The sequence below is a fragment of the Saccostrea echinata genome, unplaced genomic scaffold (assembly GCF_033153115.1).
Source record: "Saccostrea echinata isolate AGI-Se365-2 ecotype Australia unplaced genomic scaffold, CSIRO_AGI_Sech_v1 ptg000057l, whole genome shotgun sequence".
NCBI lineage: Eukaryota > Metazoa > Mollusca > Bivalvia > Ostreida > Ostreidae > Saccostrea > Saccostrea echinata.
Window position 1 is genome coordinate 5593583 of NW_026889806.1, and position 60948 is coordinate 5654530.

General features: G+C 32.7%; 2 protein-coding genes across 2 annotated transcripts; both read right to left on the bottom strand.

The window, feature by feature from the left end:
* Positions 1–15722: 15722 nt before the first annotated feature.
* Positions 15723–41778, bottom strand: LOC133174083 (ATPase family gene 2 protein homolog A-like). Its single transcript, XM_061309126.1, has 16 exons — positions 41583–41778; positions 40285–40402; positions 38184–38336; positions 38003–38061; positions 35051–35623; positions 34659–34788; positions 34416–34472; positions 34199–34322; positions 32028–32165; positions 23899–24016; positions 23252–23385; positions 22509–22718; positions 21158–21291; positions 20554–20680; positions 17235–17399; positions 15723–16459 (listed from the first exon to the last, which is right to left on the bottom strand). Exons 1-16 carry the CDS (start codon positions 41776–41778, stop codon positions 16283–16285), a joined length of 2613 nt encoding a protein of 870 aa, XP_061165110.1. The 3' UTR covers positions 15723–16282.
* Positions 41779–48591: 6813 nt separating this feature from the next.
* Positions 48592–59307, bottom strand: LOC133174188 (uncharacterized). The gene is made up of 7 exons (XM_061309257.1): positions 59235–59307; positions 55458–55670; positions 54924–55145; positions 54670–54807; positions 54327–54474; positions 51366–51457; positions 48592–51126 (listed from the first exon to the last, which is right to left on the bottom strand). Exons 1-7 carry the CDS (start codon positions 59296–59298, stop codon positions 50879–50881), a joined length of 1125 nt encoding a protein of 374 aa, XP_061165241.1. The 5' UTR covers positions 59299–59307; the 3' UTR covers positions 48592–50878.
* Between the last annotated feature and the right edge of the window lie 1641 nt (positions 59308–60948).

The window sequence follows — 60948 nt, forward strand, 5'->3', positions numbered from 1 at the left end:
ACAAATGATATTGTATATTGCACTGGCACACACAGGCAAGTTCAAGTAAATAGATATACTTTATAAGTTGTTGCCGAGTACCAGACTATTTTTTAATCCCCGATTGTCCTATTTCTCTTGTTTGTTTGTTTGTTTGTTTGTTTTTTTTTTTTTTGCTTTTTAGGGGTGGGGAGGGGGGGGGACATATCTTCATCTATCAGTTTATTTTCTTATATTATATACACTGTACTTAATAAATCGCCATTCTATGGATTCTTCACAGGGTTATATCATACTCAGATCAGTGATCGTTACTGAATTTTCACATCCGTTCTTCAGTTGTAGATATTATTTTCACATAGATGTTCAGACTATTTATTATATTCATCAAATATGGAGAAAACGAACAGTAATCAAGCTCAAAAGTCCATTGAGACAATACAAATCGGGAGCAGAGCAAACAGGACCTCTGAAAAAAAATCAGAGGTGGGATCAGGTGCTCGTTGTCATGATCGGGAAAACGGAAAATCCGTAGACAATTCCATGTGTATATAGTGACGAAACTGGAAAAAAACGTCAGTCAGTATTCGACCTAATGATAGATTGTATTTGCTGACAAGGTCATTGTATCGACAATAGAACTTGCAAAATGATGACTTCAAACAAGACTGTTGATATTTTTGTTTCATCAACTTGTTTGTCAATAGCTTGTCTCGTTTTAGAAATTGTTCGTGTGTAGAGCGTGTAAGTTGTAGGACAGACATGAAAAAGAAGACCTTGACACTTTGTCAGAATGGATTAAATGTATCAGGTGTATGTTAAAATCGCGCATTAAAAGATTGAGGGGCAATATGAGAACCATCTATCCTTCTGTATTCAATAATCCAGAAGTGAAAAAAGAATTACATAGATTACATGATCAGTACGTACTGGTCCCTGCTGACAAAGCAGGTAACAACATTGTCTTTGTTTGTAAGGCTCATTATATTAAATGTATTTTAGAGGAACTTGGATTTAATTCTACAAGTGGTAATCCAACTTGTACTCATAGTTCCCTTTCTAAGGAAGAAATTCTTCAAAATCATATGTCAGTTTTGAATATTTTTAATATTCCAAACAACCAAAATGAATTTGAATTACCATATTTATATTGGATTCCGAAACTTCATAAAAATCCTTACAAACAAAGATACATAGCGGGTTCCAGTAAATGTTCAACCAAGCCTCTTTCTTTACCCCTCACTAAGATATGAACAGAGGTGAAGGAGAAACTTCAAGAGTACTGTGCAACAATATATTCGAGAAGTGGTGTTAATCAGATGTGGATACTAATAAATTCCAAGGAACTTTTGGAAAATTTGAAATCACAAGATTTTACCAAAATCAACAGCTTAAAAACTTACGACTTTTCAACTTTATACACAACCATTCCCCACGATAAATTAAAGTCCAGGCTTTTTGATATCATTGACAACTGCTTTTTCAATAAAAATGGAACTCGTAAATATACTTACCTTGTCATTGGTCATTTGCAAAATTATTTTGTTAAAAACATTCTGATTGTACACACAAGTACTCTGACGTTGACATTAAAAAGATGCTTGAGTTTCTGATTGACAATATCTATGTGGTTTTTGGAGACCAGGTCTTCCAACAATCTATTGGAATTCCCATGGGTACCAAGTGCGCCCCGTTATTAGCGGACCTTTTTTTGTATTCATATGAAGCAGAATTTGTCCAAAATCTTGTACGTGAAAAGAAGAAAACACTTGCTGTGGCCTTCAACTCGACATTTAGATATATCGACGACGTATTGTCAATTAACAATGGCTATTTCCATTCTTATGTCGATACGATATATCCTGGTGAGCTTGAGATAAAAGATACCACAGAGTGTGACACATCTGTTTCATATTTGGATATTTTACTTGAAAAAGACGTTGATGGTAATCCAACAACCAAGCTTTATGATAAACGTGATGACTTTAACTTTTCAATCGTCAACTTCCCTTATATGCAGCAATATACATTGATCACCTGCATACGGGGTTTATATCTCTCAGTTGATTCGATACGCAGGAGCATGCTCTACGTATGTACAATTTCTAAAACGAGGTAAATTATTGACAAACAAGTTGATGAAACAAGAATATCAGCTGTCTCGTTTAAAGTCATCATTTAGTAAGTTCTATGGTCGATACAATGACCTTGTCAGCAAATACAATTTATCATTGAGTCCAATGCTGATTGATGTTTTTCATACTAATTGTTAGGCCATTATTTACACACTGAATTGTCGACGGATTTTTCCGTTATTTCCCGATCATGACAAGGAGCACACGGCGGGTGTGACCGGTCGGCAGGGGATGCTCATTCCTCCATGGCACCTGATCCCACCTCTGAGGTTTGGAGGTCCGTGTTTGCTCTACTCCTATTGTTTAATGGACTTTTGAGCTTGAATACTATTCGTTATCTCCATATATTTCATTGTACAAAAGTTTACATTTATCATAATCCATTTCATAATAATCTTCTTAACTGAATTTTTCTGTTTCATACCGTTTTGTTGTAAATGAGTTTGATATTAAACAAAATTTATTTTAACTCTATTTGGTCATGTCACTGATAGTATTTTTATTATTTTTTAAAATCATTTACAAATCGTAAAAATCAATTTTACAATAGTAGAAATAAAACCGTCCTCTCTGTAGCTTACATCTGCCTTTTTTAACCATCAAGCGATCGTATCTCGTACATCTCACCCTTTCTACTTTTACACATACGTAATCGACCTCTGCAAATCTATATCTGACAGTCGTGATGTTTTTTCTCTATATTTTATGACATGTTTGTTACATAATATTATCAAATTCAAATCCAAGCATCATGCACATTTCTGATACATGCACAATTGATCTGCAAAATATGAACTTCCGATTTTGAAAATTGTAGGAGGAGTTATCTGAACAAATGATGTACTTTATATGCAATATTTTGCATAAAAATTACCAGGTTCAACAGCTGGTTTTTCAGAAAATCTTTGCTTTGAGTAAAACAAGAACTGCTCAATTCAAATAATACATTTTTAAGGAAGCTCTAAACACTGCACACTAAAGAGTTCTGATTGTAAGGTATTTTTATGCAGATAGAGTGATCTGCCCTTAGATGTAAGAAACAATAAACGGGAATCTACAATGAATGACACAATTTGTAAAAGATTGAGGTATTCATAACATTATATTAAACCATAATAAAATAATTGAATAAATTTTTACATGTATTTTACCAATATTAGTAAACAACTGATTTCTGTTCACTAATTCTAAATTGTCTAAGAACATTTTTTCTGCGAAAATATGACAGGTACTCTATGTTGAAATAAACTATATAAATTCAATATGTGCATTTTTATATGATATAATTTTCTCAATGTCCCCAAAACATTTTTTCTTTCGTGTTTAGAGCTTCCTTAAAACAAGCCAGGGATGTCAATGAATATTCGCGGTATGTATAACAATCTCGTCCTTGGGGTAATCGGCTCATTATTAGCAGATTCAAAATATACTTTTTAAAAAAAAATATGTTTTAGTTGTATAGTCTTAAATGAAATATGGAGATAACGATCAGTATTCAAGCTCAGAAGTCCATTGAAACAATACAAAGTAGGATCAGAGCAAACACGAACCTCTAAAAACATCAGAGGTGGGTTCAAGTGCCATTGAGGAGTAAGCAGCCCCTGTCGACCGGTCACAACCGCAAAATGCTCCTTGTCATGATTGGGCCCACGGAAAAATCCGTAGACAATTCAGTGCGTAAATAATTGGCTAACAATTTGTAAAAAACCTCAGTCAGCATTCCACTTAATGATAGATTGTATTTGCTGACAGGGTCATTGTATCGACCATAGAATTTGCAAAATATTAAATTGAACGTGACATTTGATATCCCTGTTTCATTGATTTGTTTGTCAATAGCTTGCCTCGCTTTAGAAATTGTTCATACGTAGAGCATGCTCTTGCGTATCGAATCAACTGAGAGACATAAACTCCATATGCAGGTGATAAGGGTATATTGCTACATGAATAAGGGAAGCTGACGATAGAAAAGTTGAAGTCATCACGTTTATCATAAAGCTTTGTTGTTAGGTTACCATTAACGCTTTTTCCTAGCAAAATATCCAAACATGAAATAGATGTGCCAGACTCTGTTATTTTGAGTTAAAAGGGATATATCGAATCAACGTAGGAATGAAAATGAATATTGCTAATTGATAAAACGTCGTCGATATACGGTATCTAAATGTTGAATTGAAGGCCACAGCAAGATACTTCTTCTTTTCATGTAGAAGAAAATCAATATATTTATGTTAATCATTGAATGTAGAATTCAGAACTGTACACCTACAAAATCTAAACCAATTTACATCTATATACCGAAGCAAAATTATGCGCAGTCTAATGGTTTCCACGTAATTTCTACATTTTAAGAGCACAAGACATTTGTAAATTAAAATAAAAAAAATCGTTTCACTTTATCATGGGAAAAAAAAACTTCAGCTGCTTCAATTAAATGCAAAAGAAAAAGAATAAATTTGATAAGAAAGACTTCCCCCCATAAATCTTAACTTAAAGGGATACGGTTATGGCACATATATACTGTAAATAAGAACTTATTTACGTGTAACATTACTTGTCGTTTTTTAAACAGTGGATTTAAAGATTAAGAGCTTGACAAGTGCGTGACAAGAAACTGTCAAAACTTAAGCAATGTCCTGTACCTTGGTGTTTGTGAGTCAAAAAAGTACCGTATTTTTATACGTGAAATTGCATTGTCTCGTTGGACTGTCCTAAAATTATAGTTACAGTTGAGAATTGGTTTTTACCCAGTAGGATAAAAACAACTTATTTGGGAGACAAATATTCCCAATTGAAAAATAAATCACAACGAACATTTAAAGTTTTGATGTGAGGTCCAACCATTTGTACTTTTATCATTGTTCAGGCATTGATCTTACAAGCCATATGCAGACAAAAGATTTAGATAAGAGATATCTAATTATATGTATGCATGTGTACAGGGTCTATTTTTCCCAGTGTGATAAAAAACGAAAAGATGACTATCAACATTAAGTTAACAATCAATCCTACGCTGTACAACCTTGTGAAGAAATTCATGTCTGCAGGTCTAACTAACAGATCGGGATCACAGGAATTTACATGTTTTTCAGAAATTAAAAAAAAAATCTTTCTCTCTCTAAACAGAAAAATGATGAGACAAAAATGGAGAATTTTTTCCACAAATATAGTCAATTTTTTCTCGTAATCACAGACAGTTGAATTTGGGATATGTACTTTTACAAATGATTGTCCTGCAAATATTAAGCTTGTGTGGTTGTATATAATGATGCGTTACAGACTGATGTTATGCTTTAATTGTTATGGCATGAAACGAAATTAAGACTTTGATTTCTTTTTAAGCTTTCAAACTTTCTCTTGTGCCACCTTTTCACACACTGTGCTCTAGTGTAATGTAGGTATTTCATATATGTTCGAATTCATGATGCAGAAATAGTTATAATGCTCTGTTATTAATGAGTATTGAATAAAACAAGCAGCGTATTATATTTTATTCTCTATAAAATAGACAAAACATATTAAAATGCAGAATAATATTTACTTTTCTAGATAAAAATTGATTTAAGCACTCATTTCCAACGGAAAAAAGATCTTTACTTGATCATAGGGGCTTATCTTCTAGATTGTTTAATGTAAAATAAATTTTAATATTTTTTTGAATCTACTTTAAATACACTTAAAAGTTGCTAAAATAAAGATTCTGACACTTTCAGTCAAGAAAAATCACGTTTAAAAAACACGCACCACACCTAGAGTTTATGTATATAGGTGTGGTGCGTGTTTTTTAAACGTGGGTTTTCTTGACTGAAAGTGTCAGAATCTTTATTTTAGCAACTTTTAAGTGTATTTAAAGTAGACTCCAAAAATTTTAAAATTTATTTTACATTTAACAATCCAGAAGACAAGCCCCTATGTACTTGATGGAGAAAGTAAGGGCAATTGTGAGTTTAGAGATGTCCATCTTTATAAATTGAAAAATTATCGACAGTGTATGAGTTGTAAGCAGATGATAATAAAATGTCAATAAGAAAATGACTTTCTTTAATTGTCGTCTTCTATGTGGGCAGATCAAGAAAAGTATAGATGTTTTAAAAGTACAGACTAAATAGGCATGAAAACGGAGTCTGTTTGTCACTAATCTCTGCATGCAGTAAAGACCAAAAACAGCAAAGCAAGCTGGGTCTGTAAAAGTTAAACCCTAGAAGTTTGCAAAAAATAAAGTGATACAAAAATCAAGAGATAAAGCAAGACGGGTCCATCACAATCATCACATAAAATGTTAGCAAATACCAGTCTGTGTCCGTCACAATGAAACCCCAAATGTTTGCAAAATACAGATCAAAATCAACAAAAAAAAAAAAAAAAAAAAAATGAACCTGGGTCCGTCACAATTAAGCCAAAGATGTTTGTAATCGATAAAGCAAGCTGGGTCCATCATAACCCCTTGTTTTTTGTAAGGTAGAGAACCAACTCAAATCATGAAAGACACAATTAATTCTTAAGAATTTTATCATTGCTGTGATCCTTATGTACAGGGACATTAAATCCTATTCGTCTGTCTCTTTGTCTGGGAAAAAAAAATGACCTGGGTCATAACTTTTGAATGAGGAAAGAAAGATCTTCATATTGAACATGTGTATTGAAACCTTTTTGAACATGAGTTTTTAACCCTACGCCTGGCTCCGAAAGCGGGTGATCACAATTTTCTGAATTGTCTTTGTATATGACTTTGAGCTTGATTACTGTTCGTTATCTCCATATTTGATTCATGAACATATAATCAAGTTTTCATTTTTAGCCTTATTGTTTTAGAATTTTTTTAAATATACTTTCCATATATTATGAACGTTTCATGATTCTGTGCTCTTGCTTGAAAAGACATTTACAGATTGTTCCTGTGTTCTCTACGATAAGTGAACCCGCTATGTGGACAGAGGTCCACTTTGTGACTGTGTTTGATCAAGCCTGAAGGTGAACAACATGAGTTTTATTTCTTTCTTTTTAAAAGTGGTTTACAAACCCTATTGTAGCCCCATGAGGTCTTGCTCCGTGGGCCATACATGCAAATTAAAGGTTAATCAAAATTGAATCTGCTCTTTAGGAGATACTAGCTCTCAGTCTGTCATTTCGTAGACATGATTGTCTTCGGTATTTACAATGAATTTACAAACATATTTCTATAAAAAAATTCTATTTAAGGTTCCCCCTTGGGAGTCTATTTCAGTCCCGGACCATAATTAATACAAGAGTGACAAAATTTGCATGAAGAGTCTTGGATATTGATTTGACAAAGTCTTATTTAAAAAAAACCCAAAAAATAAGTTCAAGAAAAATGAAGCCTTTTCTCTGATTAGCTTACATATACTTCAATGGAATGAATAAATAACAAGCTACAACTAAAGTGACAAATTTACCCATAATTTCCTCCTCTTTTACAATACTATATTAAAAGAAACATCGCTGGTCAATCAAGTGCCAAATCTTTTAGTAAACTATTTTCAGCATAACTGAAAAAAGTATGTAAAATGACTGCATAAAACTCCATGTGGAACATACTTACATTCTTTAAGAAAAAAAAAGTAAACTGCCTGGGACTGTTTTTGTAAATGCCTTATGTTGTTGACCTTATATACTTTTTGCAAGTTATAATGTTGACATTCCTATGTAATATTTTATCTGCAATGAAGCAGTTGTTTTATAACCGTGGCTATAAATGGGAAATGTCATCTTTTTAACTGTTTAAAACAAACCAAGTAAAAATAATCAGAGGACATGAAGTCAGAAGAATAACGAATCACTTCTATATGTATCCTCAGCTGACACTTAAAGAGAACGACACGTGCCAAGACCATTTTATCTGAAACAATCTCTTTCTCTCTTTGGCAATAAGTTCATCTTTCGGGATATTTATATATTTCTATGCAATCGTTTATGCAGAATTACTCTTTAAACAGGTAATACATTTACTGTTGACTTTAAAGGAGATGAGAGGCAGTATTACTGTATCGAAGAGTAAATGTACAACGATCAATAGTATAATGGGTTACTTAAATCTTATATCAGATGATAAAAATCAATATAAAAATTCTTCCAATAGGCAGATCAAATTCTGCTTTTAAATATGAATTTCAATATTTTCTCTCGAGCTCTCTCAAGTTTTCTATATTCACATGTATTCAAATGTAAAACTTTGATTTCCAGTTATAGTCCAGAGAACCGGACAAAATTGCAACTACTCTATGTCAGAAAACTTTCTCTGTTTCGTCTTTTCTAGTAGTTCTTAAGATTTTTTTTTCGATGTCTTGCCTTTTCTTAATTGCCCTTGAAAGGGAGCACGGCCCTTCATTTGAACAAACTTGAATTCTCTTCACCAGAGGATACTCTATGCCACAGGCCACTGTTTCTGTAGAAAAGATGATATTTTAAAAGCTTTACAACGGCGAGGATTGCCAATAGAAAGGAAAAGGAAAAATCCAAAAGCATCTGGTCAATCTTTAATTGTATAGAACTATGCATTTTCTTCTATAAGAAAGCTGAATCAGATGTAGACATAATAGCTTAATTACGGGGTAAAACACTAAGGCTCTATGTCGCTCTTAATCGAGGAAGCAGATTAGGCTCTATGTCGCTCAAACGATTCCTTATTGCTCAATGGCCAAAGGTCTAAATTTGTAGAGACTTACAAAGTACCATAGTAGATGGCGATTTTGAAAAAAAAATAATAAAAAAAAAAATAACAAGATGTGTTTGTGAAACACTAATGCCCCCGTATGGCAGCTTATGGCAAAGGTTAAAGTTTCTCAAATGCAAGTCAAACTCCAGGTCAAGAGAACAAAAATGTTGGTACCCAAAGAAAGGTCTTGTCTCAAGGAATATACTAGTGAAATATAAAAGCCCTAGCACCAACTGTTGAAAAATTATGGCGAAGGTTAAAGTTTTTAAAAAGTAAGTAAAACGTCAAAGTCAAGGTCAAATGGTGCCCAAGGGTAGGTCTTGTCACAAGTGATACACATGTTCATGAAATGTGAACGCCCCAGAATCAAACGTTCAAATGTTATGGCCAAGGTTTTTGTTTTTCCAAAGTAGGTCTAACTCCAAGGTCAAGGTCAAAGGGTCAAAGTTGTTGGAATCCAAAGGAAGATCTTGTCACAAGAAATGCACATGTGAAGTATGAAAGCCTTAGCACCAACTGTTTAAAAGTTATGGTCAAGGTTAAAGTTTTTCAAAAGTAAGTCAAACTCAAGGGTCAAGGTCAAAGGGTCAAAGATATTGGTACCCAAGAAAGGTCTTGTCACAAGGAATACACATATGAAGTATGAAAACCCTAGCACTAACTGTTAAAAAGTTATGGCCAAGGTTAAAGTTTTTTCAAAAGTAGGTCAAATTCCAAGGTCAAGGTTAAAGGGTCAAAGTTGTTGTTATCCAAAGAAAGGTCTTATCACAATAAATACACATATAAAGTTTGAAAGCCCAAGCATAAATTGTTCAAAAGTTATGGCTAAGGTTAAAGTCTTATGAAATTTTGCAAAAGTGGATCAAAATCCAAGGTCAAGGTCAAAGGGTCAAATATAATGTGGTAGTTAAGAAAGGACTTGTCACAAGGAATACACATGTGAAATATGAAAGTCATAGCTCCAACCAATCAAAAGTTATGGGCAAGGTTAAAATTTTTCAAAATTAAAGTAGGTGAAACTCCAAGGCCAAGGTCAAAAGGTCAAATTTGTAGGTATCCAAAGAAAGGTCTTGTCACAAGGAAGACACATGTGAAATTTGAAAGCCATAGCTCCAACCAATCAAAAGTTATGGTTAAAGTTTTTGAGGACAAACAGACAGACAGACAGGGCAAAAACTATATGCCCCCGAATCTTCGATTACGGGGGCATAAAAATAACCAAAAAAAAAAAAAAAAAAAGTACAAAGTTCATCTGAGTCACGTTGACCCTGCATGCTGTTCATCATCAGTAGAATTAAAAAAAAAACAACAACAAATAAATAAAAAAAAATTAAATAAAATGAAAAAAAAATAAATAAATAAATTTCCCTCTTTTATTTCATGAAAATATGGACCAAAATCTAGCCCTAAGGGAGCTATGTTTTAATCAAAGTTAAATCCTCACAACATCAGATGTTTCAGAATCAATATGATCAACATGGTCCTGCTGTTCTGAAGATATTTTACCTGTACATATGCATTGTGCAAGATTTGGATCTTTGATTTCGGCCCAACCCTAACCCGAGGATCATAATTTAAAAAAATCCACACATCATCAGAATGTTTCGCTTATTTATATGACTTGGAGTGTCCTTGTCACTCTTGAAAAGATTTCCTATATGTACTCCATTGTCAAATTCTGATCCCCTATTGTAGCCTCAACCTATTTACGATTGCCCTGATCTGAACAAACTTGAATCTAAACTATCCGCTGCATGTTGCTTGCATATAAATATGACTGATAATAGCTTTGCTGTTCATAAAGATCTTTCTTATATATTTCTAAGTAACTTAATTCTTTTTTTTACCCCATCCTTACTCAGGAGCCATGACTAACTTGAATCTAAACAACCTAACGATGCTTCCGAATTAATATGACTAACCGTGCTATTCTTGAGATTTTTCCTTTAATTATTTTCCAGTGTTAACTTTGATCACCTAATGTGGCCCCACCCTTTCCTCAGGGGGGTCATAATTTGAATGAAATTGAATCTATACTATGAAAATGAAGCTTTTATTAAAGTTACACGTTTTCTAGGCCAGTAGTTCGTGGGAAGATTCTTTAAATAATGTCATAAATTTTTCACTAATTCTTAATTATCTCCCCTTGGAAAAGGGTATAACCCTTCCTGCAAACAATTAAACTTAAACCCCTTTAACCAATACGGAATAAATAGGGAACCAATATTTTGGTTTGGGTGAATAAACTGAAGTTGAACCAAGAATGCTTTGTGGCAAGTTTGTTTGGAATTGACGCTGTGTTTCTGGAGAAGGATATGTGGTAAGTTTAGACAATTCACGACAGACAGACATACAGAGGGACTACAGGCAAAATGTGATCAGAAAAGCTCACTTGAGCTTTCAGCTCAGTTGAGCTAAAAAATTGATTTACATTTTTGGATTCTAGTTTTTAAGATGAATTATACTTTGTATATTAAGAATTTAAGTTTTTAAGCTTTTTTCTGTGGTAATCTAAAACATACTACAGGTCACCTGTAATTAGTTTCTTTTGTTCTCACCCTCTCTGGTAGTCTATCCCAATTTTTTTTTCAGACCAGCTATCTACAGATCTGCAGCTTATGATTTATGAGATCGATCACTTTTCTTTTCTCCATTCTAAAGAGTTCCAAAAAAAGAAGTTAAATTCTAGTTTGAAAATAGCTATATTGCATTACATACATCTTTTACTTACATATTTAAGTTGAAATTCTTATTTCATAAGTCTACACACACATACAAAATAACACAGCTCCAAACCAATGCCTGATTAATTCAAATAGTTTAATGTTATTTTTAACACCGAGGTATCGAGAAATCGTGTTCATTTCACCACAAGGTGTGCACAACTTCACAAATCATACCTGAACAAGTGATTTACACGTGTTGCTGCAACGCCAACCCGAACCACACCAGAGTACACTCGTTTTTCATCCCTTCAAGGGAACTATTTCAACACTGTTCCAATAAATTCAAGAATTCTTTTAAATAAAATTTTTCATGCCTGAGAGCAACTTATTAATTTTTTTACCTTTATTGTTTTAAAACTGAGAAAAGCGCTGAAATATACAAGTCAAACACGACATGTCATTAATGTGGTATGTTTTTATCGTACAGTTTGTCATCCATTCGCGTTGTTCGAACTTTTAAAGTATGCATCATGCGCACCTTCCACATGAGTTAACTTTTTTTTTTAACTTTTAAATTGCATGTTTAATATTGTATTCCTTACTATATCTGGTAACAAAAAAGATGTTGATGAGCTGTCATGTTCACATGTCATCACTTTCTGCTTGTGTGAGCTATGTACACTTATCAGTATCATAAAATAGTTTCCCATTTATTTTACGATTGTAAGGAGATGGGCGAACATAGCGTGCAGAAAGCCTATAGCTTCAGAATTAATAAAAATCATGTTTAATTTGTGAATTTAATATTTAGAGTAAAGTTCTCATTATTGAAATTTATGAAATTGTAATAAACAAAACTTTTCTGAGAAAAATTTTCTCGGCAAAATTTCTTCTTTTATTAAAAAAAATAATGTGGTATTGGTGGGGTTCGAACCCTAGCAATAAAAATCCTGAGTACCATTTTCTTTCGAGACTAGCACGCTAACCACTAGACTACACAAGTGTTGATGAACAGTGGGATTTAAATCATGTTTGTGATATGACCCTTGACTTAATGGACTTCAAGTATTTCTCGAAAAGATGCGAATGTTATGTCATAAAAGTATATTTTTAAGGTATAGTGGGTCACTGCTCCATATTTTTGGTAACCAAAAAATGTATATTTTTATGCCAACTTTGAGGACTAACTTTCAAAAAGGTGGAGCGAAGACCCACTCATATCGAAAAATAGTGTTATATAATGAGAAAATGACTCTTTTTGCACACTCTTGTGTGTGTAATATTTCACAGGCAAATAATTTCAATCTTTGAGGGATTTTTGCAAATTGCAGAGATTTTATATAAAGTATATTTCAATGTTAACCGAAATATCAAGGAAAATTTTGATATAATTGAAATTTAATTTTTAATCTTCAAGTTTGTCCCACTATAGGCTTATCGCTCGTCATGTTCACCCATCTTCTTTGTTGCGAAAAATCTCGATTCTGCCAAAAAGGTTTTATTTGTTAATGAAGTAAAAATATATAACATACAGCCATATGCCCTTAACGACGAATGACATCTGCTTCTATTGTTGTTTGTAGGCAAAAAAAAAAGTTGTTGATGGATAAGGTGTATATACGATTATACATACGGGAAAGATCGATATTCAGTGTTCAGTTTATGCGTGTGTGTTTTGCAACACTGCAAAAATAAAATTTAACATAAATCAAAACTAAATACTCTTACATTGGTACATAATAGAATATATAAAAGTGATAGTTATAAAAGAAAGTAACTGACGGAGAACACTTCTTTTTTATACAGGGAAAAAACAATTTAAGGTTATTATTACTTTAACGTCCCATCGTCAAGATTCCAAAGCAACAAAAATGACAAATTTCAAAATGTCATTATGCTTTTTGATAGATCACATGTGCAAACCTTGACATTTTGTCATACATCTAATACAGTCATAATTATTCCTAACCGGCGAATAATTGCGATATAGCAGTTACTAATTCACTGCCATAAAATGAAAACAAAAAAGTATCTCTGACATACCAAAATTAAAACCTCGTAATCATAAATGCCGTTCATAAAATCATAGCGTCCTTGTTCATAGCTAGATTAGACTCGTGCCATCAACATAAATCTAAACAGCAATTCCAAACACTATACCAATTCTAAAAATAATTTCTCTGTACCAATGCAAGGTTCGTGTAAATCGGGTGTAAATTTCTAATTTTTAAATATTGCTTGAAATTGAATCAATTGAATTGAATTAATTAATTGGCTTTGTCTCCAAATACACCAAGAACACTGATATATACAAAAAATTCTATTTAAAACTTAATGCTGTGAGAATTGCTAGGTACCATGATAAAGAATTAAAAATCAGAGCTCAAGTTACATGCAGTAAGTTGTATTATTCAACTTTTTTCTGACCTTAATCGAGGAAGCAGATTAGGCACTAGTCCGAAATATCTGACGTTTTCCAGGCTTTTTCCCCCACGAATTTGATATTTTACATGCCAGGAAAACGTCAGAACCGGATTACAAAAACTGGAAATTCGCCGCCTCCAACTGGAGGAGGCATTCTCGGGTTGATTTTCGATACTTGCTAACCGAATTAAATGCTGAATTCACAAGTTATCAAAAGTACAATGCCTTTGGTACTCACCAACATCGTTTATATGGGTTTGTTTATGAAATATACAGTCTGGTAAAAACATTTTATCAGACCGTCGAGTTTTCTTTGCATTTCGTGCATTTTAAAATCTTGCAAGACTAAATCGAAATGTGGAGTGATATTTTCTTTTCATCGATATTGGTGAGTACTAGAAGCATTGTTGTACTGATAAATAGTAAGTTCGGCATTTAATTCAGTTCGCAAGTATCGAAAATCAGCTCCGGTTGGAGACGGTGAAATTTCCAGTTTTCGTAATGGCGCCGGTTCTGACGTTTTCCTGGCACGTAAAATATCAAATCGTGAAAAAAGCCTGGAAAACGTAAGATATTTCGGACTAATTAGGCACATGCAATAAAAACAGAGGGCATAGAAGCATAAAACCTCAGAAAGAAAAGAAAAAAAAACCCACCGATACCTTCAAACTAAGTAACAGTACAATTTACACAAGGGAAAAACAATGTACTGAACATAATAATTACGATGCTGTTATATATGTTGAACATTACTGCTTCAGGCAAATCTTGCGTCTTTTCAAACTTAATGTAACAACAATGCTCAACACATTCCCCGAAATTGGAAATTTACGTAATTAGTGGTGCAGGCCTTTTACCGGAGGTACATAATTTGTTTCAGTTGTTTATATTTGTATTTTGTCAAACCAGACTCTAAACATCAAGGATACTGAGGTCAAATATAAAAACAAAATTTCCTAGTTAATCAGCACAGCACTTTTTTTAAAGAAAAGAATTTAACTTGTCAATGACACGTAAAATATTTCTAGGAAGAGAATTTTTTTTTAAATTAGTAATTTATTCTGGCTTTCATATACATCCTGTCTGTGATTAAAAAAAAAGTAATAGCTGAAAATTTTATTTAATCCTTCACCTTTATATCCGACATAAATAACTTGAAATGTTAGAGAGGATTGCTAAATATATATTTATTATATACCCGCTTTGTGTCGACTTTATCTGAAGATCTGCGCCTGTCAACTCGACGTGATACGACTCTTCGGATCAAGTTACTGTTATATAAAGAATAATACATACCCTTTTCCATAACACACCCTATATCAGCCTAAGACAACAATATCAGCCTGAAGGCTGAAGGCCCGAGGGCTGATATTGATCAAGGGCTGATACCAGATGTGATGTGGAAAAGGGTATGTTTTATTATGTTTATTACATACTTAGTAATAACATACAACATACATCTACTCAAGCAAGTACAAATAAATACCGGTAATCACAGACTAGCTTATGGTATTAAATTCCAGTAAAATTAAATACACATTTTTTTCCAGAGAATTTGAACAAAATTAGATGTATTATCACAAATACTCTTTTTTAAATGTTTAATCTACAAGGGGTGTAATATAAATCCGTATCAGCCCTACAGATCCATATCAACCCTGCAGGATCCGTATCAGCCCTGCAAGCTGGTACAGATATTGTGACATCAGGCATATCGCACATGCAAAAAACCTGTATTTATTACTAAGTATGTAATATAATAATATATATGTATTCCTGTAATGTCTTAGCTATAGTTTAAATCTGCTTTTAGCTGTTGATATACATATAATGCACCATGAAATCTTTGGACAAGTTTGTTTTTCTCAGTATCACATTCTTCATAGACATCTTTTCTCTTTATCAATTACTGATTGAATCGTGACTAACAAAGCTTAAAACTGTCATTGCTTGTAACTCTTGTATATGACACAGCTTGTAACTGACATAGCTTGTAACTCTTGTATATGACACAGCTTGTAATTGACATAGCTTGTAACTCTTGTATATGACACAGCTTGTAACTGACATTGCTTGTAACTCTTGTATATGACACAGCTTGTAACTGACATTGCTTGTAACTCTTGTATATGACACAGCTTGTAACTGACATTGCTTGTAACTCTTGTATATGACACAGCTTGTAACTGACATACCTTGTAACTCATGTAACTGACATAACTTGTCACTGACAAAGCTTGTAAATGACGCATATTTACCTGAAATACTTGTAACTCAAAAAACTTGTAACTGACATACATGTAATTTTCTGTAATGTGAACAATGCTGATGTTCAGCTTAAATAATGTTAAGTTCTTGAAACACACTGTATATATATATATGGTTAAGATGTTTAAAATACGATGTCAGACAGCTTGTAGACCACTGTTCAAATGATAATTCTGGTAGAACTGAATAAGCTGGTCACTGATTCGAGGCCTGACCACTGTCAGGGCTTTGTCAAAATGTCTCTGCTCCACTTTCTGACTCTGAATGTCTTCCTGAAGAGCAAACATAGCTGCCTCATGGCATACTGCTGACACCTGATGGTGACAAAAAAAATCGCTGCACTAGCTAATACATGTACATTCAAACCTCGTTATCTCGAACTTTATGGGAGCGAGAAAAAACTTTGATATATCCGAGGATTCGAGATATCAAGGGTAAAATACTTAAAGAATAAGTGATTAGGACTTCAAAATCACTTTGAAATATCCATCGTTTTCGAGATATCAGTGTTTGAGATACCAAAGTTCAACTGTATGTGAATTATAAAACAGCCTTTATCCATGTAGTAAACACTGATACAGAGAATAGACTGGAACATTTAAAATGCATTGATATATCTGTGGTTATTTATCTGTTTTTCTTTCTATTCAGTTAATCATTCAGTTTCTAGCTTGGTAAAAAAATTTTATTCTAAGCATGATTTCTCCATATGTATATTTGCTATATGTGTATTTCTCTGTAGTGTTATGCTACTAACCAGCATGCTCTGAGAAGACTGAGCTCATGTAGCTCTTTTAGTCTGTTTTTTTTTGTACTTTAGGTAAATATGTGCTAGTATGTTTTCTGATTTATTGTTTGCTTTGACATCAATTCCATTATATTTCACTAAGTTGCTAGCATATAAAAATTTTAAATTGTTCTATTTTCAATAAAAGTTGCCATATCATTCAATAAAATATAAAATGATAGAATTCTGCACCTTTGTATAATTTACAAAAATCTACCAGGTTTAATTCAATCAAGATAAAAAAAATGTAGAAGAGGAAATATTTAATTATAAAATCCTATATCAGAATCCATTACATTTACCTCAGCTCCCGAGTATTTCTCTGTGACCTTGACCAGTCCGTCTATGTCCACTGTGTCCCCCATTGGCATTCTGCTCAGATGGATCATAAAGATCTTGTGTCTTGTGGACATGTCCGGTAGGGGGACATATAGAATTCTGTCCAGTCGACCTGGTCGCATCAGAGCCTGGCAGGAAATACAACAAAGCTTTGTACAGTGTCCAACAGAATATCAACAACATTTACAGATAATTAATATAGGTTAAAATTAAGATTACTTTTACAAGGTTAATAAAACACAATCAATTAGTAAATAGATGATCATGAAAGGGGGAGTTTCGATAAGGCTGCTTATCGGCCCACTTATTTTCATAAAAATAAATTTCGTTTTATTTTTTCAAAATTGGTTTAGAATTCAAGATATATATGTTAATTTTTGTTATTTATATTCCAAGAGTTTATATGAGATGAATTCACGCCGTAGTTGGCACATTCTTAGATGTACCCTCAAATGATTTAACATTAGGCTAATGGGAATATATAAGAGGGTGGCATTTATCAATCGATGGTTAGAATATGAAGTGCATGACGGACACTCACCTAGTTTTCTTCAGTAATTAGATATACTCTGCACACTAATATCTTAAAATATGATGAGTGTCGCGTGTGCACTTCATATCCAAAAATTGAAAATTGTCTAAAATTTGCATATCTAAAATTAGAAGCTCCTGGTTACTTGATCTGACGCCGTGTAAAAATACAAAGCCAAAAGTAGCATATTTTTTCTAAACCAAAGAGAACTCTCGAAAATATTAACATAAGAAAACATAATTGTATCCTATCGTTATTTCCATACTTATTTCGTCGCCCGCGTATAACTATAACGTCACATATTTAGCTCACCTACACGAAGTTGGAGGAGCTTCGTTATAGGCGTTCCAGCTGGTTATTAAAATTTTTTTTTCATTTTCTTCATATCATCAGAGTCGCCAGATCTAGTGTGTTTTCTTGTCATCTGTCGGGTTTCAGATGCTGCATTTTCAGTTAAAGAATGTCCAGGTTAATGTTCTTAAAGCAGGTTAATGTTTATGGAGCAGTGCAGCTATAAGCACTTGTTGAGAAGACGTGCTTTATGATGCATCTTCGGATGCACACTGTCAGACTTGCTTCAGACGCTAGATCTGACTTACATTTTCTTGATGAATGCTCAGGGTATATATTTTGGAGCATGTCTCATTTTCATGTAACTATAATCCCTATCTTGAAGAAATATGCACCGATGATGCTACAGATGCCGGATCTTACATTTTCCGAATGACTGACTGAACTAAAGAGAAGTTTGAGGATTAGTCCATTCATTAACCTTCTTTATCAAGGATATGTTTATAGCCATTCCTTTGAATAGAAACTCTCCTCGCTTCAATCTGTTAGAGAAGGTTCACATATAATTCCGTGCGGTCTACATGTAGGGAACGTAGATTACTTCTAAGACTGGATGTTGATTTGTACGTTTCTGCAGGATATGATTTAACTCATACATTTGGTATTTACAAATGTATTTTAAATTGCGGCTATGGTCTAACAAATCAAATAGTGACTAGAGTTGGTGAAACAACATAAGCATCAAAAGGAAGTTGGGAAGCGCGAGGAATTACATATAGGTCCTCGCTTGCCTGAATTGTCTCATTTTTGCTGAAAACATAATGCACCTCTTTATGTGCGTAAATACTTTTAAGTTTAAGAATGAATAGAAGACATGCACTCAATGTATTTTAGCTTTTTTTTATCATTTGGCTATTTATTCACGCATTCTGTAAGCATTAGCAATAATAGTCCACTATCGGCACACCAAGTATAACCTGGTTTCCATTAAAAATTGAAAATGCCCTATTTGAAAAATCATTGAAGCGGAAGAAAATGCAAACTTGATCTACAACTCAAGTTTAGCACATATACCAAAACAAAAATCAGCTCAATATATGCGATTTTTTTTTTTTAGAAAAAACAATACAAAACAAAAAACGCCGAACCCCCCCTTTTTTTAAAATTTGTAATATTCCGTCAAAAATCAATGAAGCAGAATTTCAAACTCGAATTCCAAACTCTGTTTCTCATCAGGATACACTATAAATACCAAAGCCAGCTCAATATCTGCAAGCGTTTAGAGAAAAGTGCGAAAAACCAAGTGGAACAGACTGACAGATAGACAGAGGGACGGACGGACAAACAGGCGGACAGACGATGAGGAAACCTATAGAATCCTCCGGCTTCACCGGTATGGGACTAATAATTACAGTCTTGATAAAATATTTTGACTGGTAGTAATACGCTTGGTATTATTAAATACAATGTACATTACAGACTATGATTCTTTTACATATACTTTAAAAATATAAATAGCTGCATTTTTTAATCGTACCGAATTCCGAAATCTACTAATTTCAAGAATTTTTTTTTAAAATTCAATTTAATGCTATTACGGTACATTTTATTAATACTATATTTAGCACAATAACTTTAGTTGACAAAAATGTGTTGCAAACAGTGTCAAACACCTGTCAATGACAGTTTAAGATTATCTATCTCTTGTCTATATATCTTTACATTTGCTTTTCTACATACGGGAAAATGTAATATATTGATTATTAAGTCTAAATATAAACTGTCGATTAATTCATTTTTTGAAAATTCCTGTCTTTATTATTCATATACGTTTTATATGTTACATTCATTCTCTTTAAAAGAAGAGTTACAATTAAAATACGAGAAAAATCTTGCACCTTAAAACGCATTCAAATAAAATAAATATCATTAATTTTCTGTAAAGAAAAATATTGAAATTGGTTATTTGATGCCTTTATTCACATTTGTAATATTTCATTTATGATTTTGACGTTAAATAAACTCCATTACCCCCTTTAAATATGACCCCTCCAAAAATTTAGGAAGAGGGTATACTTAAATTTTTAATTATCACGTGACCAGAAAATGTGCAGTATAAATTTTTTTCATATTTTTAGGAAGATAACACTTTTATCTACAACATATCACAATTTCATTACATTTCTTGAGGGGCCGAAAAATAGCCTTATCGAAACTCCCCCTTTGATTTTCTGGCTGCTGTGAAGCAAATTTGACCATATAATGGTATTTTTGACAACTTTCTTGATGCAATGTATCTTTTTTTTCTTTCATGATCAGATAGATCATGTCTTCCTTAACCCTTTCATTAATTTTTAAAACAATACTTTTTGGACATGTTAATAATTAATGAACATATTTCTTGCACATTATAACAGCAGTATCATGACAAAAAATTATAATAACACTACAGGTCTCACCTTATCAATCATATCAGGGCGGTTTGTAGCTGTTACGATGGTGACGTCTCTTAGACTCTGGACTCCATCTATTTCTGTCAGAAGCTGGGCAAGGACACGATCCCCAACATTACTGCTGCCCGAGGAACTGGACAAGGAAAGAAGACACAATGTTTACACATACACTGTTTATCTACTGTATTTATATGTACTATAAACATCAACGTATCACCTGATGTAATAACCTCAGTGACACTATTTAAAGGAAAAAATCAGACTTCTGCCTCCAATTGCTTTTTACTACATGTATAACATGAACATATCTTGTACAATAAACCCTACTGATTTCCATAATCACATACTATGTCAGGAACAATTTTTCTGGTACTCATTTGGTATGATATTTTTTTGTTAAGTAGACAATTGCATTATCCTGACATATGAGCCTGTATAAGACTGTCACCGACATTCAATAATTTTAATTCCAAATACAATGTACAAGAAAAGATACATTTTCTAGATTATGGTTTGCTCTGCAAGGTGAAAAATACTTCAAAATAGATATATTTTGTAAATAACCTTTTTTTCAATCAGTACATGTATTTCAATTTTTGAACATGCTTACCTGCCCCTTTCTACGGCCAAAGCATCAATTTCATCAAAAAAGACAATAGATGGAGCAGCAGCTCTGGCTTTTCTAAACACCTCCCTAACAGCTCTCTCTGATTCACCCACCCATTTACTAAAGAGCTCTGGACCCTAGAAATATCCAGGTCCAATTTTAAAACAGTGACTCTCACCCATTCTTATTTGGTATAAAGTTATAGACAATGTTATACTTCTTTGTTTTACTTTTTTTTTTGTTTTTAAGAAAAAAAAAGTAAAATGAATGCACTTTAAAAATTTATTACAGTACAATCATATGACAATATTTTTTTATCTCTTTTAAATAATTTGTAATCGGCATCAATTTTTTGTTTAATTGGAAACATGTGGCAATGATGTGCCTAATGGGATAAAACTGTTTACTGTAAATTGCTGTTGTAAGCACATCGTGACAATTTTGATTAATGTTAATGTGTAAATCAATCAGATACAAATAGCCAAAACTGTGATCATATTTCATCACTGAGAATAAAATGTTAAATACAATGAATGGGTAATATTCAGTTCATCCATCTTAGTTGTAACAGACTGTAGGGTTTGCAGGGGTTGAATTATTAGTTAGTTCTGGTACAAACAACTCAAAAGTCCTTCATCTACAACTTTAAGAATTTGTTCACTTAGTCTAGCATATAAAACGGCAGAATTTGAAAAAAAATATTAATGTACAACTTCTAATATCAAACTTTAGGAAAGAAAGACAACTCCTCTTGGCCCAAAATGCCCTGTGGTTAGAATTTGTTATAGCTCTTGGCATGTCAATTCTTGAGATCATTCATCAAAACTGGCACATTATTAATTTGTTCAATGGTAGCTTTTAGCAATCAATATTTAATTTCATACAAGTACCATTCCATCAAACAACAGATGTACACGCTGCTTTAAAACAAGCCCATCTCTTTATAGGAGAGACCGGTATATCAATATTGTTGACACTTTATGTTTCACTTATAGGAGATAGCGGTATATCAATATTGTTGACACTTTATGTTTCGCTTATAGGAGATAGCGGTATATCAATATTGTTGACACTTTATGTTTCGCTTATAGGAGATAGCGGTATATCAATATTGTTGACACTTTATGTTTCACTTATAGGAGATAGCGGTATATCAATATTGTTGACACTTTATGTTTCACTTATAGGAGATAGCGGTATATCAATATTGTTGACACTTTATGTTTCACTTATAGGAGATAGCGGTATATCAATATTGTTGACACTTTATGTTTCACTTAGGAGTACAGAAATTTCTAGCACAAATTAAAGTCTCATCACTCACAAAAAATGTAAATGACCTGCTAAATCTTACCTTCACTGCGAGAAAATTGAGCCCACTCTCTGTTGCTAAGGCTTTTGCAATCATGGTCTTAGAGCAGCCAGGGGGCCCATACATCAGAATTCCCCTGGGAGGGGTAATCCCCATTCTCTGGAAGGCCTCGGGATGTCTGAGGGGCCACTCCACAGCCTGTCTAAGCTTTAATTTGACCTCTTCTTGACCCCCAATGTCTGTCCAATGAACCTATAAATACACATTCATTGAACTGGAAGCTGACATAAAATATCTGAATTCAGATTACATTGATAAATGTTGTTTAGTGTATTATAATACATGATGTTCCTCCTTCAAATGAATTCAAATGTCAAGATTGCTTCAAGGATTTGATTACACATACTGTCCTCTTGTCAAAAAAATGATAACTGATTAAAAAAAAACATTCTGCCATAACATCATTTAATAAGCTCCCACAAGCTACATGTAAATATTTTTTATAAAAGTCATTTCATTTGAAGTCAAAAAATGAATTTTTCAATTACTGTACATCTTGAACTTTACTTTCATATTTTTATGATGCAGAGAGTTTTTCATAGCATTAATATTGTCTAATGATGAAATATTTACAAAGTAATTTTAAAACCCCTTGCTTCAATAACTGTTCAGAGATCACATCTTTAGTAAATTCCCGAAGTTATTTGAAAACAAAAAAAAAAAAAAAAAAAAGAAAAAAAAAAGACTTGCAAAATATCAGCCATTGATTGCATTCTTTAACCTACTTTTGGGATTTCCAGCTGAATTTCTCTCATTGCACTAGGCTGAATGGTTGTCATGGCAGCAGTGACATCATTTAGATTCAATCTGCTATCAGAATCTCTGCCTTGGAGTTCTCTCTTCACAGAATTTATTCTGGCTGCATTAATTATATGAAGTGTAAATATATTTCAATTTCACATTATTTCTCATTTGTTAACATTTTGATATCTTTTGTTTTTTGTTCTTTTTTTGAAAATAAAATATGAAAGAAATCTTCAAAAAAAAAAAAAAAAAAAAAAAAAAAAACCATAGAAAAATCATTTTGAATCCTTCATGTGTCAAAACAAAACTACTGAGCAGGACTTTTAAGACATAATCTGTCGTAAATCCTTAAATCTTCAAAAACACCTGACATCCTCTACAGTTCCAAATACTCATAATCCTATTTATGAAGTTTAAAGATCACTTAATATCAAATGTCTATGACTACAATAAGAATGTTATTTTCATAGATAAAAAAGTAGGAGTAAAAAGAAATATTGGAAAGGAAAGTTACTTATTTTCAATAAGTACTTAATAACACTGTGTAAGACATAGTTAAAAGAAACTGTGAGCTACACCCTTATCATTAGTTACAGGGTATGTATTAATGAGCTACATGTAGATATACCTTGTTGACAGAGATACAATAGATCTGCTCCTACATAACCATGTGTTGTGTCTGCTATCTGTTTCTTGTCGTCTTCACTCAAAATGTGTGGACTATCCCTCAGTAACTTCTGTAGAATCTAAAAAAGTAACTGCTAAATAACCCACTGAGGAGATTTTTCAAACAAAACACGTTTTCATTCTACAAGTTACTTAATGAATATTTTCTTCGTTAGTTAACCATGACAAATAAAAAAATATATAAGCATCTGTTATAAATTTTATTAGTGGAACACACACAGTGATTTCCTTGTAAGAAAAGAAGAACTTAAGTACCAGTCCACATAAAAATCAGACAAAGGGTGATATATGAGGGTTCTCAGAATTTGATGATTTTCCACACATAGATTTGTTTTGAACTATGAACAATGTATGTAAAATGAAAAATGTTTTGAGTCATGGTTACCATGGAAACCCGGCCAAAGAAATTTCCTTAGCAACCGGCAATTTTTTCCATGTTGATGGACAAAAATTCACCTATCTTTAAGGCTTAAAATAAAATTTTAATACCATGAAAATTATTCTCAATTACTGGTGTAATAAAGATACACATTTAAAGTGTTTTAATAATGCAATGAAAGAAATTTAGGTCTTAAGTTAGTTCTTTGCTAGCCATTGGAAGGTACATATGTTTTGCAATTTCTGCTGATTCAGCATTTTTCGTGATTTTGGCAATAGTCAAGGCCAAATTTAAAAAAAGGCCAGATTAATACAGCTGTTGCGTGTATTTCACATAAAAGCAGATGAATTTCTCTTTCAGAATTTGAAGTCAAATCCATGGGCCTTTTTGAAAATCAAATCTGTTGCCTAGCAACAAATATGGGCATTTTGATACATAAAATGAGAAACAATGTAAAAAGTTTACGGAAAAATCAAATGAATTGTTATCTACAAAAACGAAAAACAAATCTTAAAATAGTAGTATTAAATTTGGACTTCCTAGCAAATTATTGAATATTGTATAATTATTTATCTCCATAGCAACAACAGGTTCTCCATAGCAACGGGGCAAAGAAAGTCAATTTTGACATGTATTCATGTAATCTTATTAATATTTATTCAAATTAAGTCAGAAAAATGTCGTTGAGCAAAATTGACAATGAAATGTTGGTCTTATTAAAGTTTATTTTTGGTATACTTAATCAACCCATGGCAACTATTACCAGTACATGACAACCAATGTGCACTATGCCTCTTGTAAGACAGATTCTTGTAAGACAGATCTGACTTTGGGATGATATTGTTTGTGATGGAAATGAATATTCAATTAATGTGTTGATGATTGTATATGTTGAGAGAGCGGAAAGAATATAAAATGTTCTATCAGTCATGGCAACATGCAATTTCCTAATAATTAAGCCATGGCAATATGCAATCCCCTTAGCAACTAAACATAAAAACATAAAAATTCATAATTCACCGAAAAAACATTCCAGTTCAAAGTAGGTATGAATGATGTCGAATGGAATGTAAAACAAATTCTGCAATACAGACAACTAAAGCATGTAGCAGGTCTTTTCAAAGTATTTTATTGCTTTATACACCTTAAGTAACAACACTTGAAAAGTTAAGAAGAATTAATTTCATTAAGAATGAATGTAACAACAAATCTCTTTTTTTTTACTCCCACTTCGACCAGTGCATGTACCATTTTAGCCCTCTGTGTAAATTCAGAAGTGTAACTTATTAAAGCTCTCTAAAATGAGTTGATCAAGATTCCTCAAATTACTGATACAAAGAAGATCGGCGAACAAGGCAAGCGAAGTACCTATAGTGTAACAAACATAAAGGTGAAAAATTAAATCTCAATTACAAAATTTTCTTTGATATATCATCTAACATTAAAGTATACTTTATGTAAAATTTCCACAATTTGCAAAAATCTCACGAAGATTGAAATTATTTGCCTATGAAATAGCATACACACACACTAAAGATGGCAAAACGATCATTTTCTCATACTATAACACAATTTTTTTGATATGAGTGGGTCATCGCTCCATTTTATTGAAAGGTTACTGTCAAAGTTTGCATAAAAATATACATTTTTGGTAAACAAAGACAAGGAGCAAAGACCCACTATACCTTAAAAATACACTTTTATGACACAACATTCGCATCCTCTAAGAAATACTTTAAGTCCATTTAGTCAAGGGTCATATCACAAACATGATTTAAATGCCACTATTTATCAGGAGTTGTATAGCGTAGTGGTTAGAGCGTTGGTATCAAAGGAAAATGATACTCAGGATTTTTATTGCTAGGGGGTTCGATCCCCATGAATACCCCATTAATTTTTAATATCAGTATAATTTTTGCCGGGAAAATTTTCCTCGGAAAAGTTTTATCATAATTTCAGGAATTTCAATAAAAAGAAATTTACTAATACTAATTTCACAAATTGAATTTGGTTTTTTACATATCTGAAGCTATAGGCATTCTGCACGCCTTGTTCACCTACTCCTTACATCTATCTCTGATCTGTTACCAAAATAAGGATTTATTACATTTTCAACAGTGAAATATTGTGATTTATTTATTGAATAAAAGTGATATTCTCTCACAGTGTGAAAGGATACCAAAATGATATTCTCTCACAGTGTGAAAGGATACAAAGTAAGTAAAAAATAATTTCTGGCCTGTCATAATATAGAGATAGTAACTAACTATCTTGATAGAGCTAAAACTACAAATTTCTTCCCAAATATGTTGCTAAAATCCATGCTATGTAATGTTTTCAATCTCACAACTGCTAAGCTATGACGTCTCAACCGCTCAACTACATGTATGACGTCAAGCCTATGACACTGTGTTAAAAAAAGACAGAGGCAAAGGGAAAACCACAGAAAATGTAATAAACAGAAAATTCAATATTTTGTAGATGAATATGGAATTTATTTCACTCGTGAGACAGAATTTTTTAATATTTTCACTCGTGCTTCGCACTCGTGAAAATATAAAAAAATCCTGTCCCACTCGTGAAATAAATTCCATATTCATCTACAAAACATTGAATATCTTCTATGTATTCCATAAATAATGTTTTTCATGTAACTTGTACACACACAATAGGTGTATTGTGGATTAACTCCTAGACATGTGCACGATATTATGGGCATAGTTTCAATGGCTGCATTTCATCTCCGGAATTTTTTGAAATTTTCATCTTTTATTTCCAACATTTTAAAGTTTTTATCTCCGACATTTTTTCAAGTATACTTTTCTGCAATGAAAGCAGGATTGAAGACTTCACTTATGAAAAATTTTAATTAATAAATCATGGAGAAATCATTGAAATCCAAATAATGAGTTTTGCTTGAAGCCAAAATAATGATTAAAAAGATTCCCTGAGACACATGTAAGTATTGTGAACTTTCGTCATCTCCTTTTTTAAATGTTCAGATTTAAGTTTGAAATCAGATATGCTAGGATGGAAATTATAAGGCATACAGAAACCAGTCGACGTAAAAACAGGCCCATAGGAAGCAATTTCAGTTGAGGGGGGGGGGGGCAACCAAACACTTTCATTTGGGAGGCACTATCAACTACCAAAAATTCCTTGGCAAAAAAGGTCATCAGACATTATTATTGAGTACGCACAAACATATTGTAGCGAAGTTTTCTATAGTATTCTATATATTGGCAAAATTATTTGGGGGGGGGGGGGAGGGCACGGGCCCCCGTGCTCCCCCGGTTCCTATGGCCATGAAAAAACCATCATCGTTGAAGGGACTCTCTGAAGACAGAAGAATGTTTTTATGTTTTTAAAAACAAAGACATCACATATGCATGTACATGCAGCACAGGGAAAAATGCTATAAATCTTAATGCTACCTGTATAAATGTATTGTATTATATGTTTTTATTTATATTTTGAAAACGTAGTTTGAAATTAATTCTTTAAAAATTCTATTTCCACCTATTTGGCTAACATAAAATTGCCAGAAAGATATCCTGCAAATATTCTGGAAATACAAAAAATTGTCGGAAATGAAAAAAAAATTGTCGTAAATGAAATTAAAAAATGTCGGAAATGCTATGCAATATACCGGAAATGAAATGCAGTGAAAGAAAAGGTAGAGATTAAGTGAGCAAGCACATAAAATTATACTCTATACACCTAATAAAACCCTTAACCCTGGTAATGTTGATCTAGCATATATTGTGTTCATTTGAGATAATTTCTGTTTTTCAAAAGATCAGATATAAGCTTGTATCTTTTACTTGTTGTTAAGAAGCTGACATATACTTTTTTGTCTCTGTGTAAATCCAAGTTATTTCATATCATGGTCTTAAGAATTGGATGAAGTTTAAAGGGGGGGAGGGACAAGTGGAAAAAACAACCTCGAATTTGTTACATGTACGTAGGCGTCTATGATAACCCATTTTAAGAAACATTTGAATAAATGTAGGGAGACTTTTTTTCAATGGAGTATGCAACTGATCTTCATTGAATGTAAAGATATTAAAATATACCACAGAAGGAACAATCAACTATGTTTATTAAATATTTACATAAATTATAAAATTGCATATCACTTCATTTTGTACAAATTTTTAACATCCAGTGATTTAAATACATTAAATGTATTTTCGGGGCTTGCCGGAAAGGCCTGAGAAGATGCCATTCGGGGAAAAAATCTTAAAGAATCTTCTTCTCAAGGACAACAAGATTATAAGTATATTGATAACCAAGCACCTCATTCAGTGCAGATTCAGTTTGCCAAAATCATGGACCCGATAGGTAATTTGGCATGATCATATTAATTTAGGAAAGGGTCATTTCAACTTCTTAAGAATATATAGCGAAAATATTCAAATAACAGCAGGAACAGATAGATTCAGGTGAGACTTGTGGCCCATGACCCCTTATTTTACAAAAAGAAATCCTGGAGGGAGATAAAGTTTTTAAGTGAGAAATTCAAAACAAAAAAAAAAATTCAAACGTAGATAAATAAATAATGCATACAATAGCAGATAAAAAGCAAAAACAGAGATTTAATACATAGATTCCCCTAAAACGTTTTGTTCCATATTTTAAATGTATGATATTGTTGGTTTCAAATTTAATTTCAATTTGTTTAACACAACCTGTTTTTAAGTCTACGTTATTCTTTTAGTCTTTCGAAAACTTTAAATCCCAGTCACATTTCCAAAAATGACCAATGGCCGAAGTTTTTTGAAACAAAAATAGGATTCTTCGGGGGACAGTCGGCAGTTCATCGGGTGTTGTCTTGTCTGATTTTGAGTTCTTCTTTTTGCGTCAACCGGCCAATTTTGTGTCTGTCGGGACAAGTTATACTTTTTTCTGCGTTGGTGGCCGATTCCTTCAACATTGCTAGGATGGAAATTATAAGGCATCATTGTCAATATAAGGATCATTGTCCAACCATCGCAAGACAGTTTGTCATGTCGGTCATAGGTCGATCGACATTTCAGGATTGGGTTTTCATAAAATGTCAGCCGACGGTGAAAATCAAACAGCGGCTCAGCAAACGATGATCGGGTAAGGGTTGGCCTACTTAGCGATTTTTAACATGTAAAGGCATCGGTGTTCCTAGGAATTAAAAGGACATTGGCAAAGTTCCTGGTAATCGTATAGAATTTTTCAAGAACTCTTGAGTAGGTTTAATTGTATTAAACAGGCTATATTCTGGATTGTTTAACCTACCAAGCCAACCTTCCTTTTTAGATTTTGTCATATCAGTGTTTTTGCAATTCTCAATGCATTTCCTACCGGTATGTAAAATGTTGATAAAAGGGACCTACATAATTTTTCATCATAATATTTCTCCAAAACCCACTTATTTCATTTAATTTTTGTATTATATACATTACTGTATCTTCATTTCCTATGACTTATAGATATTTTGACTGAAAATGTATATATAAGGCATGAACATACCAGCACCGATCTTTTTTTTTGGAGTTACTTCCCTTAACAGCTATAATTACATATTATTCATAATGGTCAAGAGAGTCAGACTGGTTGATTGATTCTATCATTTAATTGACTAAATTGATTGAAACACATTGTTATAAAAATATTGGCATGGATTTATTTCAATTTTTATTCGTTGTTACTAAATGCTGCTTCCTTCATACAACATAGGAATTGATCTCAGTCTGTCTACCTTTCAGCATATATCACATCTTTGCTCTTCCCAGCATACTGAGCACAACTATGGTAAATGACGACCTGTTGTTCTTTGTCCCCTAAATACAATGTATAAAAAAGCCATTACTACTTTTCTTTCTTGCTGTATAGATGATTCTACCCATTGAAGGAAGTACATGTGCTTTTGTTTACCTCTGTCTGATTAAGTTTTTCAGCCGACGATACGATAATAATTTGGTCGCCCGACCATCGGCTTAAATCATTTAATAAATGTGACCTAAGTATTACTCGAGGTTATTGATGCATAAAACTCTATATTTAGATATGAACAAACATGTTTATCCTCTAACTGTTTGAAAAGAAAACTCTGCAATCTGTAATAAGTATAAATAGAATAATTAAATCCTGATCTTCCTACTCAATTTGAATCCTCTTACCAAATATTATTAGATACGTTTCCATAGTAACGATATTCTTTTTATTTATCTATTTATTTTTATGAGGAATAATTGTTACATTGTAATGCTTTCTTTAGTGATTATTTGAGAGTCGTACATGTATCCCCGAAATCTGTGACGAGTGCCAAATCTTTCAATACAGCGGTTACAGAGAATGAATCCCATACTGACAAAATTGCTGGCTATGTGCTAGGAATCGTTGCTATGGGATAAATGAGTACAAAAATATTTTCCTAAAACAAACACGACAATTTCAATTTTTCTCAAACACATTTTTGTGACTTGATTTAGATAGATTTTACAGGTTTACATGAATGTGTGTCAAAATTAAGTTTCTTTGCCTCGTTGCTATGGGGAAGTGTTGTTGTTGCTATGGAAATAAGTCAATGTACGATATTCAATAATTTGCTACAACATTTTATATTCTTTCCACCATCTCAGCATATACAATTATCATCACATTACTTGAATATTCAATTCCAAGACAAACAATACGATCCCAAAGTCAAATCTGTTTTACAGGAGGCATAGTGCACATTGGTTGTCATGTACTGGGAATCGTTGCTATGGGTTGATTAAGTACCACAAAAACTTTAATAAGACCAACATTTCATTGTCAATTTTGCTCAACGACATTTTTCTGACTTAATTTGAATAAATTTTTAATAAGATTACATGAATACATGTCAAAATTGACTTTCTTTGCCCCGTTGCTATGGAGAACCTGTTGTTGCTATGGAGATAAATAATTATACAATATTCAATAATTTGCTAGGAAGTCCTTTAATTCTACTTTTTTAAAATTTGTTTTTCGTTTTTGTAGATAACAATTCATTTGATTTTTCCGTAAACTTTTTACATTGTTTCTCATTTTATGTATCAAAATGCCCATATTTGTTGCTAGGCAACAAATTCAATTTTCAAAAAGGCCCGTGGATTTGACTTCAAATTCTGAAAGAGAAATTCATCTGCTTTTATGTGAAATACACGCAACAGCTGTATTAATCTGGCCTTTTTTTAAATTTGGCCTTGAATATTGCCAAAATCACGAAAAATGCTGAATCAGCAGAAATTGCAAAACATGTGTACCTTCCAATGGCTAGCACAGAACTAACTTAAGACCTAAATTTCTTTCATTGCATTATTAAAACACTTTAAATGTGTATCTTTATTACACCAGTAATTGAGAATAATTTTCATGATATTAAAATTTTATTTTAAGCCTTAAAGATAGGTGAATTTTTGTCCATCAACATGGAAAAAATTGCCGGTTGCTAAGGAAGTTTCTTTGGCCGGGTTTCCATGGTAACCATGACTCAAAACATTTTTCATTTTACATACATTGTTCATATTGCAAGAGAAATTTATGAGTGAAAAATCATCGAATTCTGAAAACCTTCATGTATCACTTTCATACAATTTTGTCTGATTTTTATGTGGACTGGTTCTTAAGTATTTACTGAACACTAAAAAGTACAATTACTCCAAGAAATCATTGTAATTTATTTAGATTACCTCTAGCCTCTCTTTAGCTGTGGGGACTCCCACCTCTATTTCTCTGTCTAATCTGCCAGGGCGACGTAAAGCGGGGTCTAGTGAGTCGGGTCGTACTGTAGACGCCAGAATCACCACAAACCGATCAGAATGTGATTTCTACAGTCCAATAAAATTAATGAATATTTATTAACAGCATAAAAGAATGATGCACTTCAAGGCCTAGAAAGACTAATTTTTTCAACATTTACCGAGTCTAGTTTGTTTTCTTTTTTTGTCTTAGTTGTAGTATGAGTTACATGTACCTCTCTTTTTCATGTAACATGGAATTACCAACTGAAATTTTTGTACACTTTATTTTATCACTCACTATAAGGTGTTAACATTATTTTTAAGAACTTGTTCATAAAAGATAATGCATAAAATGAAAATTTATCATAACATGAACTTTGATATGGAATTGAAGTGGAAGTTTTTATATATATTTAAAATTTTTTTTAAAAATATCTAAATTATAACAAATATGTATATACGAGGGGTTATCAGAAAGTTTGTGGACTGATGCGATAAAATTAATACTATGTAGTCTGTGCTTACGAAATTTACAAGGAACATTAACCATCAAAAGTTTAAGACATGTTGAAAATTTTAGCTTGATACATTGATAATTTGCCAAATTATCATATAATAATTTAATTTTGTTTGTATTCTAGCCTCTGATTGGTTAATATCCAAAAAGGAACACAAATTATTTCACTATACCCCCCCCCCCCCCCCCCCCGACAACCAACTGAATCATCTGTATCCATACAATCCTCTCATTTCCAGTCCTCGGGATTCATGGAAAATTCCAGATTCAATAAATGTACCTTTAACTTCAAACAATAATTCGATCTTACCACATGTAAACAAACAACAAGGCTGCTAGGCCTATGTATCAGTTTTTACCTCCCCTCGCTTCCCATCACTTCCCTTACTTCCGTTACTACGGTTGTATTATTGAGTGGCAAATTTGAACTAATAAAAAGCAATGAAATTTTACACCCATAGTTATTTAATGATTTTAAAATTAAATTATAAGGAATTACTCTAATTCTTGGCCAAATTATTCAAGTATAACCTGATTTGGGTCAGTTTACGCTGTTTTATAATCTGCTTCGCGGATTATAAAGCGTAAACTGACCCAAACCAGGTTATACTTGAATAATTTGGCCAAGAATTAGAGTCATTCCTAAAATAAAAAAGACATTATATGACCACCCGGCGCTGTCGCCGTTTAGTTTGTTGACGTCCGACAACGTCGTTGTTTATCAATGTCCACTCCCTCTATTTTATACACTTTACTTGATGAGATTCCTTGTAGTTAAATAACGATTCATACTGGTCTTGTTTATCTGATTTTACAATTTCACGAACAGCTGATTTCAATGCATATAATAAAGTAAATGGATCTATACATAAGGAACTTAATTATGCCAGCATAATTTTCTGGTTGGAATTTAATACCTACCACACATGTTCAACGTCACATTTCGACATGACTGAATTTGGACACCATGACTACAAATGGACATTAACTGCACATCTCTCCTCTCTCTGAATCTTTTTTGGCATTTAAAAAGAAGTGCTCTGTATGCATTTTCTTTCTCTGTAGCTCGTATGAACATTTCTTAGGTCTATGCTAGTTTTTCCAGGGGTAAAACTTTATAGAATGCTGGAAAAAGAAACTGTTCCCCTTTTTGACGTCATTTTCAACCCCTTAATTGTTTGGACATTCCATATAAATTTTACAATAAAACTTCATAGAACTTACAGAATGAGGTAAAAATTGCAGATTTTACGGAACAAGTGTGTCCTACCATATAAGTGAATTAACAGGATTTTGGGATGACAAATGCTCATATCTAAAGAGTTTTTCTCAGTAACACTAAGGTAGAAAAAACGCCATCTTCAAGGTTGCGCCGCCTGGACATACCATTGCTTACAAAACCATTAACAATTTATCAAAAAATTAAATTTATGATATACAGTTTATTATATACATAGAAAAGATTATACTAATTACCGTAACTGTGTGAAAATTCATTGATGTACCTTAAGCGGTTTTAATTTTATGGCGCTAGTCCACGAACTTTTTGATAACCCCTCGTAAATATACACTGAAACATCAAGGACAATATTCTGATACTCACAGAAGAAATGCCATCCATCAAGGTCAACAGAGTGGACAAGAGGCGACGCAGAGCCTCATTTTGAGTTTTCTCTCGACTTCCAAACATGGAATCAATATCATTCATAACAATAATACTTGGGGCTCTGAAAATGGAGCATAAACGCTAGGTTCATTTATACATCTCATTACAAGAATTCTTTCAGTTGTAAAATGACTACATTTGTAGAAATTCTTACCTTTCCTCTGCTTCCTTGAAAACATTTCTCAACTTGGCTTCTGACTCTCCATAATATCTACAATTGGTCATTTTATTTTATCTGATGTTTGATGTAAAGTTTTCTTGTACTTTATTGATTTCAATCTTGTTTTTAACTTTAATTTTTAATAAAATCTAAGTTCTAGTATAAAGCTTATACATGATCGATCAAATTGTCATTAAGGTGATTCACAAGCAAAAAAAAAAAATTTTCTTGACTCACTTGCTGATGATGTCAGTAGTTGATACAGTCTGTGTGAATATGTTCATCTCGTTACATACAGCTTGTATTAACAAAGTCTTTCCTGTGCCACTAGGTCCAAACACTAGAACACCACGAGGAGAGGGCAATCCTAATATAGAACACAGAAATAAACAGTAGAAAGTTAAAACTTCTCCAAATTCCTGCTATGTTCGCTTAAATGTTGTTATTTCTACAATTATATCTGAAATATTAACATTGTTCACAAGATAAGTCTACACTACAGATAAGTCTATTACCTCAATGGACAAAATCATGCAAAGAACAATAAAAGATCAATACTTCAAATCTTATCTATCTCTAAATAAATACTCTCAGCTAAGCTACCTACCAATATACCTAGTTTTACTTACCTGTAGAGCTGAACAGGTGAGGTGTTTTCAGGGGCTGCATTACTGTTTCCTTAAGGAGGGTAATCTGTGATGTCATTCCCCCAATATCACTAAACATCACAGCAGGAGTTCTGGACTTCTCTACCCCTACTTTATCTTCCCTTACTAAGCAGCACCTTGTTGTTGCAGAAATTCTGTAGATCTCTCCTACTCTCTGAGATGGCTGTTGTTTTACAGGAGTTTTGAACTGGGAAGTATCTACAGAGATATCTCCCTTCTGTGGGGAGACTGACGAGATGACAGAGTTATTCCTCTTTCCTGGACTTTCTCCGGGAGATTTCAGCTGCTGCTCTCTGTTGGGAGTAGAGGTGACATGACTATCCTGATACTCACTCTCATTAAGGACAGATGACTCATCTAAACTGGATATATTTAATCTGTCTACTTCTTGAGACAAACTAGTGACATTATCTACACTAAGGTCAAGGTCATTATCATTTTCTGTTACTGCTGTTAACTGTATGACCTTCAGCTGACATAGCTGTCCAAAGTAGGTCACACATATCTCACTCTGCAACATCAAACACTTGTGACCTAAAATATTAAAAAAAAAATCATATACAGTATATTCATAAGCTTAATAAACAAATAATGGAATTCTTCAGTTATTTCATCATTCAAAAAAAAAATAAAAAAAAATCAAAAACAAAACAAAAAAAAAAAACCAGGAAACTGGTGTGCTTTTTAAAAATAAGTTGATGATAAAAATGTATACTGAAAAAAAGATACTTACTGCATGAGAAATTAAAATTTCTTTAGGGAAATAAGCAATTAAAACTACTTTTAATTTAAAGTTGTACACTTAAATAAAAATGTAACCTTGACCACAGTGTCCTGCAATAATTTTTACTTACATACACTCAAGAGTAATATGGCAAACCATTCTTGACATCATTTTCATACACTCAAGAGTAATATGGCAAACCATTCTTGACATCATTTTCACAAACTCAAATATTTAGCAGTATAAATGGATAAGGGACACCACCATATTTTGTGGCGTTTGTATTAGGAAAGTGAAGAAGTTGAGTGTTTCAATGTCACACTATAGACTACACTCAGCCTTCAAAGCAGGATGACAGTTTGTAAGTCTGTTCTTATAAACAACAGCACAGCACCAAGATAAGGACACTTTTCTTACTCACTTCTGAAACAGTCTTAAGGTATGTCACTCGTGAAATTTGTTAGATCAAGGATTTTTTGAGAAGTATATTTTGGATAAGTACTCATATAGTATGACTCAAAATCGCAGAGAAAATGGGGGGTCAGTGTGCATCTAACTGAGCTACGTACGGTACAATTAATTTGACCTTTTTGCACTTCAATTGTAATTCTTTGGTTAATCACTTTAACCGTTATCATATTTTATAAGATGTAATCATAAACATAATCTTATTTTATGTAAAATAGTTTGAATATTTATCATTGAACAAATCACGCAAATTAATACGCGTAAATTATTGTGTGACCTTTTTGCACTAAAAAAGTCTCATATTTGGAGTATTAAAAATCTAAATAGGCAATAGAATATTTTCTTGTATCAAACTTTTTACAACTTAAGTGCTGATCAGTCAAAAGTATCGAGTAGTTTAAGATAATGAAAGAAAAAGTTGGGGTCAGTGATGTAAATTTTGAAATATTGGTCAAAATATGCAATTTTCAGGCAAAAAACTGTGTAAATTTTATCTTGACTTCCTTGATATATCTTCATTTCTTGGCAAAGTTTGTTGAGCGAAGGCGTAAATTTTGTTATAAAAATATAAATTGAGACCTATATTTAATATTCCAGGCATATCATAACGGAAAATATTCTCTGAGTAAAAGTATGTGAGGCTAAAGTTCCAAGATATTAAATTTAATAAATGTGTAGATTTGCAGAATTTTCTGCTAAATATCCTTCCGCCACAAGAAATAGTCCCTTATAAATCTTGCTTCTTTGTGAATTTTTGAGCAGTTTTTTAATTGAATGTTGAACATTTTACATTGTTTAATTTAAATATGTTATAAAGATTGAATTGTAATAAATAGTTTTTAAGTAAGAGGTTCTGACTGAAATTTTCTAAAAGGCTGATGAGTGACATACCTTAAACTGCTTTGGAAATACTTGCAAATACTCTTGGATGCAATAATGCTTTAGTCCTTAATAATTATCTTTAAGATCCCAATCAGTTCTCTTTCATTGCTGAGGAGATGTTTTATACAAATAATATGTCTAGCTTTACCTTTTTCTTTCTATTGTGAGAAAAAAAGTGTACATACTCAAATGGGAGATTTAGAGGGGGGATTCATCATGTTTTGTGGCAGAATAACACATAAACACATAAATACTAGACCTTTGGTTGTTGCCACTCCATAAAAGGCCATGAAGATATAAGTATCATATGACACCATCTTCCAGACTTATTACTCAGTTTGTGTTGCAAAATCTAGTTATACACAGGACAATGCTTGGCATTACATTAATTTTAACAACAAGTTGGGCCTTTTTTGGCTGGCAATATCACAGTGTTCTTTGAAATATCTCTATATACATTTATCTTTGTTATTTGCAAGACACATTTGGTGACATCAATAACTTCCAAAGAAGATCACAGGATTTACAGGGAACAAAACAACCCTGTGGTGTACTGCAAATTTGTGCAGCAACTCGCTTGCAGAGGACAAATGCTTCAAAGACCAGTTTTTTTTTATCCCAATAGCTGTGGACTGACAAAGTAAAATGATACAATGAAGAAAATTCACACAACTTTCTGTCAATTGTAAAAATGTAAAATCTTACTGAATGTCATATTAATACATTTCAATATCCTTTTCTTTTTCCTTTCATAATATTAACCTCTTTCACATAATTAATGAATTTTTTTCTTTGTCAAGTAAATTTTTAAAAAGCATCAGATTATAAACAAGACTTACAGAGAGAATTTTTCAGATATTTGACAAATTCCTCTATATCATAAAGTTGTTTCCATTCCCTGAAAAAGATGTTAACCAAAATACAATAATTACAATGTACTATGGTAACATATCATATTATTTTATACAAAACATTTTACACAGGTCAGTTGACTGCTATTGGACATTGTCCAGTTATTACTTTGGTTGAAATCTGGCCTCTGTCGCCCTGAGTGGGCTCTCTGTCAGGGCCTGTACAGTGACGCGGTCCCCTGTATTAAGCTCAAGCAGCCTCAGTAGGCTCTCAGTAACTGATATATTTGAGGACGGGGCACCAGACAATGGCCAAACTATCCTGTAAATCAAAGTAAATTAGTTAATAAATTAATTAAAGTTCCCTAATTTTAGACTGTTTTTATGTATAAATATAAACATACATAAATTTCTTACAAAAAAATTTGTCAAAAATTCTACTGAAATACAGTCAATTCATTAGCAAGAGGCCCAAGGGCCTTATCAGTCACATGAGTATAATACAACCCAGTAAAGGATTCACATAAAACATACATATATATTAGCTATATAATATAGTGTAGGCAAGTACACTATGTGTCAAACCCTGACTACTATTTCGGCATAGTACACACAAAGCACAATGCTATTTTTATTATTATGTTGACTGTTATATGATAGCAACAATTGAATTAAATCCCTTTGTACAGATGTACATATCCAATTGATAATTTTTCTGTACAGTTTTTAATTAAGCATAATTTGAACAAGCATTTTCCTTCTTCCCTGGAATGATGTATTAAATGTAACAAGCATTCTGAGAGTATTGCATTAGCAATACCAATCCCCTACCAGCAAGTGTAATCTGGTTCCCGTTAAAAATTGAAAATGCCATAATTCCGTCAAAAATCAATGAAGCGGAACGAAATGCAAAGTTCATCTATAACTAATCAAGGTTTAGTCACATACCAAAAATCTGCTCAATATATGCAAGTGCTTAGAAGAAAATTGTGGCAAATCCTTTAAAATTGAAAAGGCTGTAATTCTGTCAAAAATCAATGAAGCGGAATGAAATGCAAACTTGATCTATAACTTATCAAGATACACTCACATACCAAAAATCAGCTCAATATCTGCAAGCGTTTAGGAAAATAGTGCGGAAAACCAAGTCGGACAGACTGACAGACAGACAGACAGACGGACGGACAGCTAGACAGACAGACGGAGAGACTCAGAGGAATCCTATAGTCCCCTCCGGTTTCACCGGTAGGGGACTAATAATAATGAGTAATTCGTTTGATTTTTTTCCCAGTTACCACTGCCTTATCACCTCTTACAACGAATCTTTCTTGTTTCTCAAACATGTTAGATTATGAAGTCGTGTTGTGCTATGTAATGATTTTTTTTAGGTGTTTCGTGCAGTTTGACATAATTACAGATGGTTTTAAAGAATTTTAGAACAATAATGGAAAAGAAGGTTACATGACAACTATTTGGGAAAAATATTTTTGTTTATTTCTCCTTTAAAAGTGTCAAATATATGAAACTATGTTCATATAGTTCAAAATATAATAATGAATTTCAAAATACAATATATTTAATAGGTAATGATTTCTGTGACCTAATTTGTAGTGCATTTGACTGCTGATCTTGGAGTTTTTAGGGATCCCTGATGTGGGTGCTGTCAGATTTTCTCTAGGAAAAGAAGCCATGCACTATTTCAGCATATAATGCTTATGCTATATCAATCCTTTGTAAACTTGTTGGGTATTGACTACAATGTATATAGAGACAAATTTAAGTTACAGGAAGCATAATAATACAAAATAAACTGAAAGAAACAGAATAATCAGGCACCAACTAACTAAGAAGATTTTTAAAGATTGCATTAATTTTCATGGTTTTAGCCCCAACCCTAAGGCCCAGTGGATTAAAATCTCAATTTTTGTTTCCCTTTACCCATAGATTCTACATGCCAGAATTGGTTAAAACTGGTTCAGAGGTTTCCAGAAGAAGCTGAAAATATTCAACAAATACATGTATTGAAAATGCATTATTCAGTTTGTATGCACTTTTCCTGTAATTTATGTCACAAAACATTTAATTAAATTTCTTTCACTGAAAATACTACAGTAAGTTTTAAAATTAATTTCTCTGGAAGAATGTTCTGTCCAGATGAATTATTTGCAAAACCTACAAAAAACTTGTGCATTAGTGATTATTTAAAGTTTATTCTGATCTAAGAAGTAAGACCTAGGTACCTTAGTAAAAGACATAACAATTATACCTACCCAATATACTTCTCTTGAATGATGCATTCCTGACCAATGGACAGTGAACATAACTGCATCACTGATGGATGGACAAGGACCACATCATTTTTCATGGTTTTTGACACAGGTATGTCCACTGTAAACAGATAAAGAGGGACCAGTGCAATGCACTTATAGACATATGACAGATATACCAGAAAGTTATATAGATTATTGGGGTAGTAAATTTGGGTTTTACATGAATTTATCTCCCAACTGCCTCTCTATATGCATGACCTCTGACCTGGTAAACCCCTTCCACTTGATGTTCAGCGCTTACAACTCAGTCCTGGTCCTGATGTCTAACAGAATACACCTACTTGTGTTCTTCCTGTTTACTTGTTCCTTTGTCCCATGTTCCTTGTGTGTTGTTTACCCAGACTCATCATTGTTATATGTAAACGTATACATGTGTGTTTGCTGTTGCCATACTAGTGACTAACATAAGGCGCAAAGCCTTTATGACTATTGAGTTAGTATATTGTTTCTGAACTCTTTAACAAGACAATACATCAAGATTTAGCAGTGATATCACCATTTAGTAAAACAGAACAGGTTAGATGCATTTTCTTAATAAAATCATCCCTCTCTTAAGTGAAGGGCTGTGCAATAATATTCATATTCCGGTATATTGTGATTCGTTAACAAAAAATATCGTTTTGCGATACATTTTTCCAGTACCAATATACCGGCAAAATGCTTACGTTTGGGATTTCTAGAGTAAAATTTAAAATTTAAGATGTCGGAAACGTTTTCAATCATGCCAAACAGTAAGGTTGCTGTTCAATTGTTGCATTCTGTTGCAAAATTGGAGTGAAATCAACAAGATTTTTTTTTGCTACAATGTATTTATAATAGTTATACACTCTGCTTATAAATGGAGGTTAATAAAATAAGAAAAGAGCATTTTAATTGTTATTGATAATATTGTAATACACATCGCAATATAGTCAAAAATATCGCAATACGAAATTTCCAGCCGATACCCATCCCAACTTCAGTGTATATTGAATATTTACACACACATACAAAAAAATGAACTCAAAAATACAATTTTGATGAAGGAGAGAGGTGGGGGGTTGTAAGGTTGACTTCACTGCAACTAAAAGTGTGGAGGGGGAGGGGAGAAGGCAGCATTTCAATGAACATTTTCATACTAAATGAAAAGTAAAAGAGTATGTTCAGAAAAAAAAGATTATAAAAGGCATGAAAGAGAGTTGATCTCCCTGTTATTGAATTTTATCCAACCTACAATGTTCTGTGATTTACCCTGTTACCTGACGAGAGTGATACGACGCCATGAAATACTCCATCTTTTAGGAACGCGTGAGAAAAATCACCATGATTTTCTGCACTGGAACATTCAGTGACATGTGTTTTAAGATCCTTGGTATGAACTACACAGTGACATTGTATACATTCGTGAAAATCAACACGGTTTGCCTTTGACTTCGCAGAGCCAGAGGCAGGCATGGTGCTCAGTTGTCTACATCGGAAACTCAGTTATTCAAAAAATAGACAAAACCGAATGCGCTTAGTTTTCCGGATTTACACGTACCTGGCTATAAGTCACTCAAAATTTTATTTTTTCACTTTATATTTCATTGAAAAATGCATTTTTCTAAAATATCACTGCAATATTATTTGTTGCCCATTTTTATGACTAAAACACCATAAAATGTAGAATTCTTTGCAGTTTTCTTCTTATCATTTCAGAATAATTTTATCTGTAGGGATTGCAGTTGATATCACATGCCAAATGTGAATTAAGAATTTTAGGACTCATATTTGTTAAGAAATCATAGTAATTTGAGGTTAGAATTTTTTGTCTTGACGATTTAATAAATTATTCTTTATGATTAGTGTATCATTTTGTTAAGCAATAAAAGACAAGAAAATTTGAACAATTCTGCATGATTCAGTGAAAAAAATCATGGAAATTGACCTCACAATAAGTTTGTATAAAAATTGTTTTTTCAATGAAATATATAGTGTAAAAATGCAATATATTGTGACTCACTTATGACCATATACCGTATATATGCATAAAAAGTAACGTATACTTATATCAGGGACGTATATACTCCCTGCTAATATATTTTAAACTTAAAATGATCAGCTAACAATCTGCCAGGTTTTAACAGAACAATGCAAAGTTATGCAACATTACATAAACATCTCTTATTTAACTATAAAATGTCTCGTTTGTCAGATACAATCGCGATTTTGAGAAAAAATGTTGGGGAATCAGTGATGCAAATATAACCGGCTGTTTTGTAGAGTTTTCGTAACTTGTCTCTCCGCCTTGGTGGTCACTAGGGAATTAGCTCAACACTCGCAATATTTTACACATTTATTAAAGTTAATAAAATATATATTAACAATCTGAGGAATCGCCTTACACTGAGTATCAATACATGTAGCTCTCCATCTTAGCTTTGAGACTTTTAGATCCAATTACTTTATACATGAGAATTTCGCCGTCTTGGCTCCAAGATCTCTTCCTTGTCAATGATCTTTAAATGCATAATTCATTGTTTTACCTTTGCTGTGAATTTTTCTAATAAAACTTTATAATTTTTTTTGTCTTCTTAATTCAAATACATTTTGTTATATCTTTCAACAGTGTTCAAGTGAGGGTATATAAGAAATGGAGAAAATATACGAGATTTTTGCTCTGGATTATCAGAAATGACAAAACTTTCAACGCACAATGAAATGTAGAAGATTCATATTTATTATCAAGTTAAATAAAAAATAAAATAAATAAAATTAAATTAACCCCCCCCCCCCAATAATTGCTTTTTAAGTGATATTCGAATCTTGTGAGGATTAAAATCGGCATAGGTACTTATTTAAAAAAAAAATGTTTAACAGATTTTGTATAATATTTATGTACTTCTACATATATCGTTGCTACATTTAAGAAATTAATTTAATTTTTGAGAATTCATGAGGACGTGAACTACGACGCTTCACGCCGGCATATTTCATGATGCGCGCTAGAGCTTCATGATAAATATGCAGGCGTGAAGCGTTAGTTCATGTACCTCATGAACTCTAAAAAATTATAAATTCATATCTTATATTTACATTATTTTTCTGATGACTTGCCACATATTTTTGTCATTCAACGATCATTTTTTGAAAAAAAAATTTGCACTATTTTTTGACTTCAATTACGTCACAATGGAAGTTGATTCGATACGCAAGAGCATGCTCTACATATTAACAATTAATTTCTAAAACGAGATAAGTTATTAACAAACAAGTTGATGAAACAAGAATATCAGCTGTCTCGTTTAAAGTCGTCATTTCGTAAGTTCTATGGTCGATACAATAGCCTTTTCAGCAAATACAATTTATCATTAAGTCAAATGCTGACTGACGTTTTTCATACTAATTGTAAGATCATTATTTACACACTGAATTGTCGACGGATTTTTTCCGTTATTACCCGATCATGACAAGGAGCACACGGCGGGTGTGACCGGTCGGCAGGGGATGCTCACTCCTCCATGGCACCTGATCCTATCTCTGATGTTTCAGAGGTCCGGCCGTGTTTGCTCTGCTCCAAAATTTTATTGCTTAATGGACTTTTGAGCTTGAATACTGTTTGTTATCTCTATACATTTCATTGTATCCCATTCGTAACTGAGACTTTTTGCACTAAATCACCTAGCATGGAGTATGTTAGTACTATGGATTTTTTTAATTCAATTCGATTCTTAATTGGCACTTAATACCTTATATAACATGCCTCTAACAAAAATCTTGAAATTTCATTGGTCGGGAAGAATACTGTATAACACCATATTATGCCGCATACCGACATTATAATGTTAAAATGCCCCCCCCCCCTTCCTTCAACCTGACCTACTGACCACATATCAATTCAAAATACCCCCTCCACGTGCTAATTGAACATGCAAGGAACCATAATATCTGACATTACATAAGCATCAAACGACGTCACAATGTAAACAATTGTTACAGAACAACAGAGAAAATGAACTTTATTTTAAAAAAAACTAGACAGGATAAATGAGTTATCTAGATACTTACACATCGCCCAATATGCATTTTTCAAGGACGGACCCCATACATTTCTGTATTAATTACCCCTCTACGAGTCTACTTAACTAATAAAATATACTAGTATAGAAAAGCTGTTGCCATTTAAGGGCCTCTGGTCTCATAAGACAAACAAGAGGCCCAAGAGTCTTTACAGTCACCTGAGTGTAACCATTCCTTACGATAAATTAAAAACTTGGCATTTTTGATATCCTGGACAACTGATTCTTCAATAAAAAATGGAACTCGGGAATTTTGATATCTTGTGATTGGTCATCTACAAAATTACTTTGATGAAAATCACTGAACTCACGACTAAGACCAAAATTTAATTCTGCTTATAACTTTTAATTTACATTATATGGAAAATGGTTTTAATCCTTTTAAAAGGAATGTAGTAAGGTATTTTTACGCTAGCAATTTTAAAGAGAATCGTTAATTTTGCAAAATTTTATAATCATCTTATTTTAAGTTTTTGATCTTAGTCGTAAGTTCTTTTGTAAAACGGGCCGCTATTTTATATCTGGATAGTTTACTAGAAAAGGACGTAAATGGTAACCTAACAACAAATTTTATCCTGCAACTACCCTTTGTATTGACCTAATAAAGGTAACCTAATAAACCAAAGCTTTATTCGGTCAATGCCCTAATAAAGCCTTTTGCACGTATTCCAACGTTCTAAAAGCATTGTGACGTCATGAATATTGCAATGTTTACGCCATGGCGTCTTAGTTTTAACTGCAGAGATGTACCTAAATCGGTTGAAAACAGCTCGTTTTGGAGGTCCTGTAAAAATGTGTTGCAGGATAAACAAAATACATGGAGACTGTCTTGAAATATAAGCGATATTTGGGCTCGGGTCGAAAACGTGATAGGGGCTCGCCAAGCCTCGCCCTTTATCACGTTTTCTTACCCTCGCCCAAATATTGCTTATATTTCAAGACAGTAACCATGTATTTTATATTTATGATTAACTGATGGCTTCAACTTTTCTATCGTCAAATTCCCTTACTTATGAAGCAATATACCCTTATCACCTGCAAATGGATTTTATGTCTCTCAGTTGATTCGATACGCAAGAGCATGCTCTACGTACGAACAATTTCTAAATGGTGGCAAGCTATTGACAAACAAGCCGATGAAACAAGGATATCAACAGTCTCGTTTAAAGTCATCCTTTCGCAAGTTCTAAGGTCGATGTGGTCGAGTTGACAGCAAATACAAGCTTTCATTAAGTCGAACTGACTGACTTTTTTGATACTTATTGTTAGGCCATTATTTTTAAAAATACTGAATTATCTATGATTTTTTCCCCGTTTTTCCAAATCATGACAAGGAGCATATGACGGGTGTGACCGGTCGGGAGGGGATGGTCACTCATCCACGGCACCTGATCCCACCTCTATGTAGTTTAGAGATCCGTGTTTGCTCTGCTCTCGATTTGTATTGTTTCAATGGATTTTTGAGCTTGATTACTGTTCCTTATTTCATTGATATTAAAAGGATGCTGGAGCTGCTCTTTGACAACATCTATGTAGTCTTTAGAGACCAATGTCTTCCTACAATCTGTTGGAATTCCAATGGACATTATTGCGCTCCTTTATAAGTTGACCTGTTTCTATATTCCTATGAAGCAGAATTTATTTAAAATTAAACTTCCACATAAGAAAAAAAACCACTTGGTGTGGCCTTCATCAGACAATCAGATATATGGACAGCATTTTATCAACGATTAATTCTTACCTCTACCCATATTTTGACTCGATATATCCCAGTGAACTCGAAATAAAGAACCACAGGGTCTGTCACATCTGTTTTATATTTGGATGTTTACCGACTATAGGCGACGAGGGCCAACTCACAACTAAATTGTATGACAAGAGATGACTTCATGCTTTTTTATCATTAACTTTCTGTATATTTGTAGTAATATTCCACTATCACCTGCATATGTTATTTATGTCTCCCGAACTATTCGACACGCAAGAACATAACACTGTGCCCGATAAACCTGCCACTTACAAAGTGGCAAATCGGCGCCCGCCAAACTCTTAGTTTACATAAAATCCATATATACCATGAGGTAGACCAACACTTACAGAGTGCTCTGGGTATGATAAATTTTTAAACCAAGACAGACTTCTGACAAAATAGTTGATGTGAAATTAAAAAAATGACCAGACACATAATTATCGACTTGCTCTAAAATTCAGGCTATGTGAACAAATTTCTTTAGCTCAGCATATGTCTTTTTATACTGGCTAAAAACCTGCCAGATATCTCATTGTTATCTTAAGAAACTAAACGTTATGCCCAGAAACGATGCTAAAATGTCAGGAGTGCAAAACCTTTTAGTGACATTTTGATTGAACAGATAAAATATATTAATGCCAACAAATATTGAATTTAAAAATTTCCATGACAATTAAGCAAAAAAAGAAGAAATTTTGAAAGTGTATAACAATAAAAGACAGACACAAGCAGCATTAATTAATGGGCGTCAAATATCTGGGCATTTATGTCAGGAGTGCAACATTTGATGTTTTGCTCTCTAACTTGGAAAAAATTTAATTAGCATAATATGTTTTGCTTTCTTTTTTTTGGAAAAGAAAAACGAAAGGAATCAAATAAATCTATCATTTCCAGAATCTGTCTGTGTTTAAGATCCTTATTTTCATGGTCAAGAGTGTAGTTCATATTTTTATACAGATTAAAGTTCAATGATCAACAGAATCCTATTCATATTATTAAGTCTTGTTTGATCAATAAGCATCTTTTTGAATTATTTACTACTAAATAAATTACAGTTTTACTATAGAAATCTGTTCCTTTTTCAATTTCATCAATTCAGATGTGCTTTTATTTATTTATTTATTTTTAAATAATTTTTGAAGAAATTTTAAACACAACACTGAAAAAAAGTTGTAATAAAATTCAAATAAATACATCATTGCTTTACTGGAACAATGGAACCATGTTCAGATATAATTTATGCTTAACAACTATACCTTTAAAGTCTCACATGCTCTTGGTCAAGAGTGCAAGAAAAACGTTAGAAATATCAGTGATCGCATTTGAATATACATAGACAAAAATTGATGAGTAGAATGTTTCTGCTTGACCTCAATTGCTAACACTGTTTGTCCCATGAAGTAAAATGTCCTATAAATATACCTTTATTTTTTTTATTATGTACATTTAAAACTAGCTTTACGACATTAATAGGGAATAATTTGTGAGATAGAGCCAAGTATAAACATTTTTATGATTTTTAGCAATTCATCAATTCAATCTTTATTTCCTGCATGTGGAGATTTGATAAACAAAACAACAATTACAACTTATCGACATCAATGAAAATAAAAAAAGAAAAAAAAAAGGGAAAAAAAAACTTTCCGTAAATGATAAAAATATCAATAACAGCTTTACAAAATTAAAATGAGATATTCTGTGTATTTCTTTAAAAACAATATTTGAAAAAAAATTCTACAGATGTATGAGGGTCATTCCAAAAATGTGTAGACTTTTGTCATAATTTTTTTATTTAACGTTATATTATAAGCAGATTTGGTACACGTATTTTAGCAATAGATTTAAATAATTTGAGTTAAAAAAATGGAATATATCTTGATATTTATCAAAATTATCAAAGATTTAAGACAGCAAAAATGGGGTCCCGGAGCAGGGTCAAAATTGAGTTATTTACTAATTATATACCTTATAATGTCTATACTCATACCATGAAACTTCACACATCGACAAAATATTTTTTTGTTTATTTGTTGTTTAATGTCCCTATCGAGAATTTTTCACTCATATGGAGACGCCACCACTTGCTGGTGGAGAGCTGCAAATTTTGACCTATACTCGGCACTTAGGGCCATTGAACAGTGACCGGTCTCCACATCCCACAGTGGGATCCGAACCCGCGAAGTAAGGATCAACTCCTTACCCCGTGACTCTAGAGCGAACGCTCTAACCACTGCGCCACAAGGGCGACTCGACAAAATAAATGTTTTTACATAAGAACATATGTTGATCTTAAACTTGTAAAAATAATATGATGATGAGGAACATTGACTACGTAATTTTTTGAATGACCCTCGTAGATGTCAGGAATGCAACAAAACAAGGTAATAAAGAATCACTTTAAAATCTAGTACTTTTTAAAAGAAAACTTACCATAATATCAAACATTTGTTTTGGCTTAGATTTAAAGAGTTGATTGAATTGACAAAAAGGAATTTTTAGAGAATTTATGACATCATAATTCTTTCATATAAAAACTTTTCAAAGCAGAATTGAGAAATTCATGTTAAATAACAACTGATTGTCTGTTTACAGACTTACATTGTTTGTAGTCTTTTTTTTTTATCGATCACTGTTTGTTATCGTCACCTTTTTCACTAAACTCTATATGGAATGCACAAAAATATCGAATAGAATGTTCTAGCAACATTTAAAATGTCATTTTATTTCATATTTTTGCTCAAATTTACAAAACAATAACTTTATTTTGCCATAGATTAGCATTTATTTGGTATTTCTACCTTATCCCAAAGTCTAAAAGGCTATGAATGAAGAGATAATGATCTCTGAACTTTGCTTTCATTTTTTTTAATAAAATATCGCAAAATTCAGATAGAACAGTGTAATTATAAGGCGACGACTTCAGTCTTTTTCTTTTAGATCAAGCACTGAATATAGGAACTAAAGAGTTTTAATGTTTTTTGCTTTAGCAAAATTAAAACATAACCATCAACGTTTTACTTTCATACACTATACCAAATACGTTTTAATTTCCATTTGTTTCATAAAGTATTTCATACAGTTTAAAGGAACATAGACACAGACTTTATCCTTAGAGTTTAACAAATTGAACACACCCATTGAAACGTAAACATTAACAATAACAGAGCTTGTGCCTTGTTTACAAAACAGTCTACGTTCCACCGGGTGTGTTTCATTTGTTAAACTCTGCGCACATCACTGTGCACGGACTGACAATACTGGTGAGTTGGTTTTGCTTTCTCACATTTCTACTCTGAATTTTCTGAATTATATCTTTAATTTCTTCATTAATACACAACAAAATTTCTACCTTTTTTAAGTATTAAGGATAAAGTTTAATTGTGAAAGTGCAAGTATGTGTCAATCACACGCGTCCCGAATTTCGTAGTTTCAATAATTTTCAGATAGAATACGTCTTTTATTATATTTCCCTGTTAAATGCTATAGCAATATATGAGTCATGATATAATACAGAAAATTTGAGAAAATATTAACATCTGTGTCTATGCCCTTTAATATTGTATCATGAGGTGATAAACGTGTTATACGTTTATACGTTTATATATGCTAATTACCAAAGTCCTACCTCTCAAAATTCAAACAAGAAAACATTGATGTAACCATCAATTGTCACCCGGGAAATAAATAAAGTAAACAATGGAAATGAGTCTTGATCATTAAACCGCTTCGATATGTGTGAAAAAGGCATGCGTCTAAATGATGGAGACGATAGTAGAGAATATTTTGAAAACTTATAGTCGGATGAAAATCGAACAAAAACGATACCCTTTTAAACTTTATCAATTCCTCAAGTAAATGTTGGCTACATAAAATATAATTTGAAACCAGACACATGCATCACCTATTTTCAAAATGTCTTTCACTTTAAGATTATAAAACACGAACTGTGTAAAGTACGTTTTTACGTTTTTATGCGATAAGTAAAATTCGATGTTCTAAAAAAAGGGACCTGTCGTTTTTTCGATAGTAAATGATAAGCAACTTTATATATTAAATATGAAAAACATATATATTTTTACAGATTCACTTTATGGAAGTAAATATATTGTGTATCTCGTAATTTATAAAGGGAAAGAACATTCTGATTAACAATCTTTTTAATGTTTAGAAAACCTTTAATTCAGAATAACTTCTCCCACCTCAATCCCCATATACCAACACTTAATCTTGTATGTATAGAGCAGCCCGGTCCTCCGGGCTGCAATAAAGGTTCTGAGTATTCTTAAAATTTAGGTCAAGGTCAAAGTCAGACTGAAACGCTGGTATTTTTCAAAGCAACCTGTGACAAGCAGTGCCCATGATAATTAGCATAGACATATCTTCTATAGTTCTTGGAACATACAATTGTAAATGGATATTATGAAGTATTTTGAAAAGCATGCAGGTCAATGGCTAGGTTCAAGATCACAAGGACAGTAACCCGGGTATTTACCAAAAGCCAATGTTTCAAAGTATTGGAACTAACTACAATGTATCAGATCCCTACCTCTTACAGTTATCATGGTATAAGTTGAGACAGAAGGATACTTAAATAGACACAGGCAAAGTAATCCCTTGGTGTTGTAGACACAAAAAATTAGTTCGCTTTGTTAACTATTTTGTTTTCAAAAACATCAAAACTATAAAGACTTTAAAGGAATTATGGTTTGGTCACCCGCAACTGCTCTCTCAGGATCATTTTAAGGATTCATAAGATATGAACGTAATTATTAGAGTTGTTGGATTCTTGGGATTTGGTTCTGTTGACCCCTAGTTGGCTGTAGTGATGATCGCTTGGTTCTGTGTCTTCAATACTTTTGACACTAGTCTGACTGCCCCGGGCATCACTGGACTCCTGCGGTTGTCTCCTGTTGGCCCTAATTTGAAGGTACCGATGCTCACCAGACACATTCTCTGTAGTGCTGATCCCTAACTGACTGTACTGATGGTTTAGCTCTGTAAAGGAAAGAGAAGTCAGTGATTCCAAAGATTCACATTATATTTAAATAGCGGTTTTCTGTGCAACAGTAGTGTATCTTTTTAAAAAAATATATGTGTGCAGTTATAGTATATTTTCATGAAAATATATCTGTCTTCATTTTCTTGGAAACATAAGCAAGAAAAAAATATCTAAAAATTATGTATTTGCCGATTCCTGGTTGAACAAAATTTAGATTTCATTAAAAGCTACTCACCAACACCCAATGTTGCGTAACCATTGTCCTGTTCAGTTGTTATATGTGTTGTGTGTCCATTTTTTGTTTGCTTTGTTTTTACATGTAGTTTTCTAGAAATTAATTAAACATCAATATAGAATTTTTATGAATCACAATTTCTAATGATGGAGTCTTGCGACTTGGACATATTTGTTATGTCATGCTGTTGAGTTACTAAGATTCCCAAATTAACACAACAAATACATTAATAAAATGTTTGATGAAACATAAAACCATAATTATGTCAACAGACACGGTCATTTCAACGCTTCACCCCCTCCAGTTTTCTTCGTAAAAGAATTGTGAGATTTTAGTTCGTTACAGTACGTTTCTAGGCTCAGCAAAATAAACCCACTTCTAAAAGAAAGTTTTAAAGTTTTTTAAAAAGACCTTTCAATTCCAAACTACTAGCATTTATAAAATATTTCATATATCTAATCTGTTTCTGTCGATAACAACAGTTTGGAATAAACTGATTTAAAGAATAATCAGGCATAAAAGGAAGTAATCACAAAATGCCATTTTCATCATGAATTATCAAATGGGAGACAAGAGGGAACCTAATAAAAATGAATTTGTAAAATAAAAAAAGTTCAAATAAACCTTTCAGATTAACTTTGTATTTCTCATTTAACATTGAATTGAATGTATCAATCACTAAATAAAAAACTGTATATTCAAAATGAAAATTGTTACTGTTGTATTTTCAGCGGGAATTCTCGCCTCCAAAATAAAGTTCTCTTTATGTGAGATCTATACGATCATTTCCTATGTCATATGATACAGTATTTCCTATGTCATATGATACAGTATTTCCTATGTCATATGATACAGTATTTCCTATGTCATATGATACAGTATTTCCTATGTCATATGATACAGTATTTCCTATGTCATATGATACAGTATTTCCTATGTCATATGATACAGTATTTCCTATGTCATATGATACAGTATTTCCTATGTCATATGATACAGTATTTCCTATGTCATATGATACAGTATTTCCTATGTCAAATGATACAGTATTTCCTATGTCATATGATACAGTATTTCCTATGTCATATGATACAGTATTTCCTATGTCATATGATACAGTATTTCCTAGGTCAAATGATACAGTATTTCCTATGTCATATGATACAGTATTTCCTATGTCATATGATACAGTATTTCCTATGTCATATGATACAGTATTTCCTATGTCAAATGATACAGTATTTCCTATGTCAAATGATACAGTATTTCCTATGTCATATGATACAGTATTTCCTATGTCAAATGATACAGTATTTCCTAGGTCAAATGATACAGTATTTCCTATGTCATATGATACAGTATTTCCTAGGTCATATGATACAGTATTTCCTAGGTCATATGATACAGTATTTCCTATGTCAAATGATACAGTATTTCCTAGGTCATATGATACAGTATTTCCTATGTCATATGATACAGTATTTCCTATGTCATATGATACAGTATTTCCTATGTCATATGATACAGTATTTCCTATGTCAAATGATACAGTATTTCCTATGTCATATGATACAGTATTTCCTATGTCATATGATACAGTATTTCCTATGTCATATGATACAGTATTTCCTATGTCATATGATACAGTATTTCCTATGTCAAATGATACAGTATTTCCTATGTCATATGATACAGTATTTCCTATGTCATATGATACAGTATTTCCTATGTCAAATGATACAGTATTTCCTATGTCATATGATACAGTATTTCCTATGTCATATGATACAGTATTTCCTATGTCATATGATACAGTATTTCCTAGGTCAAATGATACAGTATTTCCTATGTCATATGATACAGTATTTCCTATGTCAAATGATACAGTATTTCCTAGGTCATATGATACAGTATTTCCTATGTCATATGATACAGTATTTCCTAGGTCAAATGATACAGTATTTCCTATGTCATATGATACAGTATTTCCCATGTCATATGATACAGTATTTCCTATGTCATATGATACAGTATTTCCTATGTCATATGATACAGTATTTCCTATGTCATATGATACAGTATTTCCTATGTCATATGATACAGTATTTCCTATGTCATATGATACAGTATTTCCTATGTCAAATGATACAGTATTTCCTACGTCATATGATACAGTATTTCCTATGTCATATGACACAGTATTTCCTATGTCATATGATACAGTATTTCCTATGTCAAATGATACAGTATTTCCTATGTCAAATGATACAGTATTTCCTAGGTCATATGATACAGTATTTCCTATGTCATATGATACAGTATTTCCTATGTCATATGATACAGTATTTCCTATGTCATATGATACAGTATTTCCTATGTCATATGATACAGTATTTCCTATGTCATATGATACAGTATTTCCTATGTCATATGATACAGTATTTCCTATGTCAAATGATACAGTATTTCCTATGTCATATGATACAGTTGCACATATATGTTTAAAAGAAAAACTCAGTCATATACTAGTAACTTATATGCCGGTTGAAACTGAAGTTTATTCAGAAACATATTGTAACTAGCTGTGTATCCTAATATTGTTTGAGTACTTCGATGATAATGACAATTTTAACGAGAAAACCAGATTATGTTTTAAAATCACCCGTCCCTCCCTTATCCATGAAGAAATATTTCTTTCAAATTAATATGAAAAAAAAAATAGTTTGAAATTGTAGTTTGGAGAAATTTTTAGTCCAATTAATGTATTTCAAACTTAGCATTCAGTTTCCTGTCATGATTCCCCTTCGCAAATCGAGAATCAATTAAAAAATCGTCAAGACAATCATTTTGAGATAAAATGATCGAGGGCGGGGAAACAAGGCCTAAATTCTTTCCGTAAAGGGATGTAAAAACTGAACAGGAAAGCGTCCTAAACACTCCACACCTTTGCTAAATTCTTACCTTGCAATGTAAGATAAAGCTATGGTGACCCCAACAAAGACAACCAAAGCGAGAAAAAGACCACCGACAAGAGCTCTATATATCTGCAGCTGAGAAGAGGATGGAGTGGAGGTAAGCGGCATAGGCACAAACACCTCGACGGTAAGGTCTGCAGAATAAAATTCATGTCATATACATACTTATTCAGATGATAAATGAAAATTTATAATCATAATGTTTGCATTTTCATACATGGATGGTCTTCAGTACTAGTATTTGATAGATTTTAAGATTTTTAGATCATTCTCTGAGCTCTTTACAGTTACATGTATATAACTCACTTTGAGATCTTACTAGTACTCACTCTGATCACAGTGTTGTCCTCCCCAGCCGTCAATACACTGTAGACACGCTCCTGTCACTATGTCACATTGGTTGTTCCGGCAGTTGATGGGACATTTCTTTTCGCAATTTTCTCCATAAACTCCTGCTGAAGCACACCCTATTTTGGATGTGATTATCGTATAAACAATTGGCTTTTTCGCACTGCAAATTTTTCTTACAATACAAGTATTGAAGGAATAAAACGTGATAAAGTAACACAGTAGGAGCACTCACCAAACACTTGGACTTCACAGAGTTCCGCATAGGTCAAATCTTTTTGTCTCCAATTATAGTACGTGACGTAACGCCCATGACGTGTACACACGTGATCTGATTCCAGATGAAATACTGTGCCATTGTTCTGGTAGCACAAGTATCCTTCATTGGGGCTATTTGAACATTTGGTGTTCGATATATAAAGAGAAAATCCGGCGTGGTACTTGAGTCTTAATTGAACTAAAACAAAGTGAATTTGAACAGTTCAACGAAAGTTAGGTGCACGTACGTTCCTTCATTGAAAATGATATGGATTAAGATACGGAAATTGTATGACCAGAAATATAAGTGCAAACATGTCAGAACTTCCCTTCTTCGTGAAACATATTTTCAAACCATGTTTTTAAAAAAAAATTTAAGTCGCCATGATTGAGTAATAATATTGCAATAAATGTATTTTTCCATCGTAAATTAAACTTGTTTCGGTAAATTCATGAAATTTAAGGAAAAAAAGGTAAGCAATCTTTGACAAGTATCGCAAAAAGCACTTACTGTAGTTATCGCTGTCATTACGGTAGAAGACCCGGATGTCATGGATACTTTTTACTTCGCCTAAGTCGACCCTCCACCACACAACGGACGTTTGTTCTGTGCTTGCGCAAGATGCAAACCTCTGATCTGTGTTATTATCAACCACAAGATTGGGGCCCGCTTGAACTGCTTTTGTTGAGCTTTGCTCAGCTTGTCTATTCAACGCAAGGTTGTCTGTAAATAAGTGTTTATTTTACTCACACTCTTTTAAACAAATATATATAACTTAATTTTGGTCATGCTATAGGTCCGAGAGTCTGTTCCAATACAAGCGCTTTCAACATCAATTTTGACGTCAATAAATTAAAATCTCAGTAAAAAATAAAGTTTTTTTTTTATATTTCCAAACTATTTTACTTGGATCGTACATAAATAACTTGAAATAATTAATACTAATTTTGAATATGGCAAACCAGACCCCCAGATACATCAGAAGTGGGACCCGGTGCCTCTCGTCTTAGAGGAGTAAAAGTTTCCTATCGACCGATCAAACCAATCATGACCCCTCCTGTATTGTTTAGGTAAACGGAGAATAGACTTTAAATAAGGCCGCTTTAGAAATCCGTATGACATCAACTTATTTTTCAGTACCATGAATCAAAAGCTGAAATCTTACAATGAAATATGTGGAGATAACGAAGAGTATTCGAGCTCAAAATTCCATTAAATATTACAAAACAAGAGCAGAGAAAACACGGACCTCTAAAACTTCAGAGGTGTTATCAGGTGCCATGGAGGAGTGAGCATCCCCTGCCGACCGGTCACACCCGCCGTGTGCTCCGTGTGACGATAAGGAAATAACGAAAAAACCCGTCGACAATTCAGTGTGTAAATAATGGCCTAACAAATAGTATGAAAAAAGTCAGTCAGCATTTGACTTAATGATAGATTGTATATGCTGACAAGGTCATTATATCACCAAAGATTGTACTGACAGGGTCATTGTATCGACCAATGGACTTTTATTTCGTCAACATTTCATAGATTATTTCAACTTTCAAAATTTATGGAATAATATTTTTTTTTAAAGAATTAATATATAAAGAAAAATGTTTAAAATTATCTTTCAAACAAAGAATTTTGCTGTTACCCATTTTTCACTATGGAATGGCATGGACCTGTCCCAAATATTAACATACTATTTTTGATCTCTGTTGTGGTCAAATACACATTGTTTCAGTTGATGAACAGTCGATACCACAGATCTTGGAGCCTTTGATTTGATATCAAAAGTTTAATCCAATGATCTTAAAAAACAAGTTTTGATCATATTGAATAAAGAAGAGTTGCTCTATTTCAAAATTTATTCCCAAATGACATGCAGCATGTGATCTCAAATTATCGTATTGAGGGAAAATTTGGTTAATTGGATTTCTAATGAATTTATTGAAATTACTCTGGATAATTTCTCACGGTAAGATTTTCATTAGAGACAACTGAAAGAGTTTAGAACTATCTGAATGTTTCTGCACGCCACACGGAAACATCTAGAATGATGATGAACAAGTCTTTCTAAGAATAACTCCAACTTCCAAGCCAAAAAATTAATTGTTATGGCTCCATAAATAAAAAATGAATGAAACGTTCTTGCATCACTGTATTTCAAATCCGGAGTGTGGCCAACCATAATTTTTTCATGCCTCGCATTACATTAATGTTGTAATATTGAATTTTTTTCAGGTTACCTTACAGAAATTGCGCTCTCGTAGTAAGTTTTATCGGTCTTGAGGTAAGACTTTCATTTTGGAGTTAGATTTAAGCTGTTTGTGGGAAATGTAATGGTTATATGACGTCAAATAAGAATTTCCTGATACCACCTCAATAAAGACTGTATAGTATTTCGATATTTCTTTATCAGAAGAAAACATTAGCTGTGGTATTGATAATACGTTGTCGATATATCTAAATGTCAAGTTGAAGGCCACAGCAAGTGTTTTCTTCCTCTCAGGAATAAGATTTTGAATAAATCCTGCTTCATATGAATGCAAAAATAGGTCTGCTAATATGGAGTGAAATTGGTACATAATGGTATTCCGACAGATTGTTGGAAGACCTAGTCTCCAAAAGCTACATAGATATTGTCAATCAGAAACTCAAACTTCTTTTCTAATATCAACTTCAGAGTACTTATGTATGCTATCAAAATGTTTTTAACAAAATAATGATGCAAATTACCAACGACAATGAAAGTAAATTTACGAGTTTCATTTTCATTAAAAGAGCTGTAAATGATGTCAAAAAGCCTTGTCTTTAATTCAAATGGGGAATGGTTGTATTAAGTGATGAAAAGTCGTACGTTTTGATGTTACTGATTTTGGCAAAATCTGGTGGTTTCAAGTTTTCTAAAAGTTCCTTGGAATTTTTAGTATCCACACCTGATATTTTAGGACTTTTATAATATATTGTTGTACAGTACTACTGAAGTTTCTCCTTCACTACTGTTAATATCTTATTGAGGAGTAAAGAAAAAGGCTTGGTAGAACATTTCCTGGAACCGCTATGTATCTTTGTTTGTAAGGATTTTTATGACGTTTAGGAATCCATTATAGGTAAGGTATTTCAAATTCATATTTTGATTGTTTGGAATTTAAAAAAAAAATAATGCTGACATATAATCATGAAGAATTTCCTCCTTAGAAAAGGAACTATGGGTATAAGTAGGATTACCACTTGCAGCATTAAATCCCAGTTTCTCTAAAAAACAATTAAAATAACGAGCTTTACAAACAAAGACAGTTTGTCAGCTGGGACCAGTACAAACAGATCATGTAATCTGTCTAATTCTCTTTTCACTTCTGAGTTATTGAAATAGAATAATAGGTTTTCATATTGCTCCTCAATCGCTTTATGCGAAATTTTAAACATCCATCTGATACATTTTATCCATTCCGACAAGAAAAATGGATGACTTTAACATTTCTATCGCCAACTTCCCTTATTTATTTAGCAATATACCCTTATCACTTGCAAATGGATTTTATGTCTCTTAGTGGATTCGATACGCAAGAGCATGCTCTACGTACGAACAATTTCTAAATTGTGGCAAGCTATTGACGAACAAGTCGACGAAACAAAGATATCAACAGTCTCGTTTGAAGTCAACATTTTGCAAGTTTTTTTGTCGATCCGTTGAGCAAATACAATCTATCATTAAGTTGAAGGCTAAATACATTTTTGCATACTTCTTGTTAAGCCATTATTTACACTCAGAATTGACTACGGATTTTTTCGTTTGCCGTATCATGAAAAGGAGCACAAGGTGGGTGTGACGGGTCGACGAAGGATGCTTACTTCTCTATGACACCTGATCTCACCTCTGGTGTTTTTAGAGGTCAGTGTTTGCTCTGCTCCCGATTTGTACTGTTTCAATGAACTTTTGAGTGAGATTACTGTTCGTTTTCTCCATGTTTGATAAACAATATCGATCTTATGATAATTAACTAGCAACCATTCCACCTGCACGAAGACACATTCTCATTTCTTTGGGGCATTGCTTGCAGGATAATGAATTCAACTAATCTCGTTTTTTTAATTCCAGGAAGCTAGAGGAATCTTCTACACTAGAACTGAACCAAACTATAGACATTCATAGCATGATTAAATCACTTTTGTATTAAAAACTCTAATTTAATTAAGCTTCATACACACTTTGGTTCGAACAGTCAAGAATGCAATTAAAAAAATCTTGTATGCAATTTACTTGTAATGAATATATAAAATGCAAACAGAAAGACTCACCATATGTCTTGGAAAATTTCAAAACTGTGACAACACAGAATAAAATATGAACGTATATGTACATATTCAGAGCGTACAATACCGTCAAAAAGTATTACGGAAGCATTTCACATAAAACGTGATCTACGTGACTCACCACTTGAGTGTATCTACAAGTCCGGTATTGTTCTCTATAGACAAAATATTGAACATCACTGAAAATTGATAAGAGTACCCTGATCTCGTCAAAGATTTTATATTTCCTGCAAAGATACTCCCTGCCAATAACATTTACTAAAATAAGCTGATCAAGTAAAGGTTTTCCTTCGTCAATTCTGATTTTAAAAATATTTTAGCTTTTAAAGAGATAATTTCCGGAGATATTTCACTCATAAACAGATAGGTTAAGTGGATCACACAGTGATGGTTGCTTGTAGTGAACCACTATAATAATAATAATTATTTATAAGTGCATAATTTAAAAGACCACATAGAACATATACAATGTTGTAATTTAATGTCTAACTGATGGCAACCAGTTAGATTTTGCTTTAGATTTTCTTTCCTTCAAGTTCTCAATTTAGCAGTTAAACTGCTCATTATAATCACACCGAATTCTATAATCTACTAAAAAGTGTGTGTATCATCCTGTATCGTTCATCTTATCAATAAGGAGGACTCACAGCGGTCAACAGGGGGTGCTTTCTTCTTGGCACCTGATCCCACCTCTGGTAATTCCAGGGGTCGAGTGTTTTGTCCAGCTCAGTATCAGTAGTGCTTTCAGGATCTACGAAATTGATCATTGTTTGTTATATTTCCCACGATTGCATTATCTATCAAAAATGTAGAAAATGGAAGTAAACTAGGCAAAATTCAAAGAAGAAGAAAAAAGTTTCCACCCTGCTTTATTTAATTTAAAATCTAAACTGATTGACAGATTTACAAAACGATGAGTATTAATTGATTTACTGAGGCTTCCATTTTATCCTTTACTTCATATAATAAACATTTACATTGAAGTCATGTTTTAAATATGTCAAAATGATTGTCAATATCGGTCAGAGAAATATCAAATCATATTTAAAAAACATAGAAATTACTAAAATTCATTCCAAGTCAAAGTTGAAGCTTCCTGATTAGTATAAATAACATTCTTGATGGATGGTTTTTTTGTGAGGAAAGACATTCTAAAAGGAATGTTTTATGAGTAGTTTAAATAATGTATCTAGAATTAGACATCTCCTAGAATCTAATAATAAGAACTTGCGATACTTCCTTCACCTATATACCTCTCCTTTTCCTCTGAACAAACTGTTGAAAAAAATATAATAACATCCTGCCGTGAAGGAAAAATAGCTCCGAATATCAGGAATCAAGACAAGAAAATGAACATTGACAATTTTTATCATGCTCCTTGATGCTCTTGAAAAAAGAAATATTTCCTTAATGTTGTTCATAATAAATTATATAAGTGACACAGCCACCTTGCTGTAGACCTTATGTCACCTAACTTTCACATTAAGATCTCAATGCTAGTCCTTCAAAAAAGTAAAACTTTGAAAAAAAAGAAATCAGTTTTCATGTCATGGTTTTCGAATAAAAATTAATATCGGTCTTATAGAATAGGATTTCCCCTCCAAAATCTTTCCCTCGGTAAACTGGCTCCAGAGTAGGATTCCCCCAGCTCCCCACGGGAAAATGACTATAGAGTAGAATTTTCCCAACGGAATTCCCA

Bases quoted from the DNA above. Each gene is read 5' to 3' on its own strand.
- LOC133174188 (XM_061309257.1), bottom strand. From the start codon at position 59,298: ATGTACATATACGTTCATATTTTATTCTGTGTTGTCACAGTTTTGAAA. The intron at 51,458-54,326 runs GTAAGAATTTAG...ATTAATTTCTAG, and splicing joins GCTTTATCTTACATTGCAAG to AAAACTACATGTAAAAACAA. The intron at 51,127-51,365 runs GTGAGTAGCTTT...TTTCCTTTACAG, and splicing joins TTACGCAACATTGGGTGTTG to AGCTAAACCATCAGTACAGT.
- LOC133174083 (XM_061309126.1), bottom strand. From the start codon at position 41,778: ATGCCTGCCTCTGGCTCTGCGAAGTCAAAGGCAAACCGTGTTGATTTT. The intron at 22,719-23,251 runs GTAGGTTAAAGA...GTGTATTTATAG, and splicing joins TTCAGCTGGAAATCCCAAAA to GTTCATTGGACAGACATTGG. The intron at 21,292-22,508 runs GTAAGATTTAGC...GGATATTTCTAG, and splicing joins TCAATTTTCTCGCAGTGAAG to GGTCCAGAGCTCTTTAGTAA.